Below are 62660 nucleotides of genomic sequence, written 5' to 3' on the forward strand. Positions count from 1 at the left end.
TGTGTGTGTGTGTGTGTGTGTGTGTGTGTGTGTGTGTGTGTGTGTGTGTGTGTGTGTGTGTGTGTGTGTGTGTGTGTGTGTGTGTGTGTGTGTGTGTGTGTGTGTGTGTGTGTGTGTGTGTGTGTGTGTGTGTGTGTGTGTGTGTGTGTGTGTGTGTGTGTGTGTGTGTGTGTGTGTGTGTGTGTGTGTGTGTGTGTGTGTGTGTGTGTGTGTGTGTGTGTGTGTGTGTGTGTGTGTGTGTGTGTGTGTGTGTGTGTGTGTGTGTGTGTGTGTGTGTGTGTGTGTGTGTGTGTGTGTGTGTGTGTGTGTGTGTGTGTGTGTGTGTGTGTGTGTGTGTGTGTGTGTGTGTGTGTGTGTGTGTGTGTGTGTGTGTGTGTGTGTGTGTGTGTGTGTGTGTGTGTGTGTGTGTGTGTGTGTGTGTGTGTGTGTGTGTGTGTGTGTGTGTGTGTGTGTGTGTGTGTGTGTGTGTGTGTGTGTGTGTGTGTGTGTGTGTGTGTGTGTGTGTGTGTGTGTGTGTGTGTGTGTGTGTGTGTGTGTGTGTGTGTGTGTGTGTGTGTGTGTGTGTGTGTGTGTGTGTGTGTGTGTGTGTGTGTGTGTGTGTGTGTGTGTGTGTGTGTGTGTGTGTGTGTGTGTGTGTGTGTGTGTGTGTGTGTGTGTGTGTGTGTGTGTGTGTGTGTGTGTGTGTGTGTGTGTGTGTGTGTGTGTGTGTGTGTGTGTGTGTGTGTGTGTGTGTGTGTGTGTGTGTGTGTGTGTGTGTGTGTGTGTGTGTGTGTGTGTGTGTGTGTGTGTGTGTGTGTGTGTGTGTGTGTGTGTGTGTGTGTGTGTGTGTGTGTGTGTGTGTGTGTGTGTGTGTGTGTGTGTGTGTGTGTGTGTGTGTGTGTGTGTGTGTGTGTGTGTGTGTGTGTGTGTGTGTGTGTGTGTGTGTGTGTGTGTGTGTGTGTGTGTGTGTGTGTGTGTGTGTGTGTGTGTGTGTGTGTGTGTGTGTGTGTGTGTGTGTGTGTGTGTGTGTGTGTGTGTGTGTGTGTGTGTGTGTGTGTGTCAGTGTGTGTGTGCATGTAAGTTTTTGTGTGCTTGTTAGTTTTCGTGTGCATGTGTTAGTGTTTGTGTGTGTGTGTGTGTGTGTAAGTTTTTGTGTGCGTGTAAGATTTTGCATGTGTGTGTGTTAGTTTTCGTGTGTGTGTGTGTGTAAGTTTTCTTGTGTGGGTGTGTAGTTTGTGTGTGTGTGTGTGTAAGTTTTCGTGTGTGTGTGTAAGTTTTCGTGTGTGTGTGTAAGTTTTTGTGTGTGAGTGTAAGTTTTTGTGTGTTTGTAAGTTTTTGTGTGAATGTAAGATTTTATGTGCATGTAAGTTTTAGTGTTCTTGTGTAAGTTTTTTGTGTGTATGTGTGTGTGTGTGTGTGTGTGTGTGAATAAGTTTTGGTGTGTGTGTGTAAGTTTTTGTGTGTGTGTGTAAGTTTTTGGGCGTGTGTGTAAGTTTTAGTGTGTGTGTGTAAGTTTTGGTGTACATGTAAGTTTTTGTGTGCATGTAAGTTTTTGTGTGCATGTAAGTTTTCGTGTGCATGTGTAAGTTTTTGTGTGTGTGTGTGTAAGTGTGTGGGGGTAGACGCTTGTGTGTGTTTATTTTGTGTCGTGTGTGTGTGTGTATGTCTTCGTGTGTGTGTGTGTGTGTGTGTGTAATTTTTTGTGTTTATAAAAATATGTCAAAAAAGACAAAATTATCACAAAACTCATTTCAATAATATTTTTCAGTCAACACACACCTCTGAAAGGCTAATAAATCCAGCCCAGAAAAGTCAAACATAGCAAACTACATAACCCAAATCATAGGTTTCTGAAAGGACACACCTATGAAAGGCTAAGAAATCTATCTCAGAAAAGCCAAAAATAGGAAACTAGTCATCCCAAACTATAGGTTTCAGACAACAAACACCTATGAAAGGCTAAGAAATAAAGCTCAGAAAAGTCAAAAGTATCAATCCATCCATCCCAAATCATAGGTTTCAGACAACACACACCTACGAAATACTAATAAATCTAGCTTAGAAAAGCCAGATATATTAATTCAGACATCCCAAATAATAGGTTTCAGAAAACATTCACCTATGAACGGCTAAGAAACCTAGCTCAGAAAAGTCAAAAATAGCAAACTAGTCATCCCAAACTATAGGTTTCAGACAACAAACACCTATGAAAGTCTAAGATATTCAGCTCAGAAAAGTCAAAAGTAGCAATCCACCCATCCCAAATCATAGGTTTCAGACAACACACACCTATGAAAGACTAAGAAATCCAACTCAGAAAAGCCCGAAATAGTAATTTACATATCCCAAATCATAAGTTTCAGACAGCATTCACCTACGAAATACTAAGAAACCTTAGCTTAGAAAAGTCTGAAATAGCCAAGTACTCATCCCAAACTCGAAGTTTCAGACAACAAACACCTATGAGTGACTAAGAATCCTAGCTCTGAAAAGTCCAAAAATCAAACTATACCTCACAAATCATAATTTTCTGAAAGGACACACCTATGAAAGGCTAAGAAATCTAGCTCAGAAAAGTCAAAAATAGCAAATTAACCATCCCAAATCATAGGTTTCAGTCAACACACACCTACGAATGGCTAAGAAATCCTGCTCAGAAAAGTCAAAAAATAGCAACCCACACACTCCAAATCATCGGTTTCAGACACCTCACACCTATGAAAGACTAAGAAATCCGGATATGAAAGGTCAAAAATAGCAAATTACATATCCCAAACCATAGGTTTCAGACAACACTCACCTATGAAAGTCTAAGAAACCTAGCTCAGAAAAGTCAAAAATAGCAAACTAGTCATCCCAAACTATAGGTTTCAGACAACAAACACCTATGAAAGGCTAAGAAATCCAGATCAGAAAAGTCAAAATTAGAAATCCACCCATCCCAAATCATAGGTTTCAGACAACACACACCTATGAAAGACTAAGAAATCCAGCTCAGAAAAGTCAAAAATAGCAAACTACATATCCCAAATCATAGGTTTCAGACAACACACACCAATGAACGACTAAGAAACCTAGCTCAGAAAAGTCAAAATAGCAAACTACTCATCCCAAACTATTGGTTTCAGACAACATTCACCTACGAAATACTAGAAAACCTGAGCTCAGAAAAGCCTGAAGTAGCAAACTACACATCCCAAATCATAATGTTCTGACAACACATACCTATGAAAGGCTAAGAAAACTAGCTCATAACAGTCGAAAATAGCAAATTACACATTCCCAAATCATAGGTTTCAGACACCACACGCCTATGAAAGACTAAGAAATCCAACTCAGAAAAGCCAGAAATAGTAATTTACATATCCCAAACTATAGGTTTCAGACAGCATTCACCTACGAAATACTAAGAAACCTTAGCTCAGAAAAGTCTGAAATAGCCAACTACTCATCCCAAACTCTAATTTTCAGACAACAAAAACCTATGAGGGACTAAGAATCCAAGCTCTGAAAAGTCCAAAAAGAAAACTACACCTCCCAAATCATAAGTTTCAGACACCACACACCTATGAAAGACTAATAAATCTAGCTCAGAAAAGTCAAAAATAGCAAACTACACATCCCAAATCATATTGTTCTGACAACACATACCTATGAAAGGCTAAGAAACCTAGCTCAGAAAAGTCGAAAATAGCAAATTACACATTCCCAAATCATAGGTTTCAGACACCACACGCCTATGAAAGACTAAGAAATCCAACTCAGAAAAGCCCGAAATAGTAATTTACATATCCCAAACTATAGGTTTCAGAAAGCATTCACCTAATAAATAATAAGAAAGCTTATCTCATAAAAGTCTTAAATAGCAAACTACTCATCCCAAAATCTAAGTTTCAGACAACAAACAACTATGAGTGACTAATAATCCTAGCTCTGAAAAGTCCAAAAAGCAAACTACACCTCCCAAATCATAGGCTTCAGTCAACACACACCTACGAATGGCTAAGAAATCCAGCTCAGAAAAGTCAAAAATAGAAAATTAACCATCCCAAATCATAGGTTTCAGTCAACACACACCTACGAATGGCTAAGAAATACAGCTCAGAAATGTCAGAAAATAGCAACCCACACATCCTAAATCATAGGTTTCAGACACCACACACCTACGAAAGACTAAGAAATCCGGTTATGAAAAGTCGGAAATAGCAAAATACATATCCCAAATCATAGGTTTCAGACAACACTCACCTATGAACGGCTAAGAAACCTAGCTCAGAAAAGTCAAAAATAGCAAACTAGTCATCCCAAACTATAGCTTTCAGACAACAAACACCTATGAAAGGCTAAGAAATCCAGCTCAGAAAAGTCAAAAGTAGCAATCCACCCATCCCAAATCATAGGTCTCAGACAACACACACCTATGAAAGACTAAGAAATCCAGCCCAGAAAAGTCAAAAATAGCAAATTACATATCCCAAATCATCGGTTTCAGTCAACATACACCAACGAAAGACTAAGAAACCTAGCTCAGAAAAGTCAAAAATAGCAAACTACACATCCCAAACTATTGGTTTCAGACAACATTCACCTAGGAAATACTAGGAAACCTTAGCTCAGAAAAGCCTGAAGTAGCAAACTACACATCCCAAATCATAGGTTTCAGACAACACACATCAACGAAAGACGGGTGCCCGGGGGGGGGGGCGCCAGGGTGGGCCTTTGGGGGGCCGGAGGGACATTTGGGGACCGGTGGGCCTTTGGGGCACAGGGAGGGCCTTTGGGGGTCCGGAGGGACATTTGGGGGCCGGGGAGGGCCTTTGGGGGTCCGTTGGTCCTTTGGGAGCTCGATGGGCCTTTGGGGGGCCCGGGGGTGTCCTTTGGGGGGCTGGGTGGGCCTGATTGGCTGAGAAGGGGGATCTAACTGTTTCCGGGAACTCGTAACATCTGGCTCGAATAACAATAACAAATACTATTTCTGGATCATAACATCTGCCTCGAACAGGAAGGAAGTGTCATTAACTGTTTCCGGGAACCTCATAGAATCTGGCTCGAATAACAACAACAAATACTATTTCTGGATCATAACATCTGCCTCGAACAGGAAGGTAGTGTCATTAACTTTGCTTCGAACAACAACAAAATTGACCCCATTAACCACGTGTTCTCTCTATTTACTCTGTTCAAAACAACAACAACATTGACCTTGGCATTTTGCCTCGGAAACAATAACAACATTGACATTCGCTGAAGGTGTGCCAAAAACACACCTGGAGAAAGAGGTCATTGACCGATTACGCAATCATTCTCACTAATGACTCTATGCCCATATTTGGTGTGCCAGTAGGAGTAGCACCCCCCTTTCTACTTTAGTTGCCCTCCAATCACTTTCGACTATTAAAAAGGGAATCAACCCTTTCTATTTTCAGTTGAATAAGTCCTTTTCGAAGTTCCCACGACAACTCCTTCGATACGAAGTGCCCTGGTGTAAACAGCAACAACAACAAAAAATAATACATTATACCCACATCGATCTTAGTAGAAAGGGGGGTGCTACTCCTACTGGCACACCAAATATGGGCATAGAGTCATTAGTGAGAATGATTGCGTAATCTGTCAATGACCTCTGTCTTTCGGTGTGTTTTGGACACGCCCTCAGCGAATGTCAATGTTGTTATTGTTTCCGAGGCAAAATGCCAAGGTCAATGTTGTTGTTGTTTTGAACAGTAAATAGAGTGAACACGTGGTTAATGGGGTCAATTTTGTTGTCGTTCGAAGGAAAGTTAATGACACTTCCTTCCAGTTCGAGGCAGATGTTATGATCCAGAAATAGTATTTGTTATTGTTATTCGAGCCAGATGTTATGAGGTTCACGGAAAAAGTTAATGACACTTCCTTCCTGTTCGAGGCAGATGTTATGATCCAGAAATAGTATTTGTTATTGTTATTCGAGCCAGATGTTATGAGTTCCCGGAAACAGTTAGATCCCCCTTCTCAGCCAATCAGCGAGTCGGATACATCCCCCTTCTCAACCAATCAGAGGGCTTGTTACATATGGTTTTCCCCGTTACATAACAATTCGCCCTTGAGATTTCGTATATAACGGACATGCAATGTGACTAAATTATCAGAAAGTAGTTTGACACAGTGCAAACAACCTGACAATGGATAAAACAATTAACATAATTGATGAGCTTGAGGCCTTGGCAGCCGCAATTAGCAATGTAAGTGCATTTTTATTTTCAAACAAATTTTCCTTGGACATCCTCCAATATATTCAGCTAAAACGTAAATATATTCCTCTACCCCCCCCCACCATTGTTTTACAATCCCAAATTCTCGCAAAAAGAAATACCATTTCGATAAATTCCTTCCCTCTATATTTCCACCTAAATCCCCCCCCACCATTGTTTTACAATCCCAAATTATCGCAAAAGAAATACCATTTCGATAAATTCCTTCCCTCTATATGTCCAGCTAAATCCCCCTCCCTCCACCATTGTTTTACAATCCCAAATTCTCGTAAAAGAAATACCATTTCAATAAATTCCTTCCCTTTATATTTCCAGCTAAATCCCCCTCCCTCCACCATTGTTTTACAATCCCAAATTCTCGCAAAAAGAAATAGCATTTCAATCATTTCCTTCCTTCTATATTTCCAGCTAAATCCCTCCACCATTGTTTTACAATCCCAAATTCTCGCAAAAAGAAATAGCATTTCAATAAATTCCTTCCCTCTATATTTCCAGCTAAATCCCCCTCCCTCCACCATTGTTTTACAATCCCAAATTCTCGCAAAAAGAAATACTTATCCTTCCCTATATATTTCCACCTAAATCCCCCTCCTCCACCAGTGTTTTACAATCCCAAATTCTCGCAAAAAGAAATAATTATCCTTCCCTCTATATTTCCAGCTAAATCCCCCCTCCCTCCCCCATTGTTTTACAATCCCCAATTCTCGCAAAAAGAAATACCATTTCGATCAATTCCTTCCCTCTATATTTCCAGCTAAATCCCCCCTCCCTCCACCATTGTTTTACAATCCCAAATTCTCGCAAAAAGAAATAGCATTTCGATAAATTCCTTCCCTCTATATTTCCAGCTAAATCCCCCCCTCGTCCAACTCTTGCATTTCAATGAAAGAAATTCAAAATGAACTTTGAAAAATCAAGAAAATGTAACTGTGACAAGGTAAACCACGACCAAACACTTCTGAAATATTCCAACTATTGCATTTCAACGAAAGAAATTCAAAATGAACTTTGAAAAATCAAGAAAATGTAACTGTGACAAGGTAAACCATTAGCAAACACTTCTGAAATATTCCATTTATTGCTTTTCAATGAAAGAAATTCAAATGAACCTTGAAAAGCAAGACTTGGAATATTTCAGTAGTGTTTGGTTGTGGTTTACCTTGTCACAGTTACATTTTCTTTATTTTTCAAAGTTCTTTTGAATTTCTTTCGTTGTAATGCAAGAGTTGGAATATTTCAGTAGTGTTTGGTTATGGTTTACCTTGTCACAGTTACATTTTCTTGATTTTTCAAAGTTCATTTTGAATTTCTTTCGTTGAAATGCAATAGTTGGACTATTTCAGTAGTGTTTGGTCGTGGTTTACCTTGTTACAGTTACATTTTCTTGATTTTTCAAAGTTCATTTTGAATTTCTTTCATTGAAATGCAAGAGTTGGACGAGGGGGGGATTTAGCTGGAAATATAGAGGCAAGCAATTGAACGACATGCTTTTTCATTTTGCGATAAGTTGTTATTGTACAACAATGGGGGCGGGAGGGGGGGATTGAGCTGGAAATAGAGAGAGAAGAAATTGATCGAAAAGCTATTTCGTTTTGCGAGAAAAGGGGAGTGTAAAACAATGGTGGAGGGAGGGGGGATTTAGCTGGAAATATAGAGGGAAGGATAATTATTTCTTTTTTCGAGAATTTGGGATTGTAAAACAATGGTGGAGTGAGGGGGGATTTAGCTGGAAATATAGAGGGAAGGATAATTATTTCTTTTTGCGAGAATTTGGGATTGTAAAACAATGGTGGAGGGAGGGGGATTTAGCTGGAAATATAGAAGGAAGGAATGTATTGAAATGCTATTTCTTTTTGCGAGAATTTGGGATTGTAAAACAATGGTGGAGGGAGGGGGATTTAGCTGGAAATATAGAAGGAAGGAATTTATTGAAATGCTATTTCTTTTTGCGAGAATATGGGATTGTAAAACCATGGTGGAGGGAGGGGGGGATTTAGCTGGAAATATAGATGGAAGGAATTTATTGAAATGCTATTTCTTTTGGCGAGAATTTGGGATTGTAAAACAATGGTGGCGGGAGGGGGGGATTTAGCTGGAAATATAGAGGGAAGGAATTTATCGAAATGGTATTTCTTTTTGCGAGAATTTGGTTGTAAAACAATGGTGGGGGGGGGGATTTAGGTGGAAATATAGAGGGAAGGAATTTATAGAAATGGTATTTCTTTTTGCGAGAATTTGGGATTGTAAAACAATGGTGGGGGGGGGGGTAGAGGAATATATTTACGTTTTAGCTGAATAGATTGGAGGATGTCCAAGAAAAATTCGTTTGAAAATAAAATTGCACTTACATTGCTAATTTCGGTTGCCAAGGCCTCAAGCTCATCAATTATGTTAATTGTTTTATCCATTGTCAGGTTGTTTGCACTGTGTCAAAATACTTTCTGATAATTTAATCACAATGCATGTCCGTTATATACGAAATCTCAAGGGTGAATTGTTATGTAACGGGGAAAACCATATGTAACAAGCCCTCTGATTGGTTGAGAAGGAGGATGTATCCGACTCGCTGATTGGCTGAGAAGTGGGATCTAACTGTTTCCCGGGAACTCATAACATCTGGCTCGAATAACAATAACAAATACTATTTCTGGATCATAACATCTGCCTCGAACAGGAAGGAAGTGTCATTAACTGTTTCCGTGAACCTCATAAAATCTGGCTCGAATAACAATGACAAATACTATTTCCGGATCATAACATCTGCCTCGAACAGGAAGGAAATGTCATTAACTTTGCTTCGAACAATAACAACATTGACCCCATTAACCACATGTTCTCTCTAATGACTCTGTTCAAAACAACAACAACATTGACCTTGGCATTTTGCCTCGGAAACAATAACAACATTGACATTCGCTGAGGGCGTGCCAAAAACACACCTGGAGAAAGAGGTCATTGACCGATTACGCAATCATTCTCACTAATGACTCTATGCCCATATTTGGTGTGCCAGTAGGAGTAGCACCCCCCTTTCTACTAACTAATCCCCCTTTCACTTCCACCCTCCTACGCCCACCCGCCCATTTGCCCATTATGTTTATAAACTAATTGTTGCCTTAAGGTTAAGTCAAAATGAATTTTGATAGTGCCAATTCCCAATAAAGCGTCTAAGCAGTATCCCAAAAACGACTGAGGGTATTATGTTCAAACTTCCCAAGCCCAGAACAAAATTTGCACTTTACTGAAAATTCAATTCAAATTCAAATTAATTTATTTAACATAAAAAAATACAAACAAATTTACAGCGGCCATCTATAAAAACCCGAAGGTTTGTTTACGATGGCTGCAAATCCATTATTATAAAGCTCTACATCCACATAAAAACTATCTCTTTAAGGGGAAAAATCAGCACTTGAACTGAATCAACATAAAGAACATCTCCTACTCTAAAAGGATTACACTCTAGAAATTGCAAGTGAGAAATATCACATATCATCATTAAAAAATCCACTCGAAAAAAAAGAAAAAAAAAGAGATACATCTAACTAAATCAACTATGAAAAAATTAATAAGCATCAGCTAGGCTATAGAGCCGACTCCGTGCGCTTTGGCTGGGTAATTTCGCGAAAATGCGACCATTATTTGTCCAAACAATTTTCAAACCAAACATTAATCAAATTCAAAAATCTAATCATTCAGATTATAACCCAAAAGGTAACGCTTCAATCTACTCTTGAGCTGGCCTACATTATCAACTTGTCTAATAGCATCCGGGAGGGAATTCCACACCCCCGGTCCAGCAAAACGAGGCAGAAATGCAGCACGTTGAGTATTCCGAAGATCCGATGCAAGGTCATTCGCATTTCTAGTCTCATAACAGTAATAAGATTAGTTAGCTTTAAAAATTTCCCAAAATACCTCCGGTGAACACTTATTCAAACATTGATAAATAAAAATTGCTAACTGGTAATCCCGTAACTGATAAATATTTAAAATTTTCAAACTTGTAAAGCAATTCAACGTGCTATTTTCAAACTGAATATAATTACCTAAAATACGAACTATTTTATTCTGTAAAATTTGGACCTTTCTAAAACTTGAAATAAAACTACTAGTCCATAACATGCAACCATATGATAAATAAGGGCTAACAATAGAATGATAAAGTAAAAGTAAAACATTTGACGGTAGTTGATTTTTCAGTCTTCTTATCACACCCAACCCTCTTGAAATCTTAACTGCCACAAGATCACAATGTGATTTCCAACTTAAATTAAAATCAAGACTCAAGCCCAAATATTTAACACTATTTACATGCTTTAAAAATTCACCGTTAAAAACAATTTTATTATCTAAAACACATGAAATTCCATTTCTACAAAATGTCACGAAATTTGTTTCTGAAATATTCACTACCAAATAACTAGAATTTGTAAAACTTATCAATTCAGCGAGGGCCTTATTTGTCTTCTCAATTAACTGGTTCAGACTAGTAGCTGTAATCGTAAACACCGTGTCATCAGCAAAAGACGTTATAAGTACATCTGATATATAAAAACGCATGGTATCAACGTAAATTAGATAAAGAAGTGGGCCAAGCACTGAACCCTGAGGCACACCAGAATTAAAGATAAAAGTTTTTGAAATAGAATTTTTAATAGAGACTCGAATAATACGCTGGTTAAGATAAGATTCAAACCATTTCAGAATAACCCCTTGGATCCCTAAGCGGCTTAGCCTATTTAACAAAATTTTATGAACCACCGTGTCAAAAGCCTTTCTAAAGTTTATAAATACTGAAAGTACCAGTACACTTTTTTCGAGAGCAACATTGATGAAATCTGTTAGGTGCTGGACTGCATGTATTGCAGAGTGGTTTTTCCTGAATCCAAACTGGGTATCACTAAGAAAACCGTAGGTAGTCAGATGGTTATAAAGTCGTCGATGCATCACTTTTTCATACAGCTTAGCAAATAGGGGCAATATTGAAATAGGCCTCCAATTAGACGGATCAGTTTTTGAACTCCCTTTGTGAAGCGGAATAACTTTAGCCTCTTTCAGACGAGTAGGAAATTCACCTTTCTTCAAAGAAAGGTTAATCAAATAAACAATACAAGGCAACAAATATACCATAACATGCTTGAACGCTTTCAGATTAATTCCATCATTCCCTGGAGAACTTGATTTTACCAATCCTATTATCTGTTTTAATTCTTCAACATTCGTTTCATCTGCAGACATTTCCAATCCAACTCCCCTTTCATCACTAAACGTCTCAATAATTTCATTATTTTCATCGTATGGATTCTCACTTATTGATTCACCAATCTTAGAAAAATATTCACCAAAGAAATTAGCCACCTCTTCATTTCCATCAACAAATTTACCATCAAAGATCAGACTAGCAGGAATCTCGGTCTCTTTCTTCTTATTTACGATTTCGTTTATAATATTCCATGTCGTTTTCGTATTGCCTTTATTTTCCTTAAATTTATATCCATAATATTCGCGGATGCATGACCGCCTTAGCCGATTTACTTTATTAAGGATTTGTTTAAATTAAGTTAGATCTTGACTATGGTTATTATTTAAGTAACTCAAATACAATGTATTTCTCCTTCTAATTAAGTCAAGTAGCTCCATAGTTACCCAAGGTTTTCGGGGATCCTTTTTCCTCACCTTTATGCTCTTTACTGGGCAAGTTCTCTCAAATATTGGCTGCAATATGTCCATGAATTTATCGAATGCCGCAGAAGCACTTTCAGATTCTTCATAAACTGGTTTCCATGACACGATACTTAGTTCCTCTCTAAACTTCTGTAGGTTCTCTTTTTTTAGTTGCCTTCTTTTAACCTTTGTCCTGTTCTGCTTTATCGCATATTGATATGAAGTCACTGCTACTATAGGAAAGTGATCGGAAACCTCATTTACTATAACTTCAGCATAACAGCTATGTAATACCCGGGATCGCACGAAAATATTGTCAATAAGTGTAGCTGACTGTCCTGTAACACGAGTCAGAATCCCAACTAATGGATAAAAATCATAACTTGAGAAAAGGTTTAAAAAATCCAAATTATTATTGCATAAACTTAGATGATCAAAATTAAAATCCCCCGTGCAAATGCACTCCATATTACTCAATTCTACAGCATCTATTAAACTGCCAAAACCATTTTCAAACTCTTCCCAAACTGTACTCGGCGGTTTAAAAACATCAGAAATCAATATATTTTTTCCACCAACTTCCAGCTCAAAAGTAAGAGATTCCACCTTACCTTCTATCCAAACTGATAGGTTTTCCCTTATTTTACCAACAAAATTGTCCTTAACCAAAAATGCCAAACCTCCACGTCCCATTTTCTCTCTATTCCTTACAATAAGCCTGTATCCTAGAAAATTATATAACGACAGAACATGCTCAGAAGCTAAAAAAGTTTCACAAAGGCAAATTACATCAAATTTACTATTTACATTATCAATTAACTGGAGAATTTCATAATACGGTGAAGTTACATGGCAATTCCAATGACACAGGCAAAACGATCTTGCATTCACCTCTAATTCTGAAGAAATCACATCCACATAACAACTATCTCTTTGCGGGAAAAAATCAGCATTTATACTTTCTGGAAGTAAATCATCATAAAGAACATCTCCCACTCTAAAAGGATTACTCTCTAGAAAACGCAAGTGAGAAATATCACCCATGATCCTTACAAAATCCAGTCAAATCAACTATGAAAAATTCAGTAAGTATCAGCTAGGCTATAGAGCCGACGCGGTGCGCTTTGGCTGGATAATTTCGCGAAAATGCGACCTTTGTCCAAACATTTTTCACACCGAACTTGTCCCGTGCACTGTTTAATATTGCCTTTCTACGTTTTGTAAGAAATTCACTAACATAAATTCCGGATCCAGCTAATTTTGATTTAGTTTTAAACACTTTGTACGCAAGTTCTTTTGATACCAGCTTCACTAAAACTGGGGCCACAGGATCTGGATTTCTGCGGGCTAAATTTCGAGAATCTTCCGCAGAGTTGTGTCTGAAACGCTGAATCGACACAAAATGCTCTCTAGTAATAGTCGAAACTCCCATAGTTGACTTAACAAGGTTTAGGACAGTCCTATCAAGATCTGAGCCAGGATTCCGTATTAACCCTTAGAATATCATACATTATTGCATTGTCTCCTGTTCAAAATTATCCAGCTTGGTCTCCTTTGTAAAAATACAATATTTTAGTGATTAAATTTTACTCTTTTGTCCTTTTAAGTAAGTTTTCAATGCGCTCAAACCTCGGATTAAAATCTAGCACTATAGCATCATAAATTTCTGCAGTAATAATTTGAGTATTTATCTGTACAGCACGCACCAGAAGACCCAGTTCCAATGTTTTGCGCTATTTTTTCTGCAACAAATTTTTCTATATCGGTCATTAGCTTAGTCTTAGTTATCGTAACTTCTTCTTGGGTTGCACCTAAGTGTTGAAAAAGTCCAGAAATACACGAACTGGATGAATTTTCAGACATCTCTGTATTTGCAAACTCTTTGTGTATATTGGGGAAAGTTGCTACTTCTGTGAATGCTTGTCCCACCGTTTTAGTTTTTGATTTCTTTGCTTCATTAATATTCTCTGCATAAGAAACTAAGCAATCTTCACTAACTGTCTGCTTGTCATGAGTACTGTAGCAGAATACTAGATAACTCAGTCCATTTCTAGTGGAATTTCTTCCAAGTATTCTAACTGGCCAAAGGGGGTAGTTAATAAACTTTGCTAAGGCAAGATCTCCGATAGAAAACATCTATTGTTTAGTTAATCAGTCTATCAAGAAGCACATCGGTAAAAAAAAAGAGATATACCGGTCTTAATGGTGAACTTTTATAACTGCTGAAGGTCACTGTATTAATTAAGTTCTTGTTAGTGAAATAATAAGTCCAAAAACATGAGTTTATACTCTGAAGACTGGCAATGGAAATTTAATGTCCCGAGGGACTTTGAAATATCCCGCAAAACTATAATCCGCTTATGAAAATAAATCCAAAATGAAAGTCCACAGGGAAATTTCACAGCTTGAGCAGGGTTATATCCGAAAAATTTTTGGTGTTAACACCACGAAGTCTGAATCAATACTGAATGTGTATTGTCAGTTTAATAGACATATACTGAAATTAAGAAATCAAAATGTTAATATTATTTGATTTATTAAAGTTATAAAAGTAAAAACATTTATATTTTTTCAGTAAAGTGCAAATTTTGTTCTGGCCTGGGAAGGCATAGGGGTTTAACGCCCAACTTATGTTAATTTCTGCTCGTTTTGAGTTTGACTCGGTTAATTATTGTAATTTCTGTTAGTTTTGGGTTTCATTTATTTATCGATGCTGATTTGTGGTAGTTTCACGTTTGGTAGATTATTTTATTTTATTTTTGCTCATTTTTTGTTAAATGGAGTTCTTTACTTTTCTTTGAAAAACTTATTTTGTGGAAAAAGTTTTTTTAATTAATATTAGTCAAAAGGGATTGGAGGCCAGCGATCCCCCCCCACGCCCATCAATTCCCAAAACACATCTAATCAAAATTTTGAGATAGCCATTTTGTTCAACATAGTTAAAAGTTCTGGAAATTATGTCTTTGACAACCCCCATACCTTCTAAAGACCAGAACATAATTTGCACTTTACTGAAAACAAAAAACATTTCAAATGTTTTTGCTTTGTTTTTACTTGTTTAAAAATGTTTTTACAAGATATATGAAGGGGCAAGTCCTCCCCCTTGCACTCCAATTATAGCACGAATGTCTGGTGCCAATTTTACGAGTAACAAGAAATTGGAGGGCAAGCAGCCATTCTCTCAAGCCCATTCATTTTCCCAACGCGCTACTCGATAAAGTATTCAGAAGTGGTAAAAGATGGGAGAAAAAATGTATAAAGAGCGATTAAGCTTTGTATCGAAGATTCGGATGGATTGCCAGATGACTTATCTGAATCTGTACTATCTGCTATCTCTACAGACTGATTTGGAGGAATTGCGAAGCGGTGTAGAAGACAAGATTTGGAAAAAAGTGGACGAAGAGTTTTCCAAGTTAGATATATTTCCGTCGCAGTTTAAAAAGGAATTTTTAGACACGATTACGCAAGCGGTTTATAAAGCAATTGAGATGTTTCAGTCGAAATTTGAGCAGGTTGAAAAGGCTCTCAAGGATTTACGAGTGAAACTTGTTCAAAATGAGTCCAAGCTTGAAAAACATGAGTTGAAGTTGGACAAATTAGGTCAGTCTGCCCTTCCAAATAAAGTCATTATTGCTGGTGTCGTGACAACTGCCCGTGATCTCCCAGTACTAGGTGAGAAAGTTCTTGATCGTTTAAATTTGCAAATGGGACTTCAGCTTGAAAAATCGATCATTAAGGGGGCTAAACGTCTAGGAGCTAATGATCAAGCTCTTGCCCCTATCGAACTTACATTGATCTCAGAAGCTGCAGTAATCGAAATACTTCGCAATCGAAAAAAGCTGAAGGGTTCCCGCGTCTTTTTTAATGAAGCTTTAACTAGGGAGAGGCAAGAGGTTTTCAAGCTTGCTCGCAACAGATTTGAAAATAAGAATGTGTGGATGATGAGAGGCATCATTTTTGTGAAAAGTGGCTCGCAAATTATACCATGCAAAACAATAGCAGATGTGGCTTAGATCCTCAATCTGGCTAATGAACCTTCATTGTGAATAATTGAAGGTTGATTTAGTTTTCCTTTTTTTATTTGTGATATGGATAGATTTCAGTCGTTTTTGGAGTCCCGTTTAAACTTAGATGCGATACTTAATGATTTGACTGGGAGTGATAAAGATGTACAGTATGTCAGAAATCAACCAGATTGTGATTTTTTAGATGACCCTTTAAGTAATGAAGTTGAGCAATGTGAATTCTCGATAAGGGTATTACATGTTAATACGCAAGGATTTCAGAGTGCGTATAGTGAACTTAAGTTTTTGTTAAATTCTAGTCCTAAAGATATTGTAGCTGTATGTGAAACTTTTTTGTCGCAAAAGAATGTCTATGCTGTCCCTTTCGGGTATGAAATCTGTTTCAAGGTGTAGGTCTGAGAGTGCGAAAGGTGATCAACTAATTTATGTCCGATAGGATTGGTCTGTTAATATACTTGATGATTTTTCAGTTTGGGAAGAAGGTTTATGTGAGACTCTTTTTGTTGAATTACGTCCCATTGGCTGCGAACCTTTTATTTTTGGATCAGTATATAGACCGCCATCAAGTAACCCCAAAGAGTTTTTTGAGATTTTGTGCCCCTAGTTGTAAAACTTGGTGGATGTAAAAGACAAGTAACAATTTCAGGTAAGTTCAATTTTGATTTGCACAATTTAGATTTTGCTGTTCATAAAGAATTCTAGAACATTATGGTGTGTTCAGGCCTTTTTCCAAGTATTTCGCTTTCTACGACAGCAAGAAAGACTACTGCAATTTCTGATGGAAAACATTTTCTTTTCTGGTGTTTCTTTTAAAGCGATAAAGTCTTCTGTTAGTATATGTGACATGTCTGATCATTTTCCAGTTAGCGTTGTTTTAGATGTAGCCCAAAGTTTATCTCAAACTGAATTTAAAAAACATAGAAATAAAAATTTTTACTGACAGAAAAAATTGACTGATTTTAAGCTTTTGCGTGAATTGATAGATAATAAAGAATGGACCCCCATTTTTGATTCAAATGATGTTAATGATGTTTTTTCGAAATTTATCCATGATATGATGCAGCTCCGAAATGAAGCAGCATCGACAAGACTTTTGTGCGGAAAGATTTCAAAAAAATTTGACCCGTGGATTATGGATGGTATTTTGACGTCATTAAAGATGAAAAGAAAACAACATCGTCAGTATCTGGCTGCCAAATCTGATGTATTTTATGAGGATTATAGAAATTATAGAAATATTATGAAATTGATTTTAAGATATGACAAAAGAACATACTTTTCAAATAAATTTTTACAGTACAAGTCAAATATGAAAAAGGCATGGGAGCTAATCAATGATAAAATTCGTCCCAATCATCCTTCGAGTTTTGGAGTTAGATGTCTTGAACTTGATGATTCAAAAGTGACGGATCCAAAAGAAATTTTGGATATTTTTGGAAAGCATTCCAGTATTATTGGGTCTAGGATTGTATCGAGTACAAATAGGCAAGAGTCAGTCTACTGATTTTGTTGTTGACAATGAAGCACCAAACTCATTTGATTTTTCTGAAATTACATCTCAGGATGTTAAAAAACCTGTAATGAAACTAAGGTGAAGTTTTTCATTGGATGGTTTTGGGCTCTCTATACATATTATGAAACAAATAGCTCCTAACATAGCCCCATTGTTGGCATATATTTTTTATTTGTCTTTACGAAATGGAGTTTTTCCTGATCTTTTAAAAAATGCCCATGTTTTAGCTTTATATAAAGGTGGTGTTTCTACGGATCCTTCAAATTATAGAGGAATTTCACTGTTATCTGTTTTTAGTAAAATTTTGGAAAAAATGCTCATAAACAACTTCAAAATTATTTATGTAATAATAAAATATTGCATCCTTCACAGAATGGATTCATTAAAGGAAAATCAGCAGAACTAGCAATACATCAGCTTTTAATTGAAATAAATAATGCGCTTGACACTGGCCAGGGTGCCTTGGCTGTATTCTTAGATATGGCCAAGGCGTTCGACTCTGTGGATCACAGTCCTTTACTAAATAAACTAAAAAAACATGGATTTTCTTCAAAATCTTTGAATTTTTTTGCATCTTACCTTGCTGAAAGAAAAATTGATTGTCATGATAGTAAAAATGGAATCCGATCTAAGTCATTTTCCGTAAATTGTGGGGTTCCTCAGGGCTCTGTTTTGTGTCCTACCCTATTTCTTCTCTTTATTAATGATTTGCCTGAGTTTCTTCCTATCTGCAAAATTGTTATGTTTGTGGATGATGTTTGATTTTTGTGATTTTTTCTTCCCATTCAGATTTAAAACAGCTTTTCCTGAACATCCAAAGTACTCTATCAACTACTTCAGAGTGGCAATGTCGAAACCTTCTTCTATTAAATGAAAGGAAATGCCAGTATATACTATTTTTACGAGTTGGTTCAGCCAATTCTGATGTTTTTTCTCTTTATTTAAATAGTGTGGAATTGAAACCGGTACAACAGTTTAGACATTTTGGAATAATTATAGATGAAAATTTGTTGTTCCACGAACATGTTAAAACTCTATTGGTAAAAGTTTCTAGGAATACTGGGATTATGTGCCGTCTCTGCCATGTTTTTCTTGTAAATATACTTAAATCAATTTACTTTTCTCGGGTCCACCCTTTTTTCTATATTATGTTTCAGTATGAGCTTCAACTTGTCCTTCTGTTTATAAACCCCTTCAAATTTGGCAAAATAAAGCGATGAGAATAGTTTTTCAGATTGATAATAGGTCTTCTGTTACTCATCATTTTGGATCAGCTGGAATTTTTTCTTTACATCTACTTCATTTCATTGCAATATCCCAGATATGTCACAATTACGTTATTGGCCAGTTAGCATCACATTTCCATGGAATTTTCCCTCTTAACTCGCAGCGTCATTTATATCCGACATCACTCAGGTTCAAATTCTCACACGAGTTTAGGCGAACAACTAGGGCAGGATTTAATTTGAGGCATATTGGTCCAAAGATGTGGAACTGTATTCCCTGGATATTAGAGTGCGCTGATTACCAGCAGTTTCGCAGAATGGTTAGGAAGTTTATCTCTGAAATTTGACTTTGGTTTTATTTACCTTGTTTGTATTTGGGCAGTGGTGCGAGAGGCTTGTTTTTTTTTTTTTTTTTTTTTTTTTTTTTTTTCGTTTTCATTTAAATTGCTAACGGTGTTTAATAATTTGTTGTAATTTTTAATGGGCTCAATTATGCCACCAGGTATGTGCGTAGGTGTATTTTGTGGCGTTAGGTATATTTCATAAATAAAATATCTATCTATCTATCTATCTATTTAGTACCTGCTGCCGCTGCCCTTACAGCTTCTTTCTTCTCATCAACAAGCTCAAGCTCATTATAACCAAGCGATTTGGGCCCTATTCCAACCACAGCAATTGATGCAAAATCTTCGCTGATTCCATGAAATATACGATGCTTTCCTTGTTTGATAGGGCCACTTCTAAAATATGAAAAAAATTATGCTTCTACTGGGGTGAAATTTACAAAGGGGTTGTGCGCAAAAAGAGAACTATTTATTTTTTCGAATTCTGCAGAATTTGGCATATTCCAAAGCAAATCTGTACCACTCTAGTGCAGGCCTGGGACATTTTTCACAAAAATTGTCATAAAAGGGAATAGCTTCTAATTCAAAATCAAACTGTTGCATGTAAGATCAGATAATATAGCTTATCTCACAATTTATACGATGATTCACCCCCCAGAGCCAAGAATCATAAAGAAAAAATTATAGAGCTTTCTCCGGATTCATGAAAAAAAAAAATCTGACTGGACTCTGCGAAAGAAGATGGGCCAAAAGCAATGATTCAGTAACACATTTTTTGGAGCTCTATCGACCTATTCTGCGTTCTATTCAATTTCTTCAGGAAAATAGCAATACGGAAGTGTCAGAAAAAGTGTCAGAGTTGTTGGATATCAGAACCAATCACAGTTTTTGATGTCAGCGTGTGGCCAAAGAACCTTTAAGCTTGACACATTCCTTGTGTAAGACTTATCAGTTAGTTAAACGCGATAATTGACTTTGCATGTAAAGATTGTCTTTTCCTGACCAAAAGGAATTGAAGAAAATGCTGCTCCTGCTTTCGCTTCTATTTTCACTGAAGCTCGGCGTCTTTCCAATCCTTTAGGTAGGATTCCAGATGACTCGTCCAAGGACAAGAGGTGACGGAGTGTGCATCCGATCGATCCTGATCTGGTTACTCACTATAGACCCTCTTTGTTTATTCCTTCTTCTAGGTCACTTCGTATCACAGTTGGAACTACGTTTTGAACTAGAGCAGAATTTATTTTTGCATTTCAGCGTCATTGACCCTCATAAGATTGTTTCTCTTGATCCAAAGACCACGGCATTGGAGTTTTTGCTTCTGTTATTAGGCGACATTCTACCCGAACAACACTGCTTCAATAGATGGAGCTTTGGCACAATAAATGGGAGAAATCTCTGATAACGGAGATATCTTCTTTCTCTGTGTCATATCTTCAGAATTGCGAATCTACCTCTTCCCCTGAGACACTTCTTTGGACTTCTTAGACACTCTTCTTGGGACTGTTGTTTACGGCATTGCCTGCTGCAACTTCAGAAAGGAGCTTCTCAATGCTTAGAAAGCTAAAAAAAAATAGACTAAGAAATTCAATGTGATAATACAGGCTGAGGTTTTAGCACAGCTCAATGTCCATAAGAACACTGAAGTCTGACCAAAAATGGACAATAGACATTTTTGAAGGGAATAAAAACATAATTTAGACTTCTTTTTTTGCAAACTTGCAAGACTGAACTTGACAGAGCTTTTGGGTCAATTAGACTTTCAACCAATCATGACTGGTTCATTGGCTTTTAGGCTGGTTAAGCGATTTTTATGTTATTTTCTTTTTTATTATATTATAGTCTTTTGACTGGAATAAAATATTATATAGTATTGCAAAGATCGTATCGTATTGCATATTATATCGTATAAAAGAGAATCCGTTTCGTATATCAGATCTGTAATTCCATATGTCAAATCTTATTTTTCGCCTATTTTGAAGGTTGATCCTCATATGTTGCCTAAGTACTTGTTAATTGAACAAAACACACTCAAGAATTACGCTTAGGTTAGATCTCAGAAAACCGGTTTCATAGCCACAAAGACAAGTGATGGGTGATATAATGCATTGGATTTATATAATTTTGACTATATATTTGCACATTAAGGGGGGGGTGTCTGTTAGGTTGTGTTAGATTAGGCTAGGGGCGCCGTCCAAATACTTTACCAACATCCCCCCACTCTGATGCGCAAATATAAAGAGCATATTGTATTATTATATAAACTAAAGGTTATATGAAGGTTATATTTCATTAGGATTAACCTAAATTCACTTTTTGGGTACGTTTTGTTTAATTAACAAGTACCGTTTCGTGCAGAAGTGCTACTATTGAGCGCAAATACAGCAGAAAGTGTCTATTCAATCTCAATAATGGTCGTAGAAATATCATTTTTAAACGTTTCATGACATGAACAAAAACAAACGATTTTTTTCTTTAAATTTCACATTCCAACTACAGTTGTTTTTACTTTTTTCAGTAAGACCGCAAAAAAAAAATCGGCCATGATATACAGCGTTTTTGCCGCTCCGTATTCATACCATAGAAGGGTGGGTCAAATTCCTTTAAGATAATAATCTTTATGATGACAATTTTTTTTTTCAAAATATAACATCATGTATGATAATGATTTAAAATCAAATATTTGTGCGATGGAGGTATTCAGTAAATTAAATAAACCAACAAGGTATTGGAAATAAGTTTAATCCATTGGTAGACAGCAACAAATAAATCAGGGGGAACCCAGCGATAAATTTCGGGGGAAATGGATAAATTGACTGAGGGATAGTAGTACTGGTTAAAAAAGATAAATAAAATTTTTAGAATATAAAGCTTATTGTCTATCGAGACAACACTGTAAATATGTAATTATAAAATAAAATCAAGCCGGCTTTTTTTTGTGGGCTAGTTTCTCCAAAACGCCTTCTGCATTGACTGGAATATCCCTGTGTATGAATAATAAGGCCAATCTATTAAGTTGTTCCTGACCTGAGGCATTCCTAGTATAAGATTTCTCTCTTTTAATGGTAGACAAACAACGCTCGCACATAGCCGTAGTGAGGGGAATAGTTGCACCAACCTTCAACGATCGACGTAGGGTGGGGAAAATATTCTTATCACTTTTAAGCACGTTATGAAATATTTTGGTGTCATGTTTCCCGACTGTATCCATATTCTCCTTCACAGAGCTGACTCAGCTTCTAAGCTTCCCCTATTGCTGTCTGCATCAAGATATCAAAGATTAATCAGAGTATCCAATATATCCATAGTTTTTTCTTTGCCGAGGGAAATATAGCGCTGGGAAAGTAGATGTTGCAGTAACTCCAGCAGCTTTCTGTGACTAAGGAATCTCTTATGCAGCTGCTGCAGAAAGTGATCCATAAATGGGATAAACACAGAAAGTCGGTAATACGTTTTAGGATCCTCTTAAGCTGTTCCGTAATTATCCCTATACGTTTGTTTCGAAGCTCATCTGGGAACTCTAAGGCTGATTTCACAGTCCAGTCCCTTCAGCAAAAAGTGGATGAAACTCAGCTTCACTCCTTTCTCTCATGTCTCTTATCTTCGCTCTTAAGATCGTCAGCGCGTTTGAGAAAGTTTCTGATTGCAAAAATGTCGACAAATTGTGTGACAGACTAACAACTTTACTGACAATAACCATAGCTGCAGCAAAACAGCATCTCTCAATAGCATATAGCAAAGAATAAGCTTTGCTAGAAGATTCAGAAGATTCAGAAGCTTTGCTCTGAATCAGCATGTTCTTGAAATTCTCTCATAGCCTTATAGACCTCCACATCTCCCCATATAGTGAACATCTCTTTAAACGAAATGATTACTTTTAAGTTTTCCACACATCTAGTTTTGCAAAATTTGTTCTTTTATGTTCTTTTTGTCCCTGTGATAGGATTACTTTCTTGAAAAATTTGTTTGAAAATTGCAAAGTGTTTAGGTGAAATTCTAAATAAATTAATGACTTCTTTGAAAGCTCCTAGACAATTTCTTATAACAGGTATGTTGTACGAATGACACGGGGCTAATTTTAAGCAGAGACTTGCACAGTGAACATAGACTGCATGGGGAAAACATTCACGGACTATAGCAGCACAACTTTGAAACTGACCCTTCATAGATGAAGCTCCATCATAACTTTGCCTCCTTAAGTATTTCAAATTGATTTCCATTTCACCTAAGGTTTGTATAAACCAACTAAGGTCTGCTGTCAACCAACTGTTTCTTTTTGAAAAAGTCTATAACTGTTGATTTCTGATCTATAAGAGATCTATAGAGAGTACAATTTTCCCGATTTTCGGGGGGAGGGGGATGTATCCCCGTTATCCCCCTCTGGGTTCGCCCCTGACATGAATACATGTACGCATTATGCATTATTTTGTAAATAGGACTATTTATCCTCAAAGCCAATTTATAAAGCATTCCTCCGTGCGAAGGTTTCAATGATGTCATAGTACGACATCTCTTGAGTCAGTCTTCCCTCAAGAGTGAGCAGGGATAATGATGTCAATCTGTCGTTCCTGATTGAAGATCTTAAGTAGTTCTTCACCCGACATAGAGTTGAGAATGATGTTTCTCCTGTGTAGTTTTTTGGGCACACTAAGAACCATTCTTAAGGCAATGTTAATGTTTGGATAGATGTCAACCACATAAAAATGACGGAAAACCTTGTTAACGTCAGTTAGAGTCATTTTTTTTTTCCTTTTTCAGTATTTTGTACCATGAAGGGCTTCAAATGTAAGCATTCATCTACAATCATAGGGTCAAGATCGCCGGGATAAAAACTCAATAGCTCACGTGCATGATTGGTGATTTTTGAGGCTTTCAGTCCTTACCCTATTAAGGCTTCCCGATTAATGGTTATAAAAGAGCTGACAGACCTTTCAGAAATTGGCAGCGTCGGGCCTTGCACACGAAGGAAAATCTCAAGAAATTAACCATTTGAAAAAAAAAAAAAAGTAGCCTATCATGTTTTTTACGCGCACTTACCTTTGAGTATTTTTCCATGTGAACAACCTAAAAAGACATTCAAAATTTGGAAACTTAACAACAGGCAAACTATTCGCACATAACTGCTTTCGAAGGCCAGAACTCAAGTACCAACGATATCGAAATAAAAAACATTCTTTACCCCCCCCCCCCTGGGCCCATATTAGGTCTTTTCACACCCGAAAACCACGGTTTCCTAAGATTTTTTGGGTCGTTTCAAAATTATGAAGTTGCCACGTTGAACCGTGAAAATAAATAAGCTAAACTATTTAGTCAAATTTGATAGTGCTTGTCCGTAAAAATTCAAACATTATCAATCCGTTGATTATCATAGACAGCTGCACCTTCAAAGGGAAGCTACACCTTCTTAAGCTTTTTGGTGCCATATGTTTTTAATTTATTTTTTTCTTAATTTTTTCCTCCATACTTCTTTTTGTTTTAGATTTGGACCCCGCTTCTATCAAAAACGGTATAACCGCCACTATTATCAAAAAATGTACAACTGCACATGAAGGTCTTTTTCATCAAAAATTTAATTCCCGATTTTTTCCTAATTTTCTAAGGCGTAAGTTTCCAAATAATTCACATTTCGTAAATCACGAAAATTTTGCCAATTCAGAATACAGTGTTACATGCTTTTATAGCTTAAACAGATTTGTTTGCGAATAATAATATCCTTAATCATTATCACTAGGCAATCCAGTAAACACTAAATTGAAAAAAAATTCAACTCAAGTTGCATACGAAAATTTGCAATGCATGTAATTAGAAATTTTCAAAGTTGGTACATTTTTGTAGCTCAGAGCGAAATTCACACTGGGATTATAATTTTCGAATTTAGTGAAGTTCAAAAATTAAAAAACTAATTTGAAAAGTCTTATATTTATATTTTTATGTTTTTGTGGGTTTAACCATCAAAAACTTGAGCGACACGTGACTTTTCAACCACAAGGTTATTTTTCGACGTAAGAATTCATAAAAAAAAAAAAAAAAAAAAGAACAATTGGCAATGGAGAGTAAAACACTTTTCCAAAAGCCAATCAGGCCAGGTCCATCCTAAAACGTACTTAGGGACATCCCTAATAAGGCGCATCAGCAAGCCACAAAATAATTGATAATTTCTTCCAGATGATTGGCGCATTCAGAGCAAAACCAGCCGATGTATTTTCTCTACTGTTCGCTTTTCATGGACTCGGTCAGAATGCCCTCTAAAGGTTTTGATTCTCTATAGCAAGGTCAAGCTCAGAGGAGGACCACAAAAAAGCACAAGGCAGCCGTTGCATAAGCAGGGACACGAAATCAATAGGGGCTAAGACGAGTTATACAGCACAAATCCCAAAATTATTCGCAGAATTGCTCTCTTCTTTGAGCCAGCTCCTTACAAAAATTAAAAATCCAATAAGCATGACCTTTTTGAACGCTTTTATCTGTTTTAGCTTGTTTTTGGTCTGAAAAGTCAGATCTTTAAAGGTCAAGAATTCAGAAAAATAGTTTTGCAGAAATTTGACTCTTGTAAGAGTATGTCTACAAGCGGCTTTTTTCTGGAGAAATGGGAGAAGAAACTCCCAGTTTATCTATGACGGTTTCAATTAGTAAGAAAGTCTATTCATTTGACCATTTCTGACAGTTCTTAGAAGCTTCTTTATCTTCAATGGTAAACCCCATGGCTTCCTTTTCAAATTTATCGCTTGATAAAGCTTCCATGAAACGGAATAACCCATCTTCACTTCAGTTCCTATTCCAATTTTTAGCATGCCGGACCTTTTATTGGCGTTTTTTTTTTTTTTTTTTTTTTTTTTTTTTTTTTTTTTTTTACCACACCCAGAAACGGGAAATTGGTAGGGTATTAGGGGTCTACAGTATCCAGATGATTACCAGTTTTCCGTCCAAGTTTTTCAGACAACACCAAACATAGACAGTGCTTATGAACCTAGCTTTAGTAAGTCTTTTAAAATAAAGTGGATTGAAAAAGGCAAAAAAACACCTGTTGCCCAGATGAAATTCGTCTCTTATCAGAACATGTCTAACATTTTTTTTAAAAAGTTTCAAAAAAAAGCGGGCTGCCTCATGCAAAATTCAACTCCTATCAGATACCATCTTTTATATTCTCTAAAAAATATAGCTTGTCAGAAAAGCATGGGGGACTCTGGTAAGAACCAAGCTTTAATAAGTCCTTTAAAAACAGTCAAAGAAGCATGCTAAAACAATCCTGTTATCCCGGAAAAATTCACTCATACCAGGAAATAACTTTAATACCCTCTTTTAAAAAGTTTGCAGAAAAACCGGCAAAAAAAATCCGGCTATTCCACGAAATTCAACTTGTGAGAGTCTAGCGTTAATAGTCTTTTAAAAATATTTGATCACAAAAGCAGGCAAAAAAATCCACCATAATCTATTCACAGCTTCACTCTTTATCCCCCTCATGTAGTTCCAATGTCCTTTAAATTCTTTCTTTTAACGTCTCGCCTCTCATTTGGGTACGGCCTGCTTTTTGTTGGGCTCCAGGTGGAGCCAAAACTTTGACTTGACTTATGTCTCCTGCCGGGCGCTGCTCGGCGTAGAGTGACGTCTGCCTCCTTCATCCCCTTCGGTCCATGGCAAGCGTTTGCACATCGCTCAACCTGATATTTGCCATCGTCAGGAACTCGGACAGGCTGTCAGACCATCGTCTGACAAAAACTTTGGGTGGAACCAAAAGACACAGCCTTTGGTAATATTTCATCCGTCAAATATGGGGAGTCATAGTCTTTTAAAAAGTCGTTTATCAAAAAAGCAGGCAAAATAAAACCTGCTGCCAACACGAAATTTGATTTGTCCAGGCCTAGCTTTAACAGACTTACAAAACTAGATTATCTAAAAAATAAACTAAAAAAAAAATCCAGCTACCCAAGCTAAATCCGAATCCTGTTAGAAAATAGCTCTAATTGTCTTTTATAAATGGTTTATAAGAAAAGCAGGAACAAAACAGATTTCACTGGCCAGGCGAAATTCGAGACAACTATGAAGAAATTGTATCAAAATTCTTCATGAAAATAATTATGCAGAAAAACAGACAATAAATATGGCTTCCCATGAAAATTCGACTAGTCAGAATCTAGCTTTTAAAAAGTTTATCAGAAAAGCCAACACAAAAAAAAACAAATTCTGCTGCCCACGGGAAACTCGACTCATTTCAGAACATTGCTTTAAGTCTTTATAATTTTTTTTTTTTTTTTTAATACCAAAAAATCCAGCTACCCAAGTGAAATTCCGACTTTTCTTTATACCTAGCTTTCGACTGTAATTTGAAAAATAGTTTTGCTGAAAAGTAGCGGGGAAAGGGGTGGGGAGGGGTATATATAATCTTCACCTCTAAAAGCCTAATAAAAAAAACAGAAGACAAGAAACAAAATAAAGAATATAATAATGTATTCTTTCAAGAAGATACAGAACAATTTTGAAAGGGACACCCAAAACCAAATGGATTGAAAAGCAAAATGTCACGTTTACAAGAATGATATAAAATAAACGAAAACGAAAATCCATTAACTAAATAAGAAAATAATTACGTAGACAAAGAAAATCTTTGGAGCAACAGTAAATACACAAATCTTACAAGTCGTAGACGTCACATCGCCTAGGGAACATCTCCAGACAAATTAAACTCAGACAATTCGTGAGATGGCATAATACTAATTCCCTGACGTTTAAAATGCATATCCCACTAGGAAATAAAAGCAGAAAAGACTTATTTCTTTGTTTCTTCTTCTTTTTGAAGCAGACTTGGCGAAGATTATTTAGATTTAAACAAGATTTCCCTCAGAAAATTTTCCAGGGAGACAGAAGGGGCTTACTTAAATTTGTCCAGGGGCGGGGGGGGGGGGGTTGTACTAAGGTTTTGAAATAAAGCTGTACTTCAAAAAACACCAGTTTTCCCAAATGCCAGAACATATTGTATTTTTATGTAGTTTTTCTTCTGGAAGGAGGGCTGAAATACCTCTGCCCTTCCTTGTGGGAACCACTGTGTTTATTTCTTCATAATGCGGCGAAAATACCATGACCTTTTTCACACACGGGATGAAAACACCGACGCTTTGTTTTATGACACAAAATAACGGTGAAACTTTTTTGAATAGACGGACGAAAACAGTAGCGCTTTGTCGGGTGACAGATAAACGATGACATTTTTTCTGAAATAATAAAAAAAAACGCTAACGATTTGCTCGATGAGATGAAAAAACAGCGAGACTCTTTACAATGACGCTTTTGACATGATCAAAAAATGATAAAAAAAAACGCTAACGATTTGCTCGATGAGATGAAAAAACAGCGAGACTCTTTACAATGACGCTTTTGACATGATCAAAAAATGATAAAAAAAAACGCTAACGATTTGCTCGATGAGATGAAAAAACAGCGAGACTCTTTACAATGACGCTTTTGACATGATCAAAAAATTGATAACATAAAAATGATGGCGAATTAATTTTGCGGCAAAATGATACAGAACAAAGTATGAGCTTTTCTTCATTAGGATTAAAAATAAACACAAAACAAGCATATTTTAAAAACAGATGTACAAGAAAAAGGAATCATATCAACTCAATTTGTCAGGATCGGAAAGAGGGAACCTACAAAATTGATGATGTGAAACAGTAGCATCATTGTCGTTCCGACATATCCAAATGGATAACAGCTTCATTTTGTTAGCATCCTTTTTACCTGTTCCCCCATCCTAATACATGGTAGGTTGGAGCCCTAATTCCGTTCATGATTCCTTCTCCAAAATATTGACAAATCGTATACCTTAACAGTTTTATATCGGTATAACAATACTCCTTGACTATACATTGCACCTCAGTAAAACAACTACAGACATCGCAATGCTCTAAAAATTTCGACACTTTTACTTAAACATGATTTCATGGTCACAGACACACCCCTCCCCCCTAACTTCCCAAACGCGTGATGACAGCGCCACTGAGGCTTTTTGCTGCTCCGGATTCCTACAGTCTATGAAAACATAACATTGCTTTAATTACTTTATATCGGCATAGACACACACACACAGTGTGTGTGTGTACTCTCCAGTTCCAGAGAAGCTGGAAACCATCTCCATGAAACTGATAATTTGCAGGTGATGGGCAAGACTGGAGAAAAAGGAGAGAAAGGAAAGACTTGCTTGGGAGGACCTAAGACATATCCGGGGAAGATTATGCAGTATTCTGCACCAACTGATAAAACTCCCACAAGAAGTTTTATATCGAATTGACCTTCTTCTTGCTCCAAAGAAACCTTAATTATTGAACCTGTGAAACTATCCTGCTCCCTGATACCAAAACCTTCTCCATGTTGAAATTGAGAGGGGTTGTTTTTGCTCAATTGTTAGAATTGAATTTTCGACAGAATTAAAAGCAACGTGACTTCAAATTTTGGGGAGGAGGAAACAATTTTTCTCCAATTCTCACAACAAAATAACGTGCCATAGTTTTTTCCCCCATTTAATAAACTTGCACAAAATTTGCTTTGAATAACTAAAAAGGAATACACCCTGAACCTTTCTTAAGCTATCTTAAATATTTGGACAACAAAATTTACTATAAAATTAAACATAGAATACATTTTACAATAAACAACAAGAGAAAAATGTCCCAAAAAATTAATGCGGAACTTAAAAAATCGTAAAACAGCGCAGAATCGAAACATATTCTAACAACTTCTCAGTATTTACGGGCTCGGAAAACCTAACTTATTTCAATTTAACGAATTTATCTTACATGAGCGTTTTTACATCCTCTTCTGCACTAGGAACCCATTCTAGATTAACACTCACTATAAGAACTGCTTAAGCTGACTTAAGTTTAAGAGCTTGATTTCACAAAGCTGAATATTTTTAATACTGGATTTGAGGAAATAGTGTAAAGCTTTAAGCTAATTCAATCTTGTTAAACATACTCCTTGATGATTCGACCAAAAGAAATTTCTTTATTGAGCTCCATGCTTTACAGATTCAAAATATTTGCCAAGAGAACCCTGACTTTAAATAAGCCACCTGATTATTCGCACATTTACGCTCTTACGACGCTAGAAGAAAACGCTACTTTTACGAAAACATCAAGAGTGACATCTGGAATCCACAAAGGTGCTTTATTGACAATTGAACTGTCAAAGAACATTGGCGCAAGTTGATCGGGTTAGGCCCCAACCCTCTTAATCCAGAAAAAAATGCATTTTATCAATATATTTTATTATGTTCACTGTTTAAACCCATTTTAAGCCTACAAATCCCACTCGATAGCTTAAAATACAACTAGGAGAATGCCTTTCAACCATCCTCTCCCCACTATTTCAAAATAAATATGCTAATGGGAAAAATATCTAACCCCACTGGTCAATCCGGGCCATGTCTTTAGTCTAGAAGAACTATATAATGAACTTTTTACCGAAAGAAGCAGATCGGCAATACATTCTTAACGAAAAGAATAGAAATTCTTATTACCCTGAGAATTTAATAAAATCCTTTCTATTAATACAAAAAAAAATATAAAATTCTTAGGGTAAGTTTAAGGGTACGTGGAATTAAACATAATGCAGCAAGACTTGACAAGGAAAAAGGATGTTCGAAGTGACACATTTTCTATTTGGGAAAAACGTTCAAGCTCGGGACTTTCGGTAAGTAAAAATAGGCATAACATCTCCAGCATAATTTTTCTGACCTACTAGGGACTATGCTAACGAACGGCTATCATTCGAAGTAATTTTATCATAGACCATTGTCTTACCACGTCTGAAAAAGCAGCCAAAACTGAAGTTCTCAAGAGAGGGCGTAACGACATATTTTTGAAGTTGGGGGGGGGGGGCTTTTAAATTATACCAAAATTTCGTAGATAAGAGTGTAAAATTCCTTTTATTCTACGGCAATTTTCAATATTTTATCAGAAATTGTTCGGTAATTCTCCTGAGCGAAATTCCGACAGCTTCCGTGAGCAACAGTCCAGTAGATTCTCCAAAAATCCTCAAGTTTTGGTACACCTGACAAATTTTTACTAAGACAAGTTTGCCATTTTCGTCTAAATTTACCATAGTTTTTCCCCACAAAAAACAAATTCCCCACAAACAAATATTTCCCCCTATCTTCTTGGGAAGAAAGGGGGAAATATTCGAAAGATAAAAAAAAGTATATTATACACCACAACTTTATAACGTTTAAAAGGGAGGAGGTTTCGTTAAACAAACCTAGGGGATAAAATCATTCCCCTCTTCTGTTTTGATATGCTGCTGAAACACAATCGGACCAATATCCAGACAGCTAAGCATTAAATAGACACAGTTTCAGAAATCACAATCTAATTATATAGTATGCAACATTTTCGGCAAACAAGTCGCCCCAACAAAATTCAGCCCATGTAAAATCTAACTAGAAAAACTAAACCGGAACAGAACTCAGCCCATGCAAAACCCATTTTAGGCTAAATTCAGCTAAACAAAACTCAACCCAAGTAAAATTAAAGTTTCAAACAAAATCTCGTAGAACTTAACCCAGCACAACTCAAACCATCAAATCTAGAAAGATCATCTTTGTGGAGTAATCGGTTGATTTTCATCCGCTGAGTAGATCGATTTTTACCATGTTAAAATCGTCATCGACGAAGTTTTGCTCGCTTCAATTATTTTATTTTGATTGAATTTCGGAGGTTTGAGTTTTGCCATGTTGAATATTACGTGGGTTGGGTTTCGCTTGGGGTGGGAATTAAATAGGATAGATTTTGCGTGGTTTGAAAAACGGGGTAGGTTGAGCTTTCTCCAAATAAATTTTACGCAGGTTGAATTTTACAGCAACCTAAAGTTAAATTTTTAAAACTACCCAGGAAACAACTGTTGAACCTGGTTCACATTAAGGACCTATCGAACAAAGGTCATTAATCAAAATTTACTATTAAATCACAAATTCACTTTTTTCCCCCAGGAAGAAGGAAAGAAAACGAATTAAAGCAAACATTTTTGAAAAAATATTCTTCCCTTGAGCAATGACGAACTCAAACAAAACTAAGGAAATAAAGCAGCAATCATTTGTGGCTGTTACTCTAAAATCAGGAATTCCCAATCAAGGGTGTAAAAGTGATTTTAGAGAAGATAAAATAAGCTGCATATATGCATCAATGTTTCAACACAGGGTTTCATGAACTTAGGGGTGGGGTGACAATCAAAAGGACACAGGACTGAAAAGCTTGAAAACTCCTACTCCAAATCATAAGTTTTCACGTAGGGTCTACAGTCCTAATTAGTACCCGCAAGGTTCATGTTCCCTGTGCAATTGTTTTATTAAGTTTTTTTGTTACGTTTATTACGTTATTTATTTATTACGTTTAATGTTTCAGCATACGACGACAATTTGTTTTTATTCGATATCTGAGAGTCAGTTCTGTCCATCTAACGAACTAAATTTAAAATTCGCTTTTCATTTCTTTTTTTAAGATTGAAAAAAAAATGTCGGAAAGACATGAAAAACATGAAAATAAAACTTGATTTATATTTTAGAAGTACCAAGATCATCAAAATAAAAATGGCCCCCTTAACCCATCTTAGGTTTATTCAAGCTGCATCTTAAGCTGCTTAGTGTTATATGGTTTTTGCTTAATTTTCGCTGATTTTTCACCCACGTTTGGCACCCATCACAACCAAAGCTGCATAATAGCAACTGGAGAATTTTTTTCATTAAAAACTGGAATCCCAACTTTTTTAATTTTTAAGGATATATAGGGTATGGTCGTTTAAGTTTCCACTTAACCAAATCCGAAAAATAGATTTCAACTTCACTGCGATTGGTAGTTTAAGCAAGTCTAAATTATTTTCTAAGAAAAGGTTTAGGTAATGTCATATTCTGGCTCAATGGATGGATAAATGTGGAACTAATGATAAGTATGCTGTTTATTAGGTACTAGTTACACCTGTAGGTTTGTCCCCCTTTGCCCTTTGCCCCCATCATCAAAAAAGGGGGCAACGAGGTAAAAAATTTGGCTACAAGGCTCTACTCATACAATCTCCAAAGTTTTGACAATGCCTTGACTGTTCGCTGCAACAATATAATTGGAGTCCCTCTTCCAGCAAACAGCAGAAATAAACTCATTATTCTCTTCGTCCTTATTACCCTTATCAATAATATTTTTCGTCTGATCAAATTTAAAATCCATAATAGGCTTAGACATTTTCTTAAAATATAGATACATTGCATTGTTTTCGGAACCAACAGCAATAAAGTCACCCCTTGCTGCTAATCCAACAAAATTCTTCTCATTTACATGTCCTTGAAAAGTACGGAGCGAGTGAGTTTGAGAGGTATTCCACAGCTTCAATTGGCTGTCCGTGGAGGCAGATACAATCTCCGAACCAGACAAAAACTTTACATAGGAAACTGCTTTCTTGTGCTCTTTAAAAATCATCAACGGCCCTTTCGGCTTTCTAATATCGTAATAATGTACGCTATGGTCAGCTGAACCGAAGGCGAGATGGTATCGACTTTCCGGATTGAACCTAACGCAACATATATTTGCCTTGGCTTCAATTGTAGCTACACTGTGATCAGCGTTCAGGGACCACAACTTTATCTTGGCATCATCACTACCAGAAGCAAGCAGATTGGTATCAACACGGTTGAAATCAACGCTCCAACAGCGACGCTCATGCTCTTGATAACTTCGAAGCCTCTTACCCGTTGATACATCCCATATAGTTACATTTCCTTCATAGTCACTGCTGCCAAGATAGTTTTTGTGAAAATGATTATACGTAAGACAACTAACTTTAGAACTTCCAACAATTTCAACGATTGGATAATGCAAATCCATTACACCATTAATAACAGATGAAAATTCGTAAAGTTTTACTCTTTTCGTAACACCAGCGACCGCGAAATAATCACCATCCTTGTCAAATTCTATACTAGAGACGATGCTGGAGTTGTTAAAAACGTCACTTGAGTAGTGAATAGTGGCTAGTGGACGCAAGCTTGAATAACATGTAAACTTGTATAACAGATCATTAAATTCATTGATGTCACCACCGATATCAAGATGAAAGTCACTAGCCTTGTTTTCTAGATAGCAGGCTTCTAAGTCGTTAATCTGTTCAAGTAATCTCCGTCGCTTTATGTCGGAACTTCCCTGAACCCTTTCAGCGGTAGTGCTGAACTTGAGACTCTTCTTATAGGGTATATCAGGGACAACTGTGGATTCACTAACTTCTCTAACAGAAGGCCATAGGCTACGGATACTTTCATTAACTGAAATCTCGTCACGTTCAATGATGATTAGTTCTCGCTTCAACCGTTCAACCTCCTTCTGTCTTTTACTCTTAATTATTGTCAGAAATTCTTTCATCAATTCTAGCTGATTTAATTTCGAATCACTTTCAAGTTGTTTCTTTCGTTCAGTTAATATATTCAACATCCTATTCACATCAGGCAGTGAAACTCTAACATCACTAGTTTCTAAGCCTTGAACAAAGTCAGAAAAGTTCACTTCACTGATCATAGCTAACTTCTGATCAATTCCACACTTAAATTTAGCAATCAGCTCATTTAGTAAGAAATTTGGAAATATTTTGTTGTGGCAGTCAAAAACAAAGTTACATTTTGGACATCGATTAGACAGTTCGAGACTCTTGGTAATGCATCCATAGCAAAAGCTGTGACCACAAATAGTAACATGAGCTTCTTCGATGATTTGGAAGCAAATGGGGCACAAAAATTCATTATTTCTGTCTAATATAGTGCTCTCACTACAACTGCCACTAAACTTTCCTCGTTTGCGATTCATAGCCATTTTTTAATTACCTAAAAATAAAACACTGGTTACCGAAGATACGAAGATGTAATAATCCTTTAGGATTATAGAAGGTACGAAGGTACGAAGACACGAAGATATAATAATCCTTTAGGATTATAGAAGGTACGAAGGTACGAAGGTATGAAGATATAATAATCCTTTAAATTTGTCAACAGCCTCCGTTTTCACCAACAGAAACCTCCTGGCGCAAACAGCCTATATACACGTTCACATTAAAACTGTAGCCAGCAGAATATCAAACACAGGGAACTTTCTACATTGAACACAACTATTTCACAAAGTTCTGTAGACAGGGAGAAGAGAAGGAAAATATTCTCGAACGAGAAAGCAAAAAATGTTTGCCTCATTACATATTTTAAGACAAAAAGAAGTTTACTTTTCCCTTATAGAAAGTGTCATCTCATTGAGCAAACAGAAAATACTATAAACGACTGAAGCAGATACGTCTTTTGATTAGTACACGGAATGCAAATCTCAGAAATGACACAGTTCACACAGTCAACTAACGCTAGGGCGTATCTTGCAGTCTTTTTGAAAATAGGCTGTAAATTGACGAACATTCCTCAGTTAGATCATTGTCCATTTATTGCATTTGCAGAAATATATAGGGTAAAACATCCAAAATTAGGACAAACAAATTTTGCATGCCTCTAGATGAGAGATCACCAGCGAAGATTTATTAACTACATACCAATTCAGTTACGCTTTGTGGGTTTTATGTACTTTTTCTGTTTTAATTTTTAAGCGAAAGGCTGTTATACCTTGTTCATTACAACTAATACCTTATTATGCTCTACTGTAAAATTCATTAATTATGCAAACGTTAGATATACCTTTTCATTTTGAGGAGGAGGATATACCCCAAGGAAGTAAATCTTCCACGGACGACACTCTTCGAGCAACGACGCATACGAAGCAGAGTACATAACAATATCTGTCCCCTTTTTTCTTCTATAGATACTACTGAGCTTTGCTTTCCTAGCGCAACATTTATAGCTAGCAATGGCCCCACTTGTACCTTATGAGCCACTCCCCTCCCCCAGCTGAAAAATTTTAAGCATACTTTTGAATTGTTTAACTGTTACCTTAAACAGTAGTAAAGTAAAAGAATTTTCTTTAAATTAGAATAGTCTCGCTACCATATATCTCGAAAAATTACTTCTTAATGTTGATTAAATAAAAAAATATAAGTTTTTTCAACTGAAAGTAAGGAGCAACATTAAAACTTAAAACGAACAGAAATTATTACGTATATGAGGTGGTTTGCCCCCTAGTCAATACCTCGTTCTTTTAGCTAAAGTTCGAATTTCGTTCCAATCTTTTAATAATGACCCTTGAATCACAAAGGCCGTTTAATTAGAATAGATAGCTCTTTTTAAAGTACTAAAAAAAAGTTTACCGTAAAGAGCCAGGTATTGACTAGGGGGCAAACACCCTGATAATTGTAACAATTTCTGTTTGTTTTAAGTTTTAATGTTGCTCCTTACTTTCAGTTGAAAAGACTTGTTTTTTTTATTTAATTTCTGATCGTTTTTTAAATAATAATTGGAGATCCGGCGCCCCTTCATAGAAATGTCCCTTCCCCTATAAAAACATCCTCCATGGACAGATCCTCCCACGTAATCCCCTCCCCGACCCCCCCCCCCCCATTAGAAAAAATCACTCCTGAAAACGTCTGTAACTTCCTAATAACCAATACTAAATGTAAACAATGGGCAAAGTTCATGGCTTGCAGCCCTTCCCCATGGGGCTGTGGGGGATTAAGTCATCTTCAAAGACATAGTTATTAGATTTTCGACTATGCTGAACAAAATGGCTATCTCAAAATTTTGGTCTGGTGACTGAGAAAAAATGACCGTAGGAGGGGGCCTAGTTGCCCTCCAGGTATATTAGTCACTTAAAAAGGGCACTAGAACTTTTAATTTCCATTCGAACGAGCCCTCTTGCGATATTTTAGGACCACTGGATCAATACGATCACCCCTTGGGAAAAAAACAAACAAACAAACGAATAAACACGCATACTTGATCTTTCTTCTGGCCAAAAATACAAAATTCTATATTTTTGCAGATCAAAATTCTGTTTTTTAGAGTTTCGGTTGCTGTTGAACCGGGTCGCTCCATACTTTCAGTTCGTTATCACGAACTGTTTGATTAGTGTATTGCATAAATTCCAAAAGTTGCCAATTTTAGTCAGCTTAACACTTGTCTCAGCATGTGTTGATAGCTGTACCTGCTCAATTGAGTTCCCGACTATTTTGATTTCCATTATGACAGATATCAGAGCATCAAATATACTTTAATTCTGTAGTATTATCCCCAAGCCATACGATAGTCATATATGTCCAAAAACAGCCAAAATTTATGAATAGTATATGTATCTTCTTGGTCTTAAGACCATACTACAAAAGCAGAAAAAATGCAAATGACAACAAATTGGTTTCGAAAGCTTTTGTTAACAGTTATTAGTTGGCAACTATTGCCTACTATTACTTTGTCTTTCTATTTTTGTCACATTTATCTTGCAGGTAAAAAAAAACTTTTTTTTTGTCTTGAAATAAGTAATAAGGAAAAACTCAATTCAAGAAAAGTAGCTTAAAACGTCCAGAGTCGAGACAGTGCTTCAGATGTCCTCAAATTTCCCCGAAAGAGGAATGGGCTCTAATCACTCTCAAATTTAACGTTAACAAAAACTAATAATTTGTATTTTGTGTTAAAGTTCTTGTATTAGAAACACTCATTTTCGGGAGATATCGGAGTACCCAATTTTCTTTCGGCGAACTTCGGGGAAACCTTTCCTAATTAAAAAAAATGCCTTAAATATTAACTCTAATTGGTCAGTCAAAAAGTGTACGCTTAAAAGCTGAACCATGTTCAGTTCGAGAAATTACGAAAGGATATATAATTGACGCTGTAGGCGTGGGTAGCTTTGATTTTATCGATAAGTATGACTATAATGAGTCCCGGGCATTAGGCTTTACAATAAAACAGTAGCTGGTAGTACAAATTAGTTTTTTCAACATGTATCTTCAAATATATATCGGCACTAAGCAACTGACAAAAAGGGGTAAACGTAAAAGTTCCACCAAGTTTCGTTTTTTTTTGTTAGTTGGAAGCCCCTCTTAGAGAAGTTGATGAAATATCTAAAACAGTTCCCCTACATCCCCCTCTCTGAACAACAACCATTTTTTCACAGATACCTGGGATGAAACAAGTTTGTCAATGTAATTAGACAAGAAAAAAATGTTCCAGTGGTCTGGATTTCCTTTTTTATCAATATTTACTTTGGATTAGCCAAAATAAGGGACGAGTCTCTATCCCTCCACTTGTCCCCCTCCCATTTCATGTTTGAAATCGAAGGTATTCCATATAGTTTCATGCCACCCGTGATAAAAATATGTATAAATAAGTTACCCGAGTGCCACTTTCGCTTATCTTCAATAGATGGGCCTAGAAACCCATTTACTGAAGATAAGAAAATATCTCAATATTATTCCTCTTATCCACGTCCCTTGGCTAACTGTGGAGATTTACAGGATTGCCAACTGTTGAGGTCCGAAAAGAGTGCAAACCAAGGCCAAAAAAGATGCATGGCTGCCACTGCTTGCGCATCACCTCTGAGCCATAAAAGAGTGCATTTCAAATGAAAAGTGCGCAAATTGGTAACCCTGTTCCTTGGGGACAAAGATGTCAACTACTGACTTTCAAAGTGAATGAAAAATACCACCTAAAAAGAGTGATTTTCACTCTTCCGCATCCTCTCTGAGGTAAAAAAAAGAGTGCATTTGACAAAAAAAGTGTGCAAGTTGGCAACCCTGGACATTTATGTACACGCAGTTATTTTGACCCACGTTCGTCAGCAAAACTACAAATACAATAATATGGCTATTTTACTGTTACTAAATATGTAAATCAAAATAAATTAGCCTTTTAAACTAACGTTAACGCCTTCTATTCAGTACAAAACTTAGGGGGCCAAAAAAGTTGTATCTTTCCCCTATTTAAGGAGAAAATCTAGAATTTCTAAGCAAAATTCCTATCTTATTTTAACGAATAGAAAAATGTATTTCGGCTGCAACACTTTGGTTTTGGCCTGCCACCACTTTCAGTTTATTGCGAGAAATTCTAAGAACTAAAGTTCTGCAGTGGTTACAGAAAGCCTGGACGAATTGGTTGATGCAACATCACATTTTGGTAAGCTACATAAAATTCCCGCCAAGGGCCAATAAGCAGGGTTTTCGCCTGTCATTGAGCCAGAGCTACCATAAATGAGCTTAAGTGGATTTATAGAGACTATGTGGGGGAAGATTACCTTAAATTTAATGGTATTAATTAGGAAGGGATAGGAAAATAGGCATACTTCTTACCCCAGATCAGTTTTGGCTCTTGAAAAGGGCACTAAAACTTCATATGGTCGTTTGAATGAAACACTTCCTAAATTCTACGATAACTGATTTGACACAACCACTCCTGGTTGGACAAAAATGACAAAAGACAGACCCAAGACGCAAAAATTTAAAATTCACTTTTTATAGATAAGGAGCTTGAAAATTCTTTGCGGGGCATTCTTAGGTGTCATAATTTTTAGGGGCAATTTTAGTCAAAATGTGATCGTTTTCGGAGGCCGTGTTCCTCTTTTTCCTGAAATAATGCCAAGTGATTTTTCGTAATGACTATTGATATGTACCATCAAACTTGAAAAAAAATTCAAACTTTGAATCAGCATAAAATCAAAATTATTTCCATTCATATGTTACTTCGAAATATTCTTTTTTTTTAGAAATTAAATAAAAAACGTTTTTATTCAAACTAAAAGTTAGGAGCCAATTAAAGCTTATAACGAATAAAAATTATTCCGTATATGAGGGTGGCTACCCCTTTTTCAGCCCTCGCTCTTTATGCTGAAGGCTTAAAGTTCTGTAAAAATATTTCTCATTCAAATCCAACAGCTCTTGTGTTTGAGCAGCCTTTATTAAAGCACTCTGAGAAAAAGTCAAACTTTAGCGTAAAAAGCAACGGTTGCGGAAGGGGTAGCCACCCTCATATACGGAATAATTTCTGTTCGTTTTAAGTTTTAATGTTGCTCCTTACTTTCAGCTGTAAAACTTTTTTTTTAATTTAAATTCTGACTGCTCTCCAGATCATGCCAGGAAACCCCCTCCCCCCTCCCTGTGTAAAATTCATCCTGAAGAATCCCCCCTGTAAACTTTTCCCATGCCCCCCCCCAGAAAATCCTGCCCCCCCCCCCAAAAAAAAAAAGTCCGTATATTTCCCAATAGTAAATAATCTGCTATATGTGAATGCAATGGGCGAATTTCATAACTTACAGCCCTTTCCCCAGGAGTTATGGGGGAATCTTGTCGTCTCCAAAGGCATAGTTATTCTACCTCTCAACTATACTGAATCATATGGCCTTCTCAAAACTTTGATCGCATTCCTTTGGGGAAAAGGGGGCGTGTGAGGGGGGGGGGGGATAGTTATCCTCCATCTTTTTGTCAGTTAAAACGGGCACTAGAACTTTTTTATTTTCATTTGAATGAGCCATGTTCCCGTCTTCTGAGACCATTGGTTCGATAAGATCCCCCCTGGGGAAAAAATAAATAAATAAACACGTATCCATGATCTTTCTTCTTGCACAATAATACAAAATTCCACATTTTTTAAATAGCAACTTGAAACTTCTACAAGATTGTTATCTGATATGCTGAATCTTATGGTGCCATCTTCATTAAGATCGACTTCTTGGGGGTGATCCCACTTTTTAGAAAATCAGGCAAATTTTCTCAGGCTTGTAGCTTTTGATGGGTAATACTGAACTTAATGAATTTTATATATTTGGAATCAGCATAAAAAATCAATTCTTTTGATACATCGATTGTTATCAAAATTTCGTTTTTTAGTTTCGGTTACTATTGGGCCGAGTCACTCCTTAATTACTGTTTGTTACCACGAACTGTTTGATTAATTACTATTAGCATTTTACTTATAGCTTGTAAAAACAAACTGTATAATTAAAAGTAATTCAAGATACCTTTCTAGTCTCATCAGTCCTTTAAAGATACTAACATAATCCTTTAGATATGTTTACAGGTATACAATCCTTTCGTGACTGGGGTTCACAGACTTAATATGTAGGAAAATATTGTTCAAGATTACACAACAAAAAGGGTCATTTTTCTGTTATTGCTTCAAAAAGGTTTGCCTTAGGAAATCATATTGGTCTTGTTTCCAATCCAACATCATTAGAAATATGGGGAAATATTGAAAGGGAAGAAACTCAGACAATTACTATTGCACATAGGAAACACTCAACCATGTTCAATGTCTTTGGTTAAAACAATATCTGGGAGTAAAAAAGGAATGAACTCAACGACACTTGTCCCAGCAATCGAAATTTAAACATACTGCGTATCATAAATTAAATTCAAGTCATTTTACCCAAGAGGGTAGAATAGTCTAGACGTCTCCAATCTTGAACAAAATACTTATATATTTCTAAGCACAGTAAATTTGTTTCCAAAATTTGCGAAATCTTGTTAGATTCTGCATTACTAAATGTTTTATTTAACATAAGATAAAATTTTTGATTTAAGTAAGAAGAACTGACTTATTTCCTCCTATGCCGGCTGGCGCAATAGAGCACAACATAATAAGGAATTTACCTCCCCAAAAGCTGGGGAGGTGTCCTAGAACTAATTTTAGGAGGCCACCTAACTCCTATTAGAACTAATATTGACGTTAGAACTAATATTTTAGAACTAATATTGGAGTTGATTGATGCAGAATCTGATTGAAAACCCGAAAGACGAGGTAAATATCTTAAATGGAAATTCTTGTCTGTATTTACTTGGGAACCAGAAGAAAATATCCAAAAAAACTGTGCTTTTTGGAAGGTTTGTCCCTTGAGTTACAAACCTTCTTCCAGTAAAGGGTTAAATTGCTTGGTGACGCAGAACAACATCGTGGGAGGATCCTCTATAGGAGGACAACTGCGGCAGGGCGTAAGATTCAGATCTATGGACAACGGCCTCTGCAAAAGGCTGCCTGGACTGAATACTCATGTATGAAGTTAAAGTTACATCAGCAAGGACCCAAAGTCGGAAATACCATCTAACTCCTATTAGAACTAATATTGACGTTAAAACTAATATTTTATAGCTAATATTGGAGTTGATCGACGTCAACATAAATTGTAAAAGCCTCAACTTCGATTCCTTAATCCAGGTGCGGAGATGGAAGTCCTTCTGGCCCATACCCCCTCTCCCAAATGTTGATACGTTCATAATTTATCCTAATAATGTTGCAAGTTCTCCATATAAATCACCCATTTTCGTTTATTTTTTTTTCCCTTGGTGTTGTGTCTCCCTCTAAATCAGAGGTAGAAGTCATAGCATATGTTCCTTCGACGATTTTTTTTTTACAGAGAGCACTGAATACTGACTGTATTTTCCATGTCAGTGAAAGTATCATATTCACAAAACTATATCATATGAAGCTAAGAGAGGAAAGGAAATAATAAATGAAAAATAAAACCAAAAAAGGGTGAGAAAACGTAGATTTTGTCAGCCAGTGGCAAAACATGAAGATGAAAAACAAGCAAATATTTCGACAAGGACCTCCGCCAAGTCGTCGTCAGTACTAAACAAAAAAGGAAAAAACAACAAAAATCTTTTGTGTTTTTTTTTATTCTTTTTTTAGCACTGAGGACGACTTGGCGGAGGTCCTTGTCGGAATATTTGCTTGTTTTTCGTCTTCATGTTTTGCCACTGGCTGACAAAATCCTCGTTTTCTCACCCTTTTTTGGTTCTATTTTTCAATTATTATTTACTTTCCTCTCTTAGCTTCATATGTCAAGTATAGCCAGTGTGGTCTTAGAAAGTATTTACAAAACTATATCATTTCAAGAATTCCAGAATTCAGGTATCTCCCCCCCCCTCCTCCCGGGAAGATTTTCTGCTGGCACCAATGACTACAACAATCTAGATATTATTTAGTCTAGTGCCTCTAGTGACAAAGAGACACTAGGAAATAATGATGTGTTGCATCCCCAGAGGAGAATTCAGACAGACAAAAACAAGCAAAAGTGTAGAATATAGTACTTCTGTTCACAAATATGTGTTTGAATTATTGGTTTTAAAATCTGTCTTTTAAAGAAGGAGTTGATTTACAAATTAAAAGCGGCAATAAAGGACAGCATAGATTTCGTTTTTTCACCCTTTTTTAAAGACGAGTGAGGAAGTAAAATTACCCCCTAGAATCAGTGCTTGTCAACAAGTCTTTACATATAACTTTGTTGAAAGTTAAGGCCCACATAAACCTATCTTAATAAAATCTTTCAATATTCATAAACTGGGATGACTCGAAAGCTAAAACTTTCACTATTACCGCTCATAGTTATGATAGTTAAGATATATGTTATATTATATGTAGGATGTTTATGATAGTTATGATATGTTTCAAATGGGTTGGTTTCTAGATAAATTGAGGCCAAGATATTTCTATTCATTATTTGTGTGTCCAGCTTTCTTTTAGGCATTATTTCTTCTATGCTGTCTTTTGTAAAAAATATTAATTCACATCTTTACTTTCACAAAGGCTGGAGGAGTGGGGTGTACTGAGGAACAGCATTTTTCTAATAAATCCTCCCCTAAGAATATAAAACAGCACATTTGAAAGAGTCATTTTGGAATTTTAAAGCCCCTTCTGGAAAAAAAAATATTAAGGTGTCGTCTTTTTCAAGGAATTTCATTTTTGAAGGATTGTCATACAAAAGTTGAACTTTAGCATAAAGTTCAATAACGGTTGGGGAGGAGGCTCCCCCAATTTTTATATTTAAAAAGCGCGAAATTAAAAATGAACAAAATTAAACAATAAAGTTATAATTTACTTGAAACTAACAAACATACTCCTCTACTCCCCCTCCATCTACTACTATTCTGGTGTCTAATTCCCCTTGAAAAATTTTCTGCAGGCACCTATGAATAAAATAGAAGGTATGTTTATGAACAAAGCAATTAATAGGTTCAGAAGCATTGCCCAAAGGCTGTAATTAGCTTTTAATGAATTAATGGGTAGCATTCCATTTTGAGTTATATAAGTCATAAATGGCCAGCCACTTAGATAACTCTTTTGTGCTAATAATCAGAGTATCCTGTGTCTAGCCAAATTATCTAATTAAAATTTTAATACTGATTGCATATTGGTTGCTTGTAGTTTAAATTTTTTGCATGGTAAGCCACAATCATTGGAGGAGCTAAACAAAGTCTCTTAGCCTATGTTTTCTCAAAAAAATAGCTTTTTGTCAAAAATGAAAATGACTTGTTTTCTATATAAAAAAAAACTGGTGCTGGGAAACATCACACAGCTTATTTACCTATTAACTCTGGAAACGAATGTTCAAATGTTTAATCCTATAAAGAATAATGCCAAAAATTCCACAAAATGAAAATTCCTTCCAAAAAAATTTCCTAGGGTTCCAAAACAGAGAAAACCCTAGCAAAATCTTATATTTCCTGGAAAATCTTTAAAGAAAAAAAAATATATAATTGTACTCACAGATGAAGTAGATTTGTCAACTTGTTCTCAGTTTGATTATTGACAAGCTTAGCAGCAGGTGTCAGCTCTACACCAATGGATGAAGATTCACTTTCATAAACACCAAGTACCAGTCCTTTCTAAAAAAAAATTAAGAGCAAAAAAATAAAAATGCAACTTTCTAAAATCTAATATTTTCAGTAAGAATGTCTATCTTATAATAACCAACTCTCAACTTAGAGTAGCATAAATGCAAATAAGCCTTGAAGAAAAATACTAAGAAAAAATGGTGAAATTTCAGCTGAAACGTTTTTCATTCTATGTTTCTTAGGCATTATATTCTTCCTAGAGACATTACTTTTAAGTTCAATTTACTGTAGTTCTTATATTGATTTTATGGGTAGTTTATTTGAAAATTTTTGGGAGGTGGCCAAAACTGAAGCTCTCAACCAAGTGAATGGGAGGATGCCCACAATTATGTTGACCCTATGAAGCTTTAATGTAAAGAATGAATTTCTTTACTATTTAGATCAGTAGGAACAATAATTAATACAATTTAACACTCATGCACAAAATACATTTGCAGGGACATAGAATCTTTATGAGAGGCCAAGGCTACAAAAAAAAACAGTCAAATAAATGAGAATTGAACAAATGTGAAAACGTTGGAGGGGGGGCAAGCTGTGCCTGACAGCCTGCCATCCTGCATAAATGACAAGGATGAAGCAGATTTAAACAAACAGCATAGAGATGGAGGGTTACTAATAAACAGTGCTTTTGGAGCATAAAGAGCTATAAATTAATAGTGTTTTTTTTAGTTTTTTTTTTCCTTATAAACATCAGGAAGTCAGTCAACTTTACTCCTGAAGTAAAAAAAAATGGCCCACAACTTGCATATAAAAAAGGTCAAATAACATCACAAAAAGAAAAAGATCATAGGAAACAGAAAAAAAGTACCTTAATGATTTTTTTTTTTTTTGCTTTAGCTGAAACATTTGGCAAACTTCCAGGGAACTTTTTTCTATAGATCTGGTACCAAAGATTGGATTAAGAAAAACATGTATATACAGATTCCAAATTAATTCAATAGGAACAGGGAGTATTGAAGATTTTTTGGTGATAAAATGGATGTGGAAGAATCATAGAGCATCTCAAAAAGATAATTACTGAAGGCAGAGAAAATCATTCACCAGTTAAACAAAAACTTGAAACAGTAATCATCTCACAGCTATAAGACTATAAGAGTCATAAAACAGATAGAGCCAAAAAACAAATACTGGAAAATCCATTTAAAAATACACCCCAAGACAGTTACTAAGGCAGCCATTAAGAAAGTCAAAACAAATTGAGCTCATGAAAAACATCAAAATATGTGGCACCTGTCTACCAAGCATTCTAATTTAACTAATTAATTCCTATGCTGATAATCTGTCACTGCCTATGTAGGTTTATTACCCTAGGAAAGGAAAAAAGCAAGGGTTTGGTGGTGCCCAGCCCTGTAATCTCAAAACGATCTGGCAGATTTTAAGCTGAATGGTTAGAAGAAGAAAAATTATATGCTGACTTTAAACAATTTAGAAAATCACATTATATTTTGAAAACTCTCTACCAAGTTCTTCTCCTAAATCCAATAATAAAATACAGAGCTGTCTAAAATATTCTGTATAGAGAACACAATAATAAACTTGAAAAAACTAATTACTTCCTCAGTCTCATTGCAATGGGCCTATAAAAGCTTCAGGTTTAATTGAAAATTATATACCAATAGATAAACTTTCAAATTAACTTCAAGTTGGTCCCTATTTAAATACAGTTTTCTGATAAACTAAGTTCTAGTTTGAATAGAACTTCAGAGACCAAAACTACACTTTGTAATAGCATATGACACTTTGAAATGGAGTTATAATTTTTTTTTTTTTTTTTTTTTTTTTTTTTTTTTAAGCACATAGGTATGATTACTAACCATTAGAAATCCTCAATGATCTTGTACTAGCCTGGTAGTAGAGGTGGCAGCAAAAAAGCAATTTTCCAAAAAAAAGCAAGAAACAGTTTTCAAGATGGGGCTCAACAGTACTCATTTAGGGTGTAACAATGTTATGATTAACTATCTTGTAATTTGCATACCCCAGTATTTTTGCCCTTTTTTATTAAAAACTGATGTATTGTTGCACAAAATGCCACTTTGTTGTGGCATGATCTCCTTTGTTACTTATTAAGGGCAATAGACTTTATGAATTCTGTTCAAATTGACCCTTTCCCAATATTCTATGAGCAGTAATTTGTTACCCTGAAAAAAAAAACTAAAAAAATGAGAGCCATCAGTGCTACCCATGTGAAAAATGGTTCCCTTATTGTTCAAGGTGGGGATTATAGATGTCCAATTTTGTGTTTTTGATTATGGTGCATTTTTCATTTCAATCCAACACCTGTAATGAGGGGTTTCTAGTTATTTTTCAAAACCCCAAGACTTTTTTTTTTCAAATTGGTTTTATTTGGCATTATGAGGGGTTTCTAGTTATTTTTCAAAACCCCAAGACTTTTTTTTCAAATTGGTTTTATTTGGCATTATGAACAAACTGTTGATGACAAAAAAGCATAAAAATAGTGGCAAATCCTTAAAATAAGCAAACTTTTGCATATAACTAAGGCTGTACCCTGTCCTATTGTGAGGAGGGGGCCTGGGATGTAACTGCAATGACAGTGATTATTATATTTGGAAAGAGCACAGAAAATGATTTTTTTAGGCAATTTCTGCCCAAGTAACCTTACTACTACAACTACTAACAACATACTACAGCACCAAGCTGCCTGAGGCCAACACAGTTACTGACACTTCTCTATCTCAATCTACTGATAGCTTGCCACATTACACCCTTCCAAAGGAAACAAAGTACATTAGAGCTGCATATATGTATTAGCTAAGTATTATTCTGCACATTATGAAGTAATATTTGTTTTCTTAACATGTTTACTTCTCAACAGCCACTGAACTAGATTTATACCAATATATCTTCTGCTCAAATGAGTTTCAAGGAAAGTATTTTGAAATTTATACATTTGTTCAATCCCAATTTCTAAGGTTTTAAAGGTCTGTAATTATATTTTTTTAATTTAGGAAAAAACAATTCATAGGGCTTAATATTTTATTCAAATAGGCCAACATAAATTGTATTTTCAAAACTAAAGCCAATCAGAATTCAGATATGTATAGACCTACCATGTATGCAATCTTCAAAGCTTAGATTTAACAAAGTAGGGTACTTAGGCATTAAATGGTCACTTCTATATAGCCTACTGCTAAAGAAGTCAAGTTGGTTAATGCTAATTAACCAAATAGGATGAATATATAGTAGTTTATAAACAAATTTGGGCTATATATTTGCACATTAGGGGGGTGGGGGTAAAGCATAGCATATATGAAATACATAACCTAAACTAGGTACCTTTCTTCCCCCCCCCCACTAAACCCCAAAAAACAACAGTTTAAATATTGTAAAACACAATGAAAACCATGCTTTGCATTGCATTTCTCTATAGCAGTATCTTGCAGTTAACCCATCTGGCAGGTTTTATGTGACTGGTTTCCTTGCACAATATATAAAAGTGACCATCTAATGCTTAAGTACCCAAAGTAGGATATATTGTAGCAGTAAATTTTTCATTATTTATATTATTGACTTACAAATAAAGTAAACATACCATGTGATGCCTTTTTTATGCTCTTACCAAATATAATAATCATTTTTGTTGGAAATAAATTTTACCCCCACCCCTTTATATACCAATTCCGGGTTTTTATTTGCACATTGGGGGGGGGGGGGGTAAATTTTATTTCTGATGTAAATGAGAGGTAAGTTTAAACTTCCCCCCCCACCTCCCATAATGTGCCAATATATACCCTATATTGGTATATATAGGGGTGGGGGTAAAATTCATTTCTGACAAAAATGATTATTTTATTTGGAAAGAGCATAAAAAAAGCCATCAAGTGGTATGTTTACTTTATTCATCAGTCAATAATATGAAATATGAACAACAAAAAATTTAACAATGTAGCTTGGCAATACCTTCCTGGAATATTGACCTATTTATGACCTTGGATTCATTCATGTAACTCAACTAGGCCTACTTTCTAAGATATCCTAGCAAGAAGAAAAATCTTGGGAAGACTCAATGTGATAAGGGTGCCAATGAGCAAAATCTTGGGCAGGGGTGCAATGTGACAAGGGTGCCAATAATTGACCAAATTGACAAATTTATTCTAAAAAGAGCAAAAAAAAAGAAAAAACAAGGAATGGCACCAGAAAAATCTGGGGGGGGGGAACCTTGTGAAAGTGAAACCTTGCAAAATAGATCTTCAGCTTAAATGAAGTAGGCCTACAACAATTTTTCAGCTTCACAACATTGCTCAATCCCAATTTAGGCCTATAAGGTTTTAAAGATATGCAAATACATATCCTAAATTTTGGAAATAAAACTTTGGTATGGCTTAAAATTCTGCTCAGATAACTAAAATTGCATTTTCAGAGCTAAAGCCAGAGAAAAAGAGGTAAAGTTCAACCAAATCATATTATTGAGTTAGAAATAAAGTGAATACATCATTTGATGACTTTTTTTATGCTGATAACGAATACAATAATCATTTCTATCTGAGATGAATTTCAGCCCCCCCCCCCTATATAGCCTAGGCTATACATAATCTAACCAAACCCTGAATTGGCCTATATAGGGGGGGGCTGAAATTGATTTCCAATAGAAATGCTTATTATATTCGAAATCAGCATAAAATTAGGCATCAAATGGTGTATTCACTTTAGTCCTAACTCAATAATATGATTTGGTAGAACTTTACCAAAAAGAAACTGATAACTGAAAATTAAGGTAAAATGTTGTTTTGTCAAAATTTCAATGGGTAGGCTATAGACCTGTCATGTAGGCAAATTTCAGGACCCTATAGAGGGAAAAGGATTGGAGGTAGGTAATTGAAAATACCTTCCTAGGACATAGCCTACTTTGGCCTGTAGACCCATCCCTGAGTTTCATTTTCCTAACCTAACGCCATTCCAAGATAGCCAAAAGTAGCTAAAGTAGAATTTTACCAATAATATGAACTGCCGAAAATTTACCCTAATATGAGCTTACAAAATAGCCTAGGCCTATGTGGGCTAGGCCTAGGGTGGCCCAGTCTCCAAGAGAAAATAGCCTATTAAATTTTATAAGTAAATATAGTCTAGGCTAAAATTAAACACAGATAATGAATAAATTAGTCTAGTTTGTTGGTAATTACCTTCACAGATTCTCTAGAATTTGAGGAAAACTTCCTCAAAAGATTCTTATTTATCAAATATCTGCAGGATTTCATACTTGAAAATACAATTTTAAAACACAAAATATGTAGATTGAAATTACGTGAACTCTAAAAGCACTTAATTTTTAGTTTGTTTCAAACAAGAATTAATTATATGTAGTGATATATTTTTTTACCAGTATTTTTATACATAAATATGTACTTATGAATGACACAATCATACGCCCTCTAAATGCTCAGAAATAGTCAGAGTTCTTGTAATACAATTTTTGTATAAAACACATATAGCCGACTAAATAATTAATTTCAACAAATGCAAACGAGATTTTTGTTATTGGATACTTAAAGCTTAGCTTCCCCCAGGCCAGTATCTACGCATAGGCCTACTAGGCCCGGGCTTAGGGGCGCAAAAAAAACTAAATGACTTTTTTTCTTAACAAAAACTGAACTGATATGATTTATCGTCAAAATATCAGATGCTCTTTGTTGCTGCGTAGACTACTCACAGAAAAGTGATTTTAAAACAACAAAGGAATTTAGTCACCATTTATAAACTATCAGATGTCTCCAAGAATCACAGCTGAATGCTCGGTATCACCTCTCTCTTGTATTACTTTTGGCTCATCATTCATCATTTGCCTTCTGTTCATGACTTCCACTTTCCCCAAATTTTCGGGGATTTCCCCATAAATCGCTTGGGCTTAGGGGCGCCAAAGCCTTGAGTGCAGCCCTGGCTACCTGCCACTTTTCGTTCATTAATCATATAAGCGAAAACACAATGGTAAAAAAATATTTCTTTTTTTTAATTATTCATTTCAAAACTTTGTACTACAACGTGGATCATCTCATGTACACACCAAGGATGTCACCAGAGTTTTTTTATAGGGGGGGGGGGGCAATGTTTCAATGTGTAGATTTGGTGATACAAAAATTAAAAACTGCAATTAACCAAGTGAAAACCCGCTTAACATCAACGCTAGGACAAAGAAGGGCTGGAAGAAAAAAAACTGATGAAATACAACAAAAATACATATTTACGTATTTTATTGTATTTATTACAGGTTAATATATTGTTAACCTACATACTGGTGAAATCCAACAGTCTCCCACCATTGGTTCTAATTTAAGAACCATAGGTCATCGGCTAAAACTTGCAAAGCAATCTGCCTGAACCAGAGTCTACAATCAATTATTTTCACTGAGAATTATCAATGACTGGGAGAAACTCCCTGAAAATACAGTTACTACTGACTCTGTTGACATTTTCCAAGGAAGGCTGGATGGTGAGTGGTTTTTGAAGGAGTGGAATCTCGACTGGGAAGCTACTGGTAATCGAGCTGCACTTGGTAACTAAAACACATAAAAACAACTAATCAATCCTCAGTTCTGAAGCTTCACCAGGAAAACTCATTTTTTAGAGAAAAAAAAGTTCTCTCTTTTATTGCAGGAAATTGTTGTTTTTTTATAGGTGTTTGCTGTTTCTAAATTAAAACTCTTTAAGAAAAGGGTTAAAGCGATTAAACTTTAATTAAATCCCTTTGTAAGAAAAGGGATAATGGTAGTTACGAAGGCATTAGTTTAATTTTTTTAGGAAGCAAAGTACTTATAGAAAATATTTAGTGAAGCTAATGGACGTAGAGAGGGGGGGGGCAGCTGCCCCCCCCAAGACCTTCAAATTTACATTAGATATGGCTGAAGAAGCAGATGGTTTGGAAAAACCAGTTGATAAAACTCCATCACACTATCGACTGCCCCCCCTAAACAATATGCTGCCTACGCCCATGGTGAAGCTTCTATCCTTCTATGGTATAACAGATAAGTAGATTAAATTGGTTAATGACACGTACGAGAACAATAGTACTGCTTTTAAGGCAAGAAGTGAGGTTAGTACTTGGTTCTGTGGGCAGTGGCGTCGTTTGGGGGTGGCAAGGGGGGCAGTCCCCCCCCCAATAAATTGGAAGAAAGCTATTATATAGCCCATGCCCCTTGACTCTCTGGATGTGGAACTATTTTGCCCCCTCAACAAAAATGCTGGAACTACGCCCCTGTCTGCGTGGAACCAGGAGTGAGACAGGATTATTTTAACCCAGTTTAAATGGACTATTTTGATAAATTTTGTCCTTAAAAAACGGCAAAGGCTGTGGGACAATATGGTATCAAATGGGAAGGTAAAACTCTCCTAGACTTAGGTTATGCAGATGGTTTGAATGTCTTAGATAGAAATTTTAGCGAAATAAATGAATTTTAGAAGTCCAATCAGTTTAGATAATCAGACGTAAACACGCAGTGGTTTCTACTGCTTCAGCTTCGGGCGGATACATGGAAAGAAAATGGTGGCCTACAAATGAAAGCACAAAGAGGTCACAAAAACACTATTACCATGCATGTGTATCCTAAAAAAATTCGTCTATACAGTGATTTATAATTTAATTATGAATGCACTCAGTAGCGCCAATTCAAGAAAATGTAGGGGGGGGGGCAAGGATTTTTTCGATATTTTTTAAAATGAAGATTCCAAAAAAAACATCAATGAGCAAAGATACCTAAAACAGTGGGTAGCGGAAACTTCGCTGCTTGGCAAAATCATCGACTAATCTATCCAAATCCAGTTTCTCTACCTCCTGTTTTTCATCGGCCATTATCATGAGATCACTAAGTCTGTCATTTCCCGTCGTCGATCGTAGATAGTCCTTCACACGCCCTAATGCCGAGGAGAATCTTTCATTGTTGGCAGTGGTCACAGGCAAAGTAGCAACTAGCCTCATCAATTTTAACACTGCAGAATAGGCAAGCGGGAGGTTGGATAAAATTTCAATAGCTCGAAGAAGATCCATTTTTGAAATATTACTTTTTGACAGATGCAGCTTTGCAAGAGAAAGCCGGGATTCTATGGCATGGTCATCGAGAATCCCTTGATAATGACACATGAACCTTTCCGCTTTCGAAAGTTCGAAAAAATCGGAACTTGAGGGGTCGAGGGCAGATAAAGCGTTGAGCAGAGGCATATTTTGCTTGAAAAGTTGATCCATCTCACTCGTGAAACGGTCTATCAAACAGTTCATGGTAACGAACTGTGAGTAAGGAGCGACCCGGCTCAACAGTAACCGAAACTCTGAGAAACTAAATTTTGATACCATAGATACAGAAAAAAAAAATCAGATTTCTATGCTGATTTCAAATACATAAGTTTCATCAATTTTAGTGTTACCCATCAAAAGTTACGAGCCTAAAAAATCTGCCTTATTTTAAATTTGTAAAACATTGGGCAATACACCGCATCAAATCTACACCATCTTTTTCTATAGTTTCACAAATAGAGGTGGATAAGCTCTCGGCGTCTAATTTGTGCATTTAATAGCAGCCGATTGGTCGCTCCACTACTTCTCCATTTGATATACACCTGAGTAGGATCGCTAATTGTTCTTTTCTAGAAACATCTTTTATCTCGTCGATAAGAATAGCAAAGTAATTAGCTGATTTCACTTCTGAAATAAAGTCTTGGCGCAAAGCATTTCCTATCAGTTTAACTGCGTCATTTTGGTACTGATGACTGATGATAATGGAACTGATGATAATGGCCAGAACAAAATTTACACTTTACTGAAAAAATACAAATGACTGTACATTGTCAGTTTAATATACATATACTGATATTTAGTAATTAAAATGTTAAAATTATTTGATTTATTAGAGTTATAAAAGTAAAAACATTTATATTTTTTTCAGTAAAGTGCAAATTTTGTACTGGCCGTGTGAAGGTATAGGGGTTTTGCGCCCAACTTATGTTAATTTCTGCTCGTTTTGAGTTTGACTTGGGTATTTATTGTAATTTCTGTTCGTTTTGGGTTTCATTTATTTATCGATGCTGATTTTTGGTAGTTTCATGCTTGGTAGATTATTTGATTTTATTTTTGCTCATTTTTTGTTTAATAGAGTTCTTTACTTTTCTTTAAAGAACTTATTTTGTGGAAAAAGTTTTTTAATTAATTTCTGTTCGTGTTATATTGACATAGTCTTTTCAGGGAAAAAGAAAATAATACTTTAAATCTTTTCGTTTTTAAAACGTTATAGTTTGGCCTGCTATTTATATGCTGGAGAAAAATTTTCAGCAATTTTTAACAACATACACCCTTTTATAAATATGGACACAAATAGTACTGTTTAATTTAGTTTCATAACTCTTCTAGTTGACCTGAAATGGAAAACTTGATACCATTCGCAGAAACTCTATTTACTTTCTTTGACAGCTTAGATACACTAGGCCATTTTGATTTGATTAAATTTGAAGAGCAGAATTAACCCTGAAAGTTTGAACATCACACTCTCAGTTGTTCTTGGGATACAGCTGAGATGCCTTATTTGGAATTATCATTAACGGAGTGCACTTTGATTTAATCTTAAGGCAGCATTTAGTTTTTAAACATAATGGGCAAATGGGAGGGTGGGAGTGGAAGGGGGATTAGTTGTCCTCCATTCACTTTCGACTATTAAAAAGGCATCAGCCCTTTCTATTTTCAATCGAATGAGCCCTTTTCGAAGTTCCCACGACAACTCCTACGATACGAAGTGCCCTGGTCTAAACAACAACAACAACAAAAATATCACTAATCACTTTCGACTATTAAAAAGGGTACTAGCCCTTTGAATTTTGAATCGAATGAGCCGTTTTTCAAGTTTCTACGACAAAGATTTCAATAAAAACCTTATATGCCCCCAGGGCGTAACTCATTGAGAAACCACGGCTTTGCAATCATTTATCTATAGCGGTCTCTTGAAAATAGCCTGTTTGATGGGTTTCGTGACTGGTTTTCTTGCACAATATATAGCAGTACCCGCATAATGCAACAGTACCCATATTTAATATATACTATGCTTTACCCCGCCCCCCCCCTAAACTACAAATATATATCCCAAACTTATTTCTTAGCTATTATATATTAATCCTATTTTATTTTATTTCATTAGCATTAACAAAACTTGACTTCTTTAGTAGTGCCCGCATAATACACCAGTATCAAAAATTCTTTACAAAACACAACAAAGATTTATATATATGCATTTTTGTTACTTTTTTTTACATGTCAGAAAAATCTATTTATTTTGGGTGGGGAGTCACACCTGGTCGCCCCCCCCCCTTTGGATACGGCCTTGCATCCATATCATATTTCATATCTATATCTACATCATATCATATATCATATATATCAAATTCTAAGAATTGAGTAATAAAATTAACAAGGCTTCTTGACTGCTAAGTTCCCTGGATGAGTCCTACAGTGTGTTGTTACAGCCGCATTCGTTTCTGGGTCCCTGTTACCAAGCTAAGGTAAACCCACTACGCCATCACAGGACTCCATATTCTAATTATAATTAATTATGCAGTTTTTAAAACCACCCCCACCAGCTGTTAAAAAAAAAAGAAAAAAAAAAAAGCATAGATGCTGCTGCTAGCGCTATTACAGCTGCTTTTGCGCCACTCTAGTTTAGCTTGTTTGTGTGGAGTTCTCAACTGTTTTTGATGGTGCATTTTTTCAAAGAATTGGCCTCCCTAGCTTTGCTAAGTGCAATCTTAATGACCTTTACCTATCAAAAAGAATGTTTAAGAAGACTTAGTTCATTTTCAACTGACTAAAGCGCCATCTAATTTTGACTCATCTAGATGGTGCTGCTAAACTCTAGTTTAGCTTGTTTGTGTGGAGTTCTCAACTGTTTTTGATGGTGCATTCAAAAACATTTTGGGGGCGGTGGTCAGCAACCTGCTCGCGGTACCCCTGCTTATACTAATCTAAGCTGACCATTTTGTTCCAATTCGTTGGTTGGTCGGTGGGCTAGTAACCTACCACCGTAAAAACTAATTACTCAAGAAACAGCAACAGATAGCCTCGGATTGACTTCTTCTTCTTCTGTGATGACGACTAATGCACGCCCCCGGACTGGATTCTTGAAAACAGCCGATTGTTTTCGTATTGGATATTGGAATGTTAGAACAGTTAATCAAGAAACACAGCCAGGAAAACTCAACAGTGTTATGAGAACCCTTGATAAGTTCCGTATTGACATAGCTGGACTTTCTGAGACCAGGCTTACTTGTTTTGGGACTTTGAAATCTGAGAATTACCACATCTTGTATTCCGGACTTGAGACTAGAAAAGAAGCAGGTGTCGCAATGGCACTAAGTAATCGGGCCAAAAAATGCCTAGTGGACTGGGACCCAATTGGTGAGCGGATTCTTCGTGCCCGTTTCGCCACTTCACAGGCCAAATTGACAGTTATTGTAGTGTACGCCCCAACAAATGATGCCTGTGATCGAACCAAAGATGAATTTTATCGTGCGTTATCGAATGTTGTTGCAAAAACGCATCGTCATGATATTGTGACTGTGTGTGGCGACTTTAATGCTAAAATTGGAGGTGATGCTTCTTATGCCCCAACTATCCTCGGTAAACATGGACTGGGGGAAATTAATGACAATGGTGTGCGACTAATTGATTTTTGCGCTACTCATGAACTTATCGTCGGCGCCACATGGTTTCCACATAAACAGATTCACATGTATACTTGGAAATCGCCTGATGGTGTACCACGAAATGAAATAGACCATATCCTAATTGAGAGGCGCAGGCGACGATGTTTAGAGGATGTTAGAACCTTCCGAGGTGCCGACTGTTATTCCGATCACCAACTTGCTGTTGCCAAGTTCAAGCTGAAACTAAAAACTGTGACAAAGCCCCAGCGGCCAGTGAAAACCTTCAATTTGAGGAAATTGCAGGACCCGAACGTATTGCAAAAGTATATTACAGCTTTGTCAAACAAGTTTTCCCTTCTAAGGGACGAAGTGTTGCTGGATAGTCAGTGGGAAAAAATTGCAGAAACCGTGAAAGAGGTTGCACAAGAAGTTGTGGGTTACAACAGGAAGAAGAAAGAGCAGTGGATATCTGAAAGTAGTTGGAATATTATTGATCAAAGATCACAACTCAAAATCCTCGTTGATAAGTATGACCATAGCACGACTTGTTCTAGAGAATATGTAGATAACCTGAAAGCGCAGTACAAGCGTCTCCATAAGCATGTCAAAGCAGCAACCAGGGATGATAAGAGGATTTACCTAGAAACTATGGCCGAACAGGCTGAGGCAGCCGCTAGACGGGGAGATAGCCGTTCTGTGTATGCCATAACGAAGCAGTTGGCGGGTATTTCAAAGGCGTCGTCAACCCAAGTTGAAAGCAAAGATGGCATTTTATTAACCCAGACTGATGACATAGTCCGACGCTGGAAAGAGCATTTTAGCGAGGTATTAAATCAGATGCCTCCCACAACTACTTTAAATATCCCTGAAGAACCACTGTTCGATCTTGGAATATGTCCTGGACCTCTCATACTTATTGAAGTCAAGGAGGCCCTAAAGACTTTGAAAAACGGAAAGGCTGCAGGCAATGATGGCATATCACCAGAATTACTGAAGTACGGTAGAAGCGCCCTAGCCGAACCCATATTTGAACTTCTTTCCCGTGTTTGGGATGAAGAAAAAGTACCTAGTGAATGGTCGAAGGCAGTAATTGTAAAACTCTTCAAAAAGGGACAAAAGACTAAGTGTGATAATTGGAGAGGTATTGCTTTACAGTCTGTTGGCAGCAAAGTTCTGTGCCAAATAATTCTTAACAGGATTCAAAGTAAAGTGGAGAAAGTTCTGAGAGATGAGCAGCACGGATTCCGCCAGAATAGATCGTGTTGCGACCTGATATTTAGCCTGAGAGTCCTGCTGGATGAATCCAATGAATGGCAAGTTCAGCTACTTATAGTATTTATAGATTTTCTCAAAGCCTTCGACTCGATACATCGCGGACCCATATGGAAGATTTTAGTGCATTATGGAATTCCGACCAAAATTGTAAATATAATTAAAGCGCTATATCATGATATCATGTGCGCAGTAGAGACAGAGGGTGGCCTAACGGAGTGGTTTTCTGTTCAGTCAGGTGTAAGGCAGGGCTGCATTATATCACCATTACTGTTTGCCATAGTGATAGATTTTGTTCTCCGTGGATGCAGTTTTAGTGGCGGTATAAAATTAAATCCACTGAGAGAACTCAATGATGGTGATTTTGCTGACGATGTTGCGCTTATTACCCACGACCCTGAAGATATGCAACGCAACATTAATGAACTCGGTCGTATGGCAAATGCTGTCGGACTCTCCATAAATGCTAACAAGGCCAAATCAATGTCGAATGCAGTCATACCTGACTTAGCCGAAGGACTTTTGGTTAACAACGAGGAAATTGAGGAAGTGAGAGAGTTCAAGTATCTCGCCAGCATTCTTACGCAAGATGCCAATTCCGAAAGAGAAATACTGTGCCGAATAACATTGGCTGGGTCTGCTTTCAGCTACCTTAGAAATGTTTGGAGAAATAATAAATATTCCCAGAAGTTAAAGCTTAGAATTTATAATAGCAATGTGGTCTCTGTCCTTATGTACGGCTGCGAAACTTGGAGCATCACTGCTCAACTAGAACGACGACTCCAGTCATTCGACAATAATTGCCTAAGGTCTATCCTAAATATACATTGGACAGAAAGAATACGAAATGATGAAATATATCGTATGACAAATCATACCCCCATCCTTGATCTTATTAGAAAGCGGCGATGGATGTATTGGGGGCATATGGTGCGAATGGGGGAAGGAAGGCTGCCGCACGATGCATGGTGTTGGACACCCCCGGTCTCCGCAAATCAGGGAGACCGAAAATGACCCTTGGCAGGTCGCTAATGAAGGAGGCGAAGCTGGCGAGGTCCTCGTTGGAGGAGCTATGGTTGAAGGCTCAGGACAGGTCGTCGTGGCGAATCACTGTTGCTGCCTTATGCGCCCCCAGGCGTAGGAGGACCTAAGTCTAAGTAAGTCTAATAATGACTTTTACCTATCAAAAAGAATGTTTAAGAAGACTTAATTCATTTCAACTAACTACAATGCCATTTACATTTTTCAGTCTGTGGCTTTTTGGATTACTCAAACGGCCACCAGAGGACTCCCTGCTATTGGTGCTTAAAAAAAAGCGTAGACGGCGTGGAAAGAGAGGCGGGCGGCGAAGCACACAGACGGCCATACCCGTTCATGTTTCTGAGGAACGTCTTTCTGACCGGAGGACGGCTGTATGTGAACCAAGGACTCTTGTGAAAATAAGATGTTTGCAAAGGTACGAAATTCCTCCCACTCTTTCTCCATCACAGCTGCAGCCAATCTTACCGTGTTTCTCTGATGAACGTCCCCCGCTATTACGTCCTGAACCAGTTATCAGCGCAGGCAAAGCTTCCGAATTTCATTCTGTGTAATGCCCGATCCTTAACAAATAAAGTTGACGAGATGGAGATACTGCTGAGAGAAGTGACTGTTCCTATTGCCGCAGTCACCGAATGCTGGGATATCACTGATGAAATGGGTAGAATAAAAGGCTACACGAGCTATTTCAACACTCGCCGTGATAGAGGCTTGAGTAGAAAAGGTGGTGGCGTTGTTATCTATATTCGTAATGACATTTCATCTAAACTGTTAAATATAACCACCGATTCGTGTCACGAAGTTGTCTGGGTAGAGTGCAAGCCATCCAAACTATCAAAAAAGTTCTCATGTTTGATAATTGCATCTGTGTATTAGCCAGAGAGTGCAAAAAATAGGAAAGAGCTTATCAGCTACTTACAGACCTACATCGATAAACTTCGTCGTGCCCATGCCTATCCTGGCTTCGTAATAGCTGGCGATTTTAACCAGACGAACAGACAATGGGTATCTAGTGTCCTTGATCTGAAGCAGGTAGTTACCATTGCTACGCACCAGAGTGGCAGTACTCTAGACCTAATTTTTACAAACATGAGTGACAATTATGACTCCCCTCGGTCGTTAGGTCCTCTCCAGAGTTCAGATCATTATGTAATTCTCTGGCAAGCCAAAAATAACCAACGGAAGCCAAAGAGAACCAAAGTGACTATTCGTCCGCTTAACTTTCAATCAATCTGCGATTTCGGTTGGTGGATCGGGACTTACTGCTTCGACGACCTGTGTTCTATAGTAAACCTGAATAGCAAAGTTCAGCAGTTTAACTCTCTTCTGTTAGAGATGTTTCACAAGTTTTTTCCCACTAAAGTTGAAGTGGTAAGTGAGTCCGATAAATCATGAATCACAAGCGATCTCAAACAAATGATCAAGATGAGGTGCAAGCTGCACAGTTCCGGACAAATAGCCGCGGCGGCAAAACTTAGAAATCGAGTCGTGGCAGTCAATCGTTTCAAGCGAAGAAATTATGTTCGGGAAAAGGTAGTAACCCTTCTCCAAAGTAGCAGTCGGAAGTGGCATTCCACAGTGAAACAAATGACTGGCAAGTCAGTTAACAGTGAGTTAAAAATACCCAAGCCTGACGGATCTCAAATGAGCGCTTCAGACGTCAACGAGTTCTTTGCTGGCATTTGTAACACCTACCCCTCAATTACAGACGCCGAACTGGTTGATCTCTTAGTCGATTGTGAAACTGACGAAATAAAACAGTTTACCGACTTTGATGTTTTTAAAGAACATAAAAAACTAAAACCGAATTGCTCTTCCTACCCTGGTGAGTTGCCGGTCAAACTTATTTGCGAATATGCCTTGTTTTTAGCCAAACCATTGGCATCGATCATCAATCAGTGCTTCAGTGAACAAACCTTTCCCGATGGTTGGAAGCGAGCCTATGTCCGCGTAATACCCAAAGTTAAAGGACCTAAGACATGTGATCAATTAAGACCTATTTCGATCACTCCGAACTTTGCTAAAGTTGCAGAATCTTTCATATACCGTGAACTTCTCACGGACATTTCACCGTCACTTGACCTCTTCCAGTATGGTTGCTTAAAGGGATGCAGCACGTCTGTTTATTTAGTACGGCTTTATCACCTAGTAGTTGAATGGTTGGAGTTTGGAGGCTCGTTTGTAGATTTACTTCTGGTGGACTACCGAAAGGCATTTGATTTGATTAAGCACCCTCTTGCCGCCCAGAATCTCAAGTCAATGGGTGCCCGTAAGCACATCCTCCAATTAGTAGTTGATTTCTTACGTCACAGGTATCAAAAAGTGTACACCTTTTTTCACGGTGATATTGAATCGGAATGGGTGGAAATTACATGTGGCGCCCCACCAGGTACCAAATTAGCAGCTCTTCTTTTTCTGGCTGTTATCAACTATATGGTTTCGGACTTTGACGATCGTTTTAAATTCTTAGATGATTTGTCTGCGCGTCTTAAATACCACATAAAGGATTCGCAAGCTGTAGCCCAGTTCGATCCTAATTTTTTCGATCAGTTTAAATCACAGTGTACTGCGAACAGTCTTCAAATTAATGAGAATAAATCAAAGGTTTTGAGGTTCAACCCACTTAAACGCGATTTTATCTACCCCGCGACTTTGTTCCCTTCTGCTGCGTGTGTGACTTTCTTGGGCGTCACCTTTAGTGTGGACTGTTCGTTCTCTATTCATGTACAAGAGCTGGTTAAGAATGGACATTATGCTATGCGGACACTGGTGGCGATGCGCCGCCTAGGTTTTCCAGTGTATCAGCTGAAAACAGCGTACCTCACTTTTATTCGACCCATCCTTGAATATGCGTGTCCCGTTTGGGGCCCGCAAGTTCATCACATAGATTAATTAAGTGATGATTTGGAGGGGATCCAGAAACGAGCTGTAAAGTTCATTCTTTGTGACAAATATGCACATTACAGCTCCGCTCTGAACTCACTTGAAATACCAAGCCTTCGCGATCGCCGTTTTCAGCTGATGATTCGTTTTGGCCAGTTTTTATTGTCTAGTCCTGTACATAGGACAATTTTACCACCTAAAATGCCTGTCCGCGCAAATACCAGAAGCAAAAGCAAACTTATGCCCGTATCGTGCCGCACAAACAAACTTAGTAACTCCTTTGTTCCTTTTTTTTTACAAGTGCTTTTAATAAAATGTAGAGAAGTGTTTTCATGTAAAAAACAGCGCCTTTTAGTGCATTTTTTTTAATGTGTCTATGACAGCTGTTTTCATTAAAATGATTCTGATTCTGAACCCTTGCCCTGAGGGTTGTGGGGGACTGTCATCCTCAAAATATATTTTCTATCTGGAAATCAACTACGCTGAACAAAATGGCTATCTAAAATTTTTTATTGGATGTGTTTGGGGGAACGATGGGCATGGGAGGGGCTATTTGCCCTCCAATCACTTTCGACTATTAAAAAGGGCACTAGCCCTTTGAATTTCCAATCGAATGAGCGTTTTTTGAAGTTTCTACGACAACTCCTTCTATAAAAACCTTATATGACCCCAGGACATAGCTTAAAACCCTTGCCCTGAGGGCTGTGGGGGAGTATCCTCCTCAAAAACATATTTTCTGTCAGGAAATCCTGATAGTATTAAGATAAGTATTAAGTACTATTATTAGATTAATGTATTGTCTCATTTAAGTGTTTTATGATGATCGCTGATCAAAGTTTATGTTATTTGTGCCTTTCATTTATGTTCATCGTTGGCTTTATAATGCACTTCTCTATCTATCTAATATGCAGAATAATTGTGCCAAACACCTTTTGCATGCAGACCCGCTATACTTTACCCTCCCCCCCCCCAATATGCAAATCCGTAGCCCAAATTTATTTCTAAAATAATGAAAAAACTGGTGTGTTCTCGAATTTTACGAAGCGTAAACTTGAGTGAGTGGCGTATAATACACAAGTATCAAAATTTCTTCCCCCTACGAAAATAAAAAAATAAAACAAATAAAATTCTCAAATTTGAAGCCTTATTTTCCACAGGGGGGGGGGGGGTAAACACCGGCCACCCAATTAAACAATTTAAGAAATAATTACTAGTTACATGGTGGGCGTGGACCCAGAGCAAGGGGTTGGACGAACGTTAAGTTTTTCAAGCGAAAACATCCATAATACAAACGTAGT

At 36.7% G+C, this 62660-nt stretch overlaps 2 protein-coding genes across 2 annotated transcripts; one reads left to right on the forward strand and one right to left on the reverse strand.

Annotated features, from left to right (window-relative positions):
* Positions 1 to 27430: 27430 nt before the first annotated feature.
* LOC148951661 (E3 ubiquitin-protein ligase COP1-like) lies at positions 27431 to 49697 on the reverse strand. Its single transcript, XM_089091252.1, has 3 exons — positions 49683 to 49697; positions 44417 to 44535; positions 27431 to 34849 (listed from the first exon to the last, which is right to left on the reverse strand). Exon 3 carries the CDS (start codon positions 34836 to 34838, stop codon positions 33051 to 33053), a length of 1788 nt encoding a protein of 595 aa, XP_088947378.1. The 5' UTR covers positions 34839 to 34849; positions 44417 to 44535; positions 49683 to 49697; the 3' UTR covers positions 27431 to 33050.
* A 5914-nt stretch (positions 49698 to 55611) lies between these two features.
* On the forward strand, positions 55612 to 58750 carry LOC148951662 (protein CFDP2-like). The gene is made up of 2 exons (XM_089091178.1): positions 55612 to 56994; positions 58691 to 58750. The coding sequence occupies exons 1-2, from the start codon at positions 55612 to 55614 to the stop codon at positions 58748 to 58750; spliced, it is 1443 nt and encodes a 480-aa protein (XP_088947304.1).
* Positions 58751 to 62660: the final 3910 nt, after the last annotated feature.

This window comes from Artemia sp. Qi Xiang Cuo, chromosome 6 (assembly GCF_049724085.1).
Source record: "Artemia sp. Qi Xiang Cuo chromosome 6, ASM4972408v1, whole genome shotgun sequence".
Lineage (NCBI taxonomy): Eukaryota > Metazoa > Arthropoda > Branchiopoda > Anostraca > Artemiidae > Artemia > Artemia sp. Qi Xiang Cuo.

Coding starts and splice junctions, on each gene's coding strand:
- LOC148951661 (XM_089091252.1), bottom strand. CDS start 34,838: ATGGCTATGAATCGCAAACGAGGAAAGTTTAGTGGCAGTTGTAGTGAG.
- LOC148951662 (XM_089091178.1), top strand. CDS start 55,612: ATGACGACTAATGCACGCCCCCGGACTGGATTCTTGAAAACAGCCGAT. Junction 56,995..58,690: donor GGAAAGAGCATTTTAGCGAG/GTATTAAATCAG, acceptor TACATTTTTCAG/TCTGTGGCTTTTTGGATTAC.